We start from the raw sequence: 72,089 nt of genomic DNA on the forward strand, positions 1-72,089 counted from the left end.
CTCTTTGGGGCCGCCGGTGATCACTTTTCACACACCACCCCCCTCCCCAAATCACTTGTTTTAAAGATGCTCTAATATGTGAATTTTTCACAAGCGCAGCCCTTCAATTATTTTGCTGAGGACCTTTGACAAAAGTATTGACTTGTACTCTGTTAAGATTTGCAGGTTTCTCCTGACCAGCTCATGGCCAGCAAATGAGTTGCTGGTAGTCATATACAGTATTGATAAATGTGCCAGCGTGGCATGGGCACCAGAACAAATGCTTGCTATGGGGGGGGGGAGGAGGAGGAGGAGGAGGAGGAGGAGGAGGAGGAGAAGAAGAAGAAGAAGAAGAAGAAGAAGAAGAAGACAATCGTCTGTACCAGTGGGTACTGTGACAAAAAATAAATAAAAGAAAAGCCCTGGGCACACATCTGTCGGTCCCCCAGTGGACCCCAGAATTTGCTAACTGAGAATGCTTCTGGTTAAGGAAGTTTCTAGGTCAGAACTTACCTGGGTTAAGGAACTTCTACTGAAGCCTGGCCTTCAGAAATTGTGATTGTGTAGGCCTCTAAGCACAACACACCTTTCTGTCACATATAGAGACTCGGGTCAAATCCACACCATACATTTCAAGCACTTTTCTATCATAATCATGTCTTCCTGCAAAGAATCCTGGGAACTGTTGCTGGTTACAGTTGCTGGGAATTGTAGCTCTCTCAGGAGCAAACAACTCTCAGCATCTTTAACAAATTAGAGCTCCCAGGATTCCTTGGAAGAAGCCATGGCTGTTAAAGTGGCATAAGAATGCTTTAAAATGTATGGTGCAGATGTGATCTCATTTTTTTTGTTTCCTATAAGGGGTGGATGGGATGCCAAGCACTAGCCTGGTGAGTATGGCTTTTGGCTGCGTAGGCCACTCGTAACTTATGCTGGCCTGGACTAAATACAAGAGCCCCACTACATGGTGTTTCCTTTTTAATGCAGGAAAGAGGAGGAGGAATGCTTTTGTGAATTAATTACATCTCACAACTCTCTTTTCTCCCCCATTTGGTATTAATTTTCTCCCCTAAGCACTACATAAAGAGTGTGTTAAATACCAGGAAGCCATTTTCTCCTGGAAATCCAGGAGGACATTTTGAGATCCTTCTGGGGAGAAAAATACAAACAACCTCAGGGTTTGGTTGGGTTTTTTTAATGTTGTTGTTAAGCTTCAGCTGATGTCGAATTCCACTGCAGCCACAGCTGTCTAATCACCAGCTCAAGAGAGCTTTTGACTGCAGCTGGCAAACTAGATATTCTCAGATCGACAGAAGCCCTCTGTCTGTTTCACAGCCATAATTTAAAAATCATTTCTCAGGCTGTCATATTACAAAACCCACTGGAAAATAAACAAGTAGAGATCTTCCCTCAAAAGTGTGTGTTTGAAGGGTGTAGAATTAAATTCTTTGCCATCACCATTGTTGATACAAGTCACAATGGTTGTTTATATTCCAAAGCCAGCCATTTTCAATATCTGGTTCAACAAACGTGCCACTGATGGTGAGGGATATTAGAAATGGTCAATAAATTCTGATCTATTCTACCTTGCTATTAGTAATTTTGGATCCATAAAAAGACAAATAAATAAATAAATAAATAAATAGAACACCACAGAATCCCAAGTGTTGTGAAGGCCACAGAAAGATACCAGCTTTGGTATTACAGTGGTTAATGCTTTCTACTGAAAAGCCCATTTCTAGATATAATAAGCAATTTGTTTAGCATGCAGAGTCACCCTAAAAACATGCCACAAATGGGAGACCTAGAAACCCTTTGTATCTCAAATATAGCTACAATGGGAAAATGGACATTCACCATAAAGCTTCCCAATGGTAAAAACTAATCAATGGAGTTTTTGCAATCTGGCATCCATTCATGGATAACATCAAAGCATATGAACAACAAAACAATATGCGAGTTTTTCTCCAACCCAAGGATGCAACCTGATTGTCTTCAACAAAAGTCAATCATAAACATGTTTACTTTCATCTGTGTAGTCCTCCGCATGATATACAAGCTCTTCTTTCACAAACTATGTACACCAAGTGGTCTAGGGAAGGGGTGACTGGGAAAAGGTAAGATTGTTGCCTGTTCAAACTCCTTATTTTCTTTTTTTTGTTCCTAACATGTTATGACAATTGGATGTGTCCTTTTTTTTTTGTATCAGCTCTGTTACTTATCTGTACTTGTACTCAACATCCCATAAATAAACATTTGCTCCTTTTTATGACACCATCGGTCTACATGCCTCTTATTAGAGCTTTCTAAGCGAAGTCTCTACCCTCGTGGAGATTGCAGCGAATGTGAGGGCGGTGAATAGAAACAAATTTAGTATCTCAGCTTGGTTATACAGCTGCATGAATTTCGTGGAGGATAGTACGATCAATGGCTATTAGCCACAATGGCTACGTCAGATGTCGTAGACCTCAAAATACCAGTTGCTGGGGAAAACAGGGGGAAATTATGTTGCAGTCATGTCCTCCCATAGCCAGTAGTTCGCCACAGTGAGAATGGGATGCTAGAGAGAACTTTGGTCTAACTTTATGAAATCCCCTTTCAAAGCTGTTCACATTGGGGGCAATCACTACTCCCTGTGGGAGCAAATTTCACTGGTTTCATATGCACTGTGCAAAGAAGGATTTCTTCTCACCTGTCCGGACTCCAAACCCAATATGATTTTTGAGAGGGGAACTGAAGCCAAGCTTCTTGGTTTTGTGCTCAACCCTTGAAAATGATGGAAATGTGGCAACTTTGCATTAATAGGATTCTATGGCACCCAGCAAAACCTGATGGAATTCTGCCCTCTCCCCAGCATGAGGTGGCAACGCTCTCATTAATCTTCTTACATACATCTTTTTTGTGTGTGAACTACACCTTCAAGAACTACAAGACGCAGCTGCCTCGGCAAGAGCTCTTTTGCTGGACTTAAAAAAACCATGCAGTCACACGCAGGCCTACCTTATTGCTCTCTAACAACCTGTCAGACTGAGCTCAGTGCATCTCTCACTTCCTTACGTTTGAACAGCATACAGTATTGCCAAGGCTTTGGATGTTGAATTTGGGCACATTTGCCTGCAGTCTCTGGGGGTATAAGCCATGAGTCACTGAATCTAGTGCTTAGAAAGTGGAAAGGCCTAAGCAATAAGAGGAAATAAATCAAGCAGCATTGAAAATGACACCTAGAGGACATCCTCTCAGGTGTTCCTTTGAAATTCAATGTGAAAAAATCTCTATTTAAAAACATTAAGTAGGAAGGAAAGCTAATGTTCCAACCGAAAACCCAAAATTCACACAAACTTTTTTGCAGTTCCAGCAACATGGAAGTTAGCAAGGGAGACCTACATTATGAATTCAACTCAAGACATAAATAAATAAATAAATAAATAGCTAGCTAGCTAGCTAGCTAGCATATATTCTGTATGGAACTCAGTAGCCTCCCTTCATTTTTGCCTTCTGAGGGCCAGCCTTAGGAAAGTGGGGGTAGAGGAAACAGAGTATAACTCTTTCTCTCCACTGGAGTCAACAAGAACTTTTCTTCAAATGCAAATAGCAGCTTCAGAGGGGGGAGTTTTGGGTGGGACCTACTTAGTAAGTACAGTGGTACCTCTGGTTAATAACTTAATTCGTTCCGGAGGTCCGTTCTTAACCTGAAACTGTTCTTAACCTGAAGCACCACTTTAGCTAATGGGGCCTCCTGCTGCCGCTGCGCCGCCAGAGCACGATTTCTGTTCTCATCCTGAAGCAAAGTTCTTAACCTGAGGTGCTATTTCTGGGTTAGCGGAGTTTGTAACCTGAAGCGTTTGTAACCTGAGGTACCACTGTAGTAAATCCACTGAACTTATGTAATTATGGAAAGGATGGCTTACCTAGTAGTGCAACAATAAAGTTGCTAGCACATTTGCAAAGCTAAGCAGGATCTGGTATGGTTTCAATTTGGATGAGGAATCATGTGTTGAGATTCCTGTACTGCAGAGGATTGCACTAAATGACCCTTTGGGTCCCTTCCAACTCTACAATACTATGATGGTGCAGCCAAACTAATGAATAAAAATGAAGGATATATGGGATTTCCTTCATCTTGGTTTTTTTTCCAAATAAGGATGTGCAGGAGTAAAATGAACATGGGGAGGAAATGGGTGGCACAACCTTGCTGATTAAGGTTCAGACATTACAAATAAATGTGAAAGTTAGAAAGGGCAAATGATCACGCTCAGTATCTATTAACACCCCACCCCACCCCGCAAAACAACAACAACACTCATCGGTTAAAAAGGAATGTGACACACCCTTCCTTTATTATTCATTATACTGCCCTTCCTTCAAAATGGCTTCCATATGGTTTCCAGGAATTAGGGGAAATGGCAGAATGTGTGACTTCAGACCATTCTCTAGCCTGCAGGTCAGCAAAAAACACAGACACACCACTTGGCAATACAGCCTCTCAAAATGACATCTCCCACCTATTTGAGGGCAGAGAAATTGAAGGGGGCCATTTCATCAAATTTCTCCAGGGGAGAGGAGCGATTTTTGAACAGCTTCTTGGACACGGGGCTCGCTATTGAAAGTGACAGTAGCACAGTTCCTTGCCTCCCTCTGGCTTGTTTGCAGACGCTGCCAGGGCACTGTGTGGGTGTAGAGAGCAAATGGCAGCCGACACATTTTTTAATTTTTTTTAAAAAATTGTGAGAAATATTTGGAGAAAATTCTGCACACTGGAGCTTTGTTTGATTTCTAATATTTTCATTAGAGCAAAGCTTTGACATTTTACATCGGGGTGAGGGACTGGATTTGGCCGACAGCCAGAGCCTGGGTGCCCCCATCCCCGAGGGCTCGCTCTGACAGGTGGGCAGGATTTGCCATGGGAAACTGCTAGTGTAGCCAAATCTGGAAGGTTGATGTCATTGCCATAAGGTGATGACTTCAAGTTCTACTTTCCACAGAGGTCAGCTGGGCTTCATAGCACAGCCAATCTCAGGGAGGTTGCTCTCACTGCCAGTTGGTGGTGGCAGCAGGACCCCCCCCCCCACACTGCCAGTGAACAACCAGGAGACACTTCAAGGCCAAGGTGGGACCCATATTGCACCTAATTAGGCCTAATTAAGCCCATGAGCCGGAGGTTCGCCATGCCAGCATTGCATGGTGCCAGACAACAACAACAACCTTGAAACAATTTGCAAACATTATACACATATGGGAAGAGGGGGAAAAGAGAAAGTAGGAGTTAATAATACAAGAAAGAAAAGAGGATAAGGATTAAAAGATTAAGGCAGACATGAAGGTATTTGATTGATCTGAATCCTAGACCTATTACATTTCCAAAGCTATAGTTATTGTGTTCTCGTTGCCAGTTATACCCCCTACATAATATTAGTTGCCAAATAAACCAGAGAGGTTAAAACTATAGCTGTATGTTTTACTCCATTTCATACATTTTTAAAATTTGCATACCACCCTTCATCCGGTTCACAGCATAATAAATAAATACATAATAAATACAAGAACAAGGACAAATTAAGCCAGGGATGATGTGACTTGTGGTCCAGCAACACTGAGAGCGCCACATGTTCCCAATCTCTATGCCTTTCTCCAGTACACTACCTTCCCTCCTAAACCCCAGACCCAAAGCTCAGCACTTTGGACAATTTAACCCATTAAACAAAGATTCTGACCTAGCTCAGGCTTTCTCTGTTCTACCTGAGCCAAGTTAGTTTGTGATCTGTGATCCAGAGACTTGGGTTTAATCCCCCCCCCTCCTCAAAACATATCATCGCCAAACATTCAGTCATTGTTACACCCATAAAAAGAAGTTCCATTGGCTCCAATGGAACTAAGTTGGAGTAAGTTATTTCTATAGCTCACTGTATCCAGACTTAGGAGAACTGTTCTAATGAAAAAACTTGGACAGACTCCCACTGTACTCACAAACTCAAATAGTGGGACACAGGAGGGGCCCAGAAACTGTAGCCAAAGTCTCCTTTATTTGCTCTTGTCTCCTTAATCCACAAAGGCAATGTTGCTGTGTTGGTTTTGCCTCCCTAGCCAACCGCAGTGAACTTGCGCTGCTCCTTTTCTGTGGCACAAATGCAGATTTTGTTTCTGCAAAACTCCCAGGCTTCAATTTGTGACGGGAGTTCAAAAGTTCAACAATTAAAAGAGTTTCAGCAGGCAAGCGAAGAAGGAGCAACTGAGTGAATCAGACACTCAGAATGGGAAACAGTACATTCACAATTCACAAAGATGGAAAACGCAGGGTTTTGTTTTTAGGAAACCAAAGGCAAGGGCAAAGAATAACACTAAGCATTTACACAGTGCTTCATTCCAGGAGTATTCAGAGTGTTTCACACACATTAGCTTACTAATTACTACAGTGGCTGCCTGAACCAAAGGATTCTGAACTAGGTAGGAACAGTAATAAGAGCACATGAAGAGCCAATGGACAATCTAGTCCAGCATCCTGTTATTACAGTGGCCAGCCAGCAAATGAATATATGGAGATGTCAGATATGGAACAAGTCAGTGTAGTCTGTTATTGTGTACTCAGATAGCAGCTGCCCACAGCAGAGGACTTTGCTAGCCCTGATTGATACTTTCAGTGCTGGCCCAAGACATTTTGGCAACTGAGGCAGACCCCAAAATGGCACCCCCTCCCTGAAAGGCATTGGAACCAACTCCTATGGGCTGAGGTCCCTTTGCCGCCCCCTTAAAATATCTGAAGGGCCTGCCACTCCCAAAGTTGATGGGCATTGTCATTCAAATGGTGTGGGTGAGCCCCATCATGTGATCAATTATGTGGGGCAGGGCTTACCTAGCCTCCCCTCGCCCAATATTTTATTTAAGCTGGCATCTCTGCTGTCAGGGAAGGGGCCTACATCACGAACAAGAGGGGAAAGAAAGAGTCACATCAGGATTTGCTGCCTCTGTGGATCCTGCCACCTGAGGTGGTCGCCTCACCTTGCCTCATGTGTGGGCTGGCCCAGGAAACTGAGACCCTTCAACTGGAGAAAGATCCTGGGATATTCTGCCTTCAAAGCATGTATACTACCATTGGATTACAGGGCCTCCCCTTCATTGCCATAATGGCAACACTGTGATAGGTAAGGACAGAAAGATGTGTCGGTTTTGGTGTCTCTCAGTTTCAAAACCATAAGTTCAGTTCTCTGCATTTCCGTAACAATTTGTGAACTCAAAAATAAAAATAAAATCATGAAAATTCATCAGCATTTTTGTGCAAATTTCACTTGTTAAAACACATTTTTGACTAATGTACACTTTTTTACAAACAATTTCCAACAAGATAATGTATTGTTGCATGTCATTTTCACTAATATATTGACTTCTATGCACACTTTCCCCACATATATCCATTTTTTGTAAACATTGTTTGGTTGGAGAATTGCACCACAAAATTCAGTTAAGTGTGACTTTTGGCTGTGTTTCAGTTTGAATACTGTTTCAGAAAGCGCAACACTGATGGATTTGGCTTTAAATGCAAACTGAGTAGAATTTCTTCCACATCCCTAATGACAGATAATCTCCTTCTGCATATTTTTTTTTTAAAGACCACAAGCAGCAAGGGAGGGAGGCATTTGTTGTGGACAATTCAGAAAGTCATCCCTTAGCTGTGAAAAATAATTACAACCATGACTCACTGTTGTTGCAAGAGAACGCAAAGGAAGCTACACAAAAGCAAAGCTAAAATAATGGGGAAACCTGAAATGTTTTAGAAGAATCCCAACTACTCAAGGAAAGTCATGGAAAGTGAGTCCAAAAGGATTTGCACCCAACCAAATGCAACATTTTGCTATCAAATTTAGGAAAGACAAGCCTCCCTGAAGGAATATTATCAACTCACGGCAGTTTCGATGCGTAAATGTCAAGGAAAGCTTATTTTAGATAAAATAAAATGATCCTTTGCACTAAAGAAAGGTCATGGCAATATTTTGGAAAAAGGTTACATGGATCTACTTCATAGGTAAGGTAGACATCAGTCTCAGCCTTTCCACTGACCTTAAATCAAACTCAGGCTGCAACTTAGGAGGAGTTGAATCTTCCTACCACCCCCACTTTATTATTTTTGCACCACAAGGTATTATATGCTGAGTAGGGTGGCACACACACAAACAAATGGTTCATCTAAAGTGAAGAATGTGCCCTACAATTAAACACAGATAGCTGATTTTGGACTACCATTAGAGAGGGAAGTAAGCTGTCAATTATTTACAATATTATTAGATTTTTATTTCAACTGTGGTGATGTCAGGGACTGGGCAGAGGAGGAATAGTGAAGACTGCCTCCCCATCCTGACCCTTCCAGGGAGGAGGAAGAGGAAGACAGTATAGATTTACAACAGGGGTTTGAGGGAGGTGACAGCTGAGAGGGAGATGAAGGGAAAAGTTGGGAAATCATGGGAGAGCCAGAACAACACCCGGCCGACACGTTGTCATTAGAAAGCATTCCAGACCTTTCTTCTCTCAGAACATGGCAAGCTTTAAAAGTTGGAGAGCAAAGAGCTCAAAGACAGAGGGCACCTAGCAGCACCCATAGAGGAGGTGATGAGAATGACGAATGAGGAAGTGGGAGAGACGGGGGTGGAGATTCACTTGGGACAACGCCATTATCCAAGTGGCTGGGTTCTATAGCCTCTCTCTGTAAAGATTGAAGTAATAAAGGACGGTAGGAAACTTTTCCTCGTCTTTATACTTTCCCGGGCAACCAGCTGAGAGCCACTGGCAGCATCCTGACAGGCACCATTTTTATTTCCTGCCCCTGACACATAAACATCCTGGGTTGCCTCACACAGGGAAGCATTTTTAATCAGCAAAGGGATTTTAAAATTAGTTGGGTATGAATTAAGGACACACTTAAGCTCATGCACGCATGTGTGCATGTGCAGGTTCTACATGGAAAGCTGCTCCTGTTCCCTGGCCCCAAGCCATCTCCCTAGGTTGACAGAAATGCCGTCAACCTACATCATTTGATGTGGCAGAGAGTGACAGCATCAATAAAAGGTCTGCCTAGAACTCCACAGTGTGCGTGGCACACCTACAGCATTGTCATCTGTGTGTCACATCTTCTAGCAGGACCTCAGGTGGAATCCTAAGCAGCAAAAAACTTGGCACACATCTCAGCACACCTTTACCCTTTGGGAATGGCAGGGAAGAAGACAGAGAAACCAACAGTTGGTGAAGCCAAGGCTAATGACAGTCAGAACCAATTAATTCTGGATTTGCCCTCATCCTCCTTCCCACTGAGTTCTACAGTGGCAGAGACTAAGGATGAGTAAGACAACAGGCAGTGACACACCCTAGACTGCTTGTAAGTAAAAACACAGGCAAGTGGGGGCAAAATTCACCCAAACAGAATGCCCTTCACTGCCTCCACCTTCCTGTAACACTACAGCTGACAATCCAGATTTGCTTGCAAAAACTCCAGTTTATATACTCCTAGTATAATGCAGATGGTGACAGCCAGTCATGAAATTAAAAGATGCCTGCTTCTTGGGAGAAAAGCAATGACAAACCTAGACAGCATCTTAAAAAGCAGAGACATCACCTTCCCGACAAAGGTCCGTATAGTTAAAGCTATGGTTTTCCAAGTAGTGATGTGTGGAAGTGAGAGCTGGACCATAAAGAAGGCTGATCGCCGAAGAATTGATGCTTTTGAATTGTGGTGCTGGAGGAGACTCTTGAGAGTCCCATGGACTGCAAGAAGATCAAACCTATCCATTCTTAAGGAAATCAGCCCTGAGTGCTCCCTGGAAGGACAGATCGTGAAGCTGAGGCTCCAATACTTTGGCCACCTCATGAGAAGAGAAGAATCCTTGGAAAAGACCCTGATGTTGGGAAAGATTGAGGGCACTAGGAGAAGGGGACGTCAGAGGACGAGATGGTTGGAGAGTGTTCTCGAAGCTACAAACATGAGTTTGACCAAACTGCGGGAGGCAGTGGAAGACAGGAGTGCCTGGCGTGCTATGGTCCATGGGGTCACGAAGAGTCGGATACGACTAAACGACTAAACAACAACAACAAAATGTTTGTCATGTAATGCAGCATGTCAGGATTTTCTTTTGAGAGTCCCATGGATGGCAAGAAGATCAAACCTATCCATTCTGAAGGAAATCACACCTGAGTGCTCACTGGAAGGACAGATCCTGAAGCTGAGGCTCCAATACTTTGGCCACCTCATGAGAAGAGAAGACTCCCTGGAAAAGACCCTGATGTTGGGAAAGATGGAGGGAACAAGGAGAAGGGGATGACAGAGGACGAGATGGTTGGAGAGTGTTCTCGAAGCTACCCACATGAGTTTGACCAAGCTGCGGGAGGCAGTGGAAGACTGGAGTGCCTGGCGTGCTCTGGTCTATGGGGTCACAAAGAGTCGGACATGACTAAACGACTAAACAACAAATATGATAGAATCACAGAACTGTAGAGTTGGAAGGGACTGTGAGGGTCACTAAGTCCAACCCCCTGCGATGCAAGAATATTTTGCCCAATGTGGGGCTTGAACCCAAGACTCCAAGATTAAGAGTCTCATGTTTACTGACTGGGCTACCCCAGGTCCTAGCATTCCCAATTCTGCATACTGATTCATTTTTAAGTATTTAACGTAGCATATATAAAATATTATTTTCTTAAAATAATTTTTGTGAATTGGAAGGGTTTTTTGTTTTTGTTTTTTTAAAAAAGATGGGAGAACTGGGCCAAATCTAACAAATCTAAGATTCTGCACTTAGGCAGGAATAACCAGTTGCACAAAGATGTGGGACACCTGGCTTGCCAGTAGTACCTGCGAAAAGTATCTAGGGGTCTTAGTAGACAACAAGCTTAACATGAGCCAACCATGTGATGCAGCAGGAAAAAAGGGTAATGCTATTCTAGGCTGCATCAACAAGTGTCCAGATCAAGGGAAGTAATAGTCCTACTCTAATCTGCTTTGGTCAGACCACACTTAGAGTACTGTGTCCTGTTCTGAGTACCACAATTTAAGAAGGATATTGACAAGTTGAAATGTGTGCAGAGGAGGAAGACCAAGATGATCAAGGGTCTGGAAGCCAAGCCTTATGAGGGAGTTGGATATGTTTAGCATGGATAAGAGGAGACAGAGAGGAGATATGATAGACATCTTCAAATATCCAAAGTGGCTGTCACTTGGAAGATGGAACTTGAAGCAAGCTTATTTTCTCTTGCTCCGGAGGGTAGGACTTGAACAAGTGGGTTCAAATTACAAGACAGAAGATTCTGACTAAACATCAGGAAGACCTTTCTGACATTAAGAGTTGTTCAACAGTGGAACAAAATCCCATGGTAGGTGGTGAACTCTCCTTCCTTGGAGGTTTTTAAGCAGAGGTTGGATGGCCCTCTGTCATGAATGCTTTAGGTGATATTCCAGCATTTCAGGGGGTTGGACTACTAGATGACTCTAGGGGTCCCTTCCAACTCTATGATTCTATGATTCTGTGAATAAATAAATTAAAATTCAACAGGAGTTGAAGTCATTAAAATAAAATAAAAACCTTTCAAGTTTAAATTTCCAAAGCAACATTTCAATAGCCACTAACTGCTAAAAGCCAAATTTGACACCTGAGGTGTTGCAGAATGTTGGATTTGTGTGAGGTTTGGTTTAATTTCTTTCCTCAACATGTGTCTATGCCTTCTAAGCTTAAGCCTGCATATTCCCATGACATAACAATGCTTCCTGGATGTGGCTGTGGTCAAACATGGAAATCAAATGTAAGGAAAACAATTTTCAGTGGCCTTGCCTGATATGCTGCGCTTGAATTAGACTGCACAGATTTGCTTTGAAACATTCACAATGTCTCGTGGAAGCCAACCGATCAACAGTAATAACTGAACCCACCCTATTCCAAGGATAACATTATGTCATGACTAACCTAAAGGGACTGGTCACTAATGTCTCAATAGATTTTCCAGAGTAAGACACAGTGAGCTAAAAACGGTCTGAAATCTAGCTGCCTAGAGGGGGTTTCTTCAGTTCCCATGACGACACAAGATTACCGAAAGCACTGAGACCTGGCGTATCCAATTCATTCTACATGAACCACTGAACAGCAATTAGATGCTAAACGTTGCTGACTTGGCTCACACAGGAGGATGGACTTGCACCAAAGTCTCCTATGCACCAGACTTCATTTATTTCAGGCACTGATATCCCACCTCTGCACAGCTCAAGGCAGCCTACAACAAAGATTAAAACCTCCAAAAAAAACAAAAAAAACAAACACAACTGGACAAAATACAAACACCAAGCACCCCCATGAAATTATAAGAAACTTAATATTCATAGCAGCAGAAGCAAAACCTCATTACAGGGGCAGCACATTCCATTTTGCTGCTTGAGATGTCAAGTTTTGAACCTGGTTTTTTTTTTAAAATATGCAAAGCATGTTTTCTACCACTGAAATATAGCACCACGCCCTATTGGAGGAAGGGCCATAGTTCAGTGTTAGAGTTTCAGCTTCCCAGCAGAGGGTCTCTGGTTCAATCTCCATCATCTCATGGTAGGGCTGACAATGTCTGGATCCCTAGAGAGCTGCTGTTAATCAGTGTACCCTAGCCTGATACTGAGCTGGATAGACTGCTATTGGCCTGACTCAGTATAAGGCAGATTCCTATGTTCCAATGTACTTCCCCTGCATACAAAGACAGGCTCCGGTGGATTGAGCAGACAAGAACAATAGTGTGACCAAGGAGGTCAAGGAGGTGTTTTTGCACGTTGTAAAGGGAACTGAAGGGAAGATGGAGCTCATCAACCTGGGAAGGCAGCCCATCTAGGAGAATGAGAACTCTGGTCCTAAACCTCCTCTGCTTTGCAAGAGAATGCTCTCCCCAGGGAGATTCACCTGGCACCTTCATTATACATGTCCTTTTATAGTGTGTTGGGGGAGCTATTGCGCTTTTGTTTTGATTATGGATTTCGTGGTTTTGTATTGGGTTAAACCACAGAGCCTAGGGCTTGCCGATCAGAAGCTCGGCGGTTCGAATCCTCGTGACAGGGTGAGCTCCCGTTGCTAGGTCCCAGCTCTGCCAACCTAGCAGTTCGAAAGCACGTCAAAGTATAAGTAGATAAATAGGTATCGCTACAGTGGGAAGGTAAATGGTGCTTCTGTGCGCTGCTCTGGTTCGCCAGAAGCGGCTTTGTCATGCTGGCCACATGACCTGGAAGCTGTACGCCGGCTCCCTCAGCCAATAACGCGAGATGAGTGCCGCAACCCCAGAGTCGGTCATGGCTGGACCTAATGGTCAGGGGTCCCTTTACCTTTACCTATTCTCTGGTTTTATTCTGTGAACCACCTTGAGACCTGCAGGTATAGGACAGTACACAAATTTATATAATAATAATAATAATAATAATAATAATAATAATAATAATAATAATAATGTTATCTTCGGGAGAAGAAAAGGCTAAGGAGTAAGCTTTACACAAATCCGGAGTGGCGTCACTCAGATGGTTGGATGGTGCCTTGCATGCCTCCTTCCAGCAACTCTTGCAACTAAGCTGGTGCCAAATGTATTGCTTTGCTTTCCTTTGGACCACATCAGCGAGGCTGAGAGAGGGGCGAGTCTTGTCATCTAGGCAGCCCAGTACAGTACCTCCAAACACACTGCCCAGGCTTGCACCCTGGGAAGGTTACTTCACTCCTACTGATGCAGCAGTTTGACTTTACCCCTGAAGGTGCACTCCATTGTCTCTTGAGACAGACGGATGAAATATTCCAATGTACAAATCTTATGGGGTTTAGTTGCACAACTACAGGAGTCTTTGTACTGGGTTACATTTTTGTGGGTCTGCTCTATTGCAAAAGAGTTGTGCTGAGAACAAAAAGGAGGAATATATAATTTGTTACATTAAGATTGCTGAAACTCCAAACAGCTATTAGAGAAGCAGGAATATGTAATGACCAAGGATGCTGCCCCTGAGCTTGGCTAGCCCGTTTGAACCTTTCACATCTCTTCTTTGTTCTCCCTCATTAATCCCAAATGACTCTCCATTTTAGACACGGCCCTTTATGTCGATCAGTAACCATGGAGAACATTTGACTTTCAGTTCTCATCTTTGTACCTCGGCAGAAAGAAATTTCAAAGGTGTTTTTTATAAAATTAAAATGATACTATTTAAGTTTCCTGGTCTTTAGGAGGGGGTTCCAAGTGGCTATGAACCGTTTATCGTTGGATAAAGCAAATGTCGCCTCACCAAGCAGTCAGTGGTGCAGGAAATCAGCTTCACAATGGGACAAAAAAATAAATGCAACCCTGGTATCACTATAAAACAATCAAATGCATGACCCATATGACATGCCAGCCAACAACACATTTTCTCAGGTACAGAAAATATGAATTTTACAATAACATTATGATTCTGCCTCCTGCACCTGCTGTAATTATCTGAATATTGCATCACTCATTTAGCAATATTAGGGTCTTAATTTTGACAAGAAGCTCAGAACCGATGCAGAGCATAAAATCCAGTTAAGCACCATTAAGACCTTTGATAATGTGAGAAAATTTCCAGTGTGCACTTAACTCGCAGGAAATGGATAGGAGCAAAATACGCTGAATCTTGGATGGATTGTGCCTATCATCTCTCTTTTTTAGCTTGTTCTGATTTCACTAAAAGATCTTTTCGAAAACTCTGCAGCTCAAAAAGGACTGTGCAGGTTCTGTCCTTCATGAAGAACTTCTGCTCAAAACAAGTCATGATTCAATCTAAGTCCACATTTGATTATAGTTCCTTAGAAAATATTTGAGTGCAACTGAGACTTTTTTTTAATGGCATAGGCTAGGCTGGGGAACCAGACATTGCTAGACTCCAATCCCATCAGCCCTTTAAGGAATGATGGGAGTTGTAGTTCAGCAAAAATATCTGGCAGACCTCAGGTTTCCCATCCAAGTCATGGGCTTTCATAGACCTGAATCAGTTTCATGCATCTGAGAAAGTAGACTTACATCCACAAAAGTTCATGCCATTATAAGTTTGGTTATTCTTTAAAGGTGCTTCAAGACTCTTTGTTGTTTTATATAAATAGTAATGTAGGGAGAGTCATACTGGTTTATTTATTTCTTATATCTGCTTAGTATCCCAAATCCCTGGAACTGAATGTTCTGCTCCATTTCCAGATTGTGCCTTTTATTTTAAAAAACCTGAATAAAACTCCCAACTTTTACATAAGTTCCTGGGCAGTTCAAGGACATTAACAAAGTTTACAGAAAGAGCCCATGGTGAGGCTTGTCCTCTGTCTCTCCGCTCAGTGTTGCCTGCCCTTATAGCTAAGAAAGAATTCCAATGAAAGCAGTCCAAAAGAGGGTGCTAAAATGTTTGTCATGTAAATCTAGCATGTCAGGATTTTCTTCAAAAGCCAGTCCTCTCATAAATAGTTTTTTTTAATGGGGGTTGGGGATAGATAGTTGCCTCACTGTCTACTCAACCAGTATCTTCATTCGTTCAATTTTATTTACTGTTGTAGCAATCAGGAGTCTAGCTTTGCCCTACTTTAAGCAGAAAACGAGGAGGAGTAAAAGAACGAAAAGCACACCAGGCACAATGCCTGCGTCCCTTCTCAATCAGAGTTGCCACTGAATCCCACCTACAGTAAAATTTAGATGCAAATGAGGCGTGTCCTGCTAGGCTGATGAGCAGCTCTGATGAAGAGGTGTTTGCCAAAGTTCATAGTTACTTGAGAGGCGTCATTATTAGACTGTTGGGTGTCAGTCATCAATGTCAGTGATCACCACCAAGTGGGTGGTAAATTCCATCTAAGGCTAAATAGTGGCACACAAGACTGATAGCCAACAAGTACCACAAGGGAAAGCTGAAAAAGAACTTTAAAGAGAGAGCTCAAGAGGTTGCAAAACCGTTAAGAGGTAAACAGGGAGGGTCAGTGCAATCCGCTCAGAGGATTCGACCTGCCCAGCATGCTTGATCAGCCTGGGACAGCAGATTCCCCTTCCCAACCCCTCATGTGGAGGGGGGCTGTGGGGAAGGAACCACCACCTGATGGCCCAGTCCCCATTGAATGCATCTCCACCATGATGGTTCATCACAACCAGCTCTGTGTTGGCTGGGAAGGACTCGATTTGGGCAGGTGGCCCGCCACTCTTGCATGGTGGCAGGTGTTACAGCCCCTGGGCAGCAGTTCTTGCTGTATCCTGGTGTTGAGGGAGACTGGGTCCCTCTCTAATTTGGAGTCCCAGTGGCTCTTAGCTATGGCATGTTTGGGAAGTACAGAATCAGGGCAACAAGCAAACAAACAGCCTCACTATCCCAAGCCATTGTAATACATAACACACACCTAATACAAATTTATGCCTTTTTATTTTCTGCATAGCATTGTAGAACACACACACACACACACACTGCCCTCGCCATTTCTTAGCGACTGGTTTTGCACACCATACAGTTTCTGAAAAGTTGTTGATGACATTTTAGCTCCCTGTCTAAGCTGCCTTCCGAGAATTTTTATCAGGTGAATTTCAGGCTGAAAAGCCACTGGAATATGTGGCAAATGCCTTTGGGATTAGAGGACAATTGAATTAAAAAAAAAGAGAAACATTCGACAGAGACTTTGCCATTAATTGCTTCCGCTCTAATCAAACGACACTTGCAGTTCTCTTCATTTCTAAGGGGAGGAGGAAGGAGAAGGAGCCACTCAATAGGAGAAGTTGTGTGAATGCCAGAAACGTTCCTAATAAGGCTGGTCTGGAGTAATTGTCAACATGGAGCCAGGGGTGAGAATGTTTTATAACCCAAGCTTTTTGTTGTTCAGAGGACTACAATGATCGCTGCTCATTTCATCAGGACACTGAACGATGCCTCGTTCCTTTGCAATTACAAGAGGGCAAGAAGAAAACAGGCAGTTCCTTTATGCATTTTCCTTCCAACCACTCAACATTATTAGAACACACACACACACACACACACACACACACACACACGAGAAAAGGGGAGAGCTCACCCTACTTCCTTGAGCAACATTGGAGCATGGGATATGTGGCATTTATTTACAAAGATCCAACAGTGCATTTGGAGAGTAAACAGACTCCTAAAGCAGGCAACACAGCTGCTAAGTTTCAATCCCCTCCGCATATTTTTTTTTTGGGGGGGGGGGTATGAGGGCAATTACTTTGGGCTTCATAGGGGTTCCGGTTTCCGCCTGCAGGAATGGCGGACCTGTTTTCCATCTCTCTGACCTTTGTGAGGAATTTGGCGGTTGCTAGGGGAGTAAATGGCAACCCCCTACCCTCTCCGGGGGTTACGGAGAGGGGCCGCTGGCCCGCGATGCCCCCAGACCCACTCCGACTGTTTTTGGAGTGGGGGGAGCTTGGGCTGAGCACTTACAAGGGCCAGGACTCCCGGACGCTAATCTGCATGGCGGGGATTTCCATGGTTAAAGAAGATAATTAGGCTTAAATCTATGGACATACTTCAGAAGGAGGGAAAGAAGCGCTGTTTACTGCTGAGAAATTTATGCTGCCGAGTGAGAGGAGTCAAAGATTGTACTGCATCTGGAAGAAGGATTGATGGGGACGGAGCGATAAGGGGAGTGAGTTTTTATTTTATTTTTTTTCTTCATATTGTTGCCTCGTACCTTCCCGGACGCGATGTCCTGGCTTGTTTGGAGTGAAAGAGAAGCAAAAGACTGTGTGAGTTGAACCTTATAACTGTTGTTACTGAGCATATTTTTTTTAAAGATGTGGAGTTGCCGATGAGAAAAGCCCCCCCCTAGTCGGACGGAAGGAGTTCTGAATGCGTTCGGAGGATTTATGAGCTGTGACGCACTTTAAATTGGAGCAGCGACCTGAAGCTAAGTTCAGCTATAGGGCAAGGAGATCCATTAATTTACCAAGAGTCTATGGTTTGATGTTTGGGTCTCCTGCCTGGAAAAGCTGTAAATTCTATAATGATCGTAAATTTTCATGGCCATGAGAGGAAAGCGAAAGTGATTTGAGCTTTTTAAGATGGCGCTACTTCGAATTGCTTCAACGCAACAGGAGCTCCATTAAGAAGATTTATGGGGAGGCTGGACTGATTAACTCACACAGGAGAAAGAACATCTGTGAGACTTTGTTTGATATTTATATCAGCAGCTGGGAAACAATCGTGAAAGTGGAAAACATCTATGTGACTGTAAGGGGAAGATCTGGATTATTATGAACTTGAAGGACGATTTGAACTTTAGAAAAAAGACGGCAGTGGACAGTTGCGAGGAATTCCCAATTTCTTGAAGCATGGGAACCCAAATAAAAAATTCTTTAGATGATTTGGCATAACATTCGGTCTGATTGATATATATATGTGTATAATTTGAAATATTGAATGTGATATAATTGGTTTTAATTGGAAAATTAATAAAAATATTTTTTTTAAAAAAAAAAATACTTTGGGCTTCATAGACGGAGGAGACCACATCAACACTTGGCAGAGCAGCACATTCCAACATGGAAAAAGAAGGAAAGGGAGTTCAAATTACCATTCAGTCAGTGTACCTCTCAGAGTCTTAAAAAGGTCACGTGAGTCACCTGAAGGCACATCTCAATAGCAGCTCAATCACCAGCTCCTGGACGAAATCTCTCTCTGCCCTAATTCAAACTGCTACAGCATGGGTAGGCAACCTAAGGCCTGGGGGCCAGATCTGGCCCAATCGCCTTCCAAATCCGGCCCGCGGACGGTCCAGGAATCAGCGTGTTTTTACATGAGTAGAATGTGTGCTTTTATTTAAAATGCATCTCTGGGTTATTTGTGGGGCATAAGAATTCGTTCACCCCCCCAAATATAGTCTGGCCCCCCACAAGGTCTGAGGGACAGTGGACCGGCCCCCTGCTGAAAAAGTTTGCTGACCCCTGTGCTACAGTCTGTTTCCCTGTCCTTTGCCCTCATCTTCTGAAGGACACAATAATTCCAAAGCACGGAGTTTTCTAGCCATTAAGTTCTCATAGTGTGGCCTCAGGTACCAAGTTATGCGAAATAATAGGGACAGACCGATTTACCATAAGCCAAATCTGTTACGATAATCTTGGGTGGTGTGTTGGTAGCTTTGCACTGATTTTGTCACAGCACTCCCAGATGAATTCCATTGCTTTCCTATTAAATTATCCAAGCTGTTATGAAGGACTCCAAATCAAAAGAATGAGCAATATCACCACTGAAGCAGGGATGTCTCCTTTGCAGGCCCAGTTTAAATGAATCAGGCTGCAATCCTGTGAACATGTGCATGGGAATAAGCCTCGCTGTTTCTGAATAAACATGTATGCGATTTCACTGCTGGCCTTTCACATGGGCACAAAACCCTTTCATGCCCTGAACTTTTGCTTGAATAAAAGTAAAACCGAATAATATTATGGAAGATTATAGGACCAGGCTGCCCAGTATTATTGTGCTTGAGATTTGGGTTCTTCTTACTTCAATACTGTAAAACATTTGCCTTAAAGCCCCTAGAAATATTTGCCCTTATTACAAATTGTTGGAAATTTAATAGGAATCACATGCATGGCATTTGCTTGCCTTTCATAAACCAGCCTGCAGTTTCTATATAAAAATGAATACTCTCTCTCTCTTATGTTGTTACAATGCTGTATTGAAGATTATGCATTATCATTAATTCAGTTTATTTGTTAGGCTATTCCCCCAAGCTTTGCATTTATTTACTTTACAGTTATATAATTACCTCTAACATACACCTCAATGCACTAATGATGATCTATATTTGCTATTATCCTCTGTTAGCTCTTTGAGAAGCAAATGTGTGGTAGCGTCCTGAAAGTCATAATCCATTTTGCTAATTTTTATGCCAAATTCACCTAAAAAAGGGAAATCTATATAATTCAAGGATGAAGGCTTCCTATGCTTCCCCCTCTTTTTTTTAAAAAAGCATCTTAAAATCCTATTAATCCCTGCTTTCATTAGTAAGCGTAGCATATGGTTCTTTCGGGCCCTTATGGCTGAAAAGGGGAGCTTGGTTGGCAAGGGTGAAGCATGCCCAAAATATCCACTGCAGACAGAAATGTATGGATGTTTCTCAAGTTTTGCTTTCCAAAACTGTTGCCCCATCTGCCCAATGCATTTAAAGGAGTCTATTTCCCATTTAGACAGCCATGGCTTCCTCCAAAGAATTCTGGGAGATGTAGCTGGTTAAGGATGCTGAGAGATGTTAGGAGACCCCTACAATTCTCAGAGTGGCTTAACAGTCAATCCCTCTTCACAGGGAACTCTGATTTCAAAAGGACTGAGCGTTTGATGGCAGAATTTGGTTCCTGGTTTCAGACTCGGATGAATGGTTGGGCAAATCAGTCCCAATCTGTGTTTGTATGAAAAGGAGCTCATATTCTCATCCACCCAGCCTGCAATAAAGCAAACTTCTTTGTGTGGAACGCCACGCAAGGAGATTGCTGGGACTATCCAAGACCAAAGTATAATTTTGCAGAGTGAGTGGGTGCATAGCTGCCAAGTCCCGGTTAGAAAAATACAGGATCAGCAGCACTGGCACCGGAAGTCGCTTCTACGCATTTCCAGACATGCATAGAAGCAACTTCCGGTGCTGGCGCTGCCCAATTTCCGGTGCCCAGACATGCATAGAAGCAATTTCCGGTGTCGGCGCTGCCCAATTTCCGGTGCCCAGACATGGGCAGAGCGGCACCGGAAGAAATCTGGGGCAATTACGGGAGTTCCTGACTTTGTGTGATTTTGCTTTTGGGCTCAGACTCTCGAAACGGAACCCTTGTGCAAGTGGCGGCCCAGCTGTATTTCTGTTTCCATGGGAAATAGCTGTGTGTGTCTTTGTGTGTCTATTTGCATGAGGATTTGTATAATATAGTTGGTTCTTTGTAGATATCAACCCCTGAATGTGTTGAGCATGTTCAATTTATGTTATGCACGCAAGGAGGGGGAAACGTGTTGTTCTGACTTTCCAATCTACCTTGTGTTAAACACTTCGGGAACCAACTCTGGCAAAGCATACAAAACCCAAGGGGGGGAGGAGGAATACGAGACCCTGGATAACTAGGGGCTCCTTTTTGCCATGGGAGAAATTCCAGTGCAAACCATTGCCTTTATACTGGTTACACAGACCTTCACTGCAAATATACAATGATCCAAAAATAGTGAGCTGAGTGATTTCTGAGACTAACATCTTGGGTGTCATTAGCTGGCTTCATGATTGATGATATGAGCCCTGGATTATGAGTCATTGAAAATCTCTATGATTTCTCTTGTAAACCATCCCTCACTGTGAGCAATTTTTAAAACACACTATCCTTAAAAAGGAGTGGAGGGAGGTGAGAAGGAAATAATGTAGTTTCTCTCTTTTTATATGCACACAGATGTGGATGGGAATATGAGGGAGCTGCCATTGCTTGGGATCAATAAAGCATAGATTATTTCCCACTCTGGTCTCTTGTTGATTACAGGCACTTTCAGTGCAGAGGAGGGGCCCTTTCATCCACACATAATAATGACTGCAGATCAATGCAAAATTATATAACACACTGGACTTGGCTTTGTGCATCAGTCATTCCCTAAAAGCATTTCTGTTCCAGCCTCTCAGCAAGAGAAAATGCATTTTATGTTCTCAGGCATGGCTCCATGGGAATTAAACACACACTACATGTTCGGGAGAGGGTTTTATTTCTGGAGAAACAACCTCACAGGGGGAATATCCTGTCAGATGCCCATAGCAGGTCTTGCTGATATTGAGAAGGCTTGACAGGATGGCTCCTCAACTCAGCCTCTCAGGAATATAGTGACTGTAATAGACAGGTGTGTTTTACAAACCTCTGTATGACTTGCACGACTGTCCCCCAAGACACTTTGCTATCTGTGGCAAAATACAGCCCTGATTCCTTGAAAGCTCACCAGAAGTTCCTCCATGAGAAAGTATGCAAAGATGTGAGAACTTCTCTGAAAGGCAGCTTGGCCTCCCACTCCTGATCTTCCCCTACAATGTACAACCATAAGTGAGAGTGAGGGTTGAGTGTGTTTCATGGCACACTCTCAGCTCATGCTTGTGTCTTGTGTGAGCAAAGTGTGTGCCTTGGACTATCTCCCAGAATTGCCTGACAAGTGTTCCTTAAACTACAGGTTGTACAAGGAAAAATAAAGGGTTGCATCAGTGCTAAGCCAAAGTCACTTATTGGTACGTTTGTTCTGCTAGCAAAATGTTTTGTGTCAGCTGAACATTGTTGTGCAAGAGAATGCATAAGCCGGTGGGTTTCCAATAGATTGGAAAATCTGTTCTGCAACAAGTTTCTGCCAGAACAACAGTTGCAGTGAATTACTCTGCTGTGAAATATTAATGCTCACCTGTCAACTGGTGCGACAGCCATGTGGGCTGGAAAAGGTTCCCCACCCCTGGTTTATGAGAACCTAACGGAACAGTCTTTGATGGAAGAGTGCAGTTATAGATTCTCCCTTCTTTAAAAGGCAATAGGCACATCTTCTCTGTCAGGAGTGAGCTGGCAGTAAATTGTACCATGCAAGTTGGACTTATCTCTTTATTAGCAAAAACATCATCTGCACAGTCTTGGCGGAGTGTCAGGCCTAGTAAGAACAGCAGCTCAACTCCCATAGGTCTTGCCCCATGAATCAGTTGTTGAGACTGAAAGTTCCTGCCTCCTCACAGTCCCCTCCTCTCCAGGGTTTTCCCCCAAGCAATCAGAGACTGCGCCTGCATGAAGCCAACCTTTCCTATGCCCTTTTCATGCCTCTTCTGGTTCTGGGAGACAAGAGGGGAGAGGAACTTGTCGCAGGAGGAGGAGGAGGAGGCACCTGTGACTCTTCATCAGCCTGACTCATGTCTGCCTCTTGGCCTCTCTCATCCCACTCTCCTATTTCAGCTCTTGCATCTTATCCTGGACTTCTCTCTGCCACAGACTCTCCCAGCTCACTAAGCCACTTCAGCTTCCGACCTCCTCTTCCTAGCCTTCTCCCTCCTCTCCATCTGACCACTCATTGTCGTCCCACTACCACTCCCCAGCCTCTGAGCCTTCTTCCCTTGGGGGTTCCCCAGCTAGTTCCTCCCACCATTCTTCTGTGTCCAACCAGTCCCTGCCATCCACATACTTCATTCACATGGTGCATTTTAGGACTCTCTTGTCCATTTTGCTGAGTAGGGCTCTGGACATCTGCTCCTAAAACCCTGCACTGGGTGAAATTATGGAATTTCAGAGGTAAAGAATCTCAGATCTTAGGGCCCAACCCCTTGGCAATAGGTCAGATATGTAAAAACACTTTAGTGAAAACAGCAGTGAATTTCCTGAGGCAGAAAATTTGGCATGATAAAATAAATTGACTTGCTATGTGATGGCATGCCTTGCTGAACTCATTAAAAAACACCAATAAGAAAGATATTGACAGCTTATGCAACATTTATAAGGCTGCCAACAAGAAAGGCTTTAAAGCAGAGCACCAGATGCAATTTGCATTGGTTTTTTATATAAAAAATAGTATGCATATGAAAATGCAATTATTCAAGGCAAGCCTCCAATAAGAAAAATATATAGAAGGTATCATGGATTACATATAAAAACAGGCTGATGGTGTACGTGAATAGGCTTCAGTCAGAAAACATACATTCGCCTTTTAACTTTCTAGGGAAAACTAGTGAGCATTCAAGCATGCTTTTTCTTGTGACATCGATTAAGCTTTCTGCTCACATTCTTCAAAGCAACCTATTGCTCTGGACTCATCCACGATATTGAAAGTACAGTAATTAAAGGTGTAGAAAGTACAATAGTCAGACATTGATTTCAGCAGGACAAAGAGATCTGATAGCTGAGAACAGGAAGCTCTTTACTAGCAAGAATGATCAACATTTGGGGTTTGGGGGAGAGGAGGGGGAAGGATAGAGGAATTAAGTTTCAACTTCATTGTGTGCATTCTTTTATCATTGCACTTAATCCAACAGCACACACTCAACATAGAGAATAGAAGCACTGCTTGGACAAGAACCAAAATTATTAGGATGAACCAATACCATTAGTGCACTGAAAACCATGGTGGGAAACCAAGGGAGAAACTACAGGGAAAATATCACACAAATGGCTATCAGTTCTTTTAGTTGCTTACTGTGTCTCATTATATGACCTTATTAAAGTGAAATTTCCAGTTTCAAATGTGTGGACAGCTGCAATAGAGCACCTCACTGCTTCTAATCTAAACCCAATTGACTAGTAACATTAAATAGTGAATAATAGATCGCCTCTCATTTGTTCCAAGGAATTGGGTGTGTTTGGTTCCTAACAAAGCAATAAGTCATGTGGTGCCTACATTCTTTCCTAGGCAGTTCGCCAACATTATGAAGATATTCTAAAGAAATTCTAAAGCGCCCTGCAAACAAGGCAGAAAAACAGAAACAACTTTCACAGGGAAGAAAAGTGTCGAGGACGTGTGTTGACACAGCACGGACGTAGAGGCTTTTACAGTTTGAAATGCCAACTGCATCTCATTCTTTGGGTAAGGTGGTCTCTGCCAGCCCAGATGCATCCAGAATATTTGCTTCACATTTATGTCATTCTGTAAAAGGGCAAAATATGCTGGTAGAAGGAAACATTCCATTCCTTGAAAAATCTGCCTGATGTGGCCTATCCACTAAAAAAACCCTATTTGTAGTAGTTTCCCAGAACTTTCCCACTGTATGTTGTGTTGTCTGTCACAATCAAAAATATGACTAATTCTTTCTAAAGCAGGTTATTGTTACCCCCCTCAAACACATATCCAGCAATACCAAATAATAATAATAATAATAATAATAATAATTTATTATTTATACCCCGCCCATCTGGCTGGGTTTCCCCAGCCACTCTGGGCGGCTTCCAACAGAAAAATGAAATAAAATAATCTATTAAACATTAAAAGCCTCCCTGAACAGGTCTGCCTTCAGATGTCTTCTAAAAACCTGGTAGGTGTTTTTCTCTTTGACATCTGATGGGAGGGCGTTCCACAGGGCGGGCGCCACCACCGAGAAGGCCCTCTGCCTTGTTCCCTGCAACTTGGCTTCTCGCAACGAGGGAACCGCCAGAAGGCCCTCGGTACTGGACCTCAGTGTCCGGGCAGAATGATGGGGGGTGGAGACGCTCCTTCAGGTATATTGGACCGAAGCCATTTAGGGCTTTAAAGGTCAGCACCAACACTTTGAACTGTGCTCGGAAACGTACTGGGAGCCAATGTAGATCTTTCAAGACCGGTGTTATGTGCTCTCAGCGGCTGCTCCCAGTCACCAGTCTAGCTGCCGCATTCTGGATTAGTTGTAGTTTCCAGGACACCTTCAAAGGTAGCCCCACATAGAGCGCATTGCAGTAGTCCAAGTGAGAGACAACTAGAGCATGCACCACTCTGGCGAGACAGTCCGCAGGCAGGTAGGGTCTCAGCCTGCGTACCAGATGGAGCTGGTAGACAGCTGCCCTGGACACAGAATTGACCTGCACCTCCATGGACAGCTGTGAGTCCAGAATGACTCCCAGGCTGCGCACCTGGTCCTTCAGGGGCACAGTTACCCCATTCAAGACCAGGGAGTCCTCCACACTTGCCCGCCTCCTGTCCCCCACAAACAGTACTTCTGTCTCATCAGGATTCAACCTCAATCTGTTAGCCGCCATCCATCCTCCAACCGCCTCCAGGCACTCACAACAAGTGTCAATTAGGTGCTTTTTTTAAAAAAAATATCCATAAACATATAAAGCCAGATAGACAAATTGGTGACCTCCCTCACACCCCACAAAAAAACCCAGCACCCTGACGTAGCAAAGTCCCATGGAGACATCTTCTGCTGCATCAGGGACCAAGCAAGGACACCAAGTCTATGTTTTCAGCTGCAGACCTAGTGATTATCAGCTCTTAAGGGATGGGTACTGAATCCAGCAATGTTGCCTTCTACCTATACTTTCTGGATTAGAGGTCTCTGTGTATTGTTGCGAGCAGATAGGCTTGTGAGCCTGTATGCATAAGGGGTTAAACCAATTCTTGAAGCTTATATCTTGCTATGGGTGAGTCATCTGTGGGAAGCGTTTCCCCGGGATGCAGAAAACTCAGAATGAAACCATATGAAAACGAAATCGGTAAAGAGAAGAAGAAAGAAAAGTGACAGAGGAATAGCTAATCTATCACAGGCAAGTGCATTGAATAATGAAACTCTGTAGGCAGCCCGTTATGTTTGGATAATGTTCCTCCAAACAGAACCGGAAAGGGAACACTGGCTGGGAAAAATGGCTCTGCACTTCATCAATAAATGTGAGCATGTATGTTCAAAGATGGGATTAAAGCACAATTAACTGAAAGTCAACACCATCTGTCCTAAAAAAATTTCTCCTACTGAATTGTTTACACAACAGGTCAACACAGCGAGAGAATTACTCATCCCTAAAAGAAATCCTCCCCCCCCCAAAAAAAATCTGCATGGAGGGACTGCAGCTCAGAGCACTTAAAGTCCCAGGTTCATTCCCCCAGTGGCATCTCCAGTTTAAAAGGATCACACAGTGAGTGATGCGAAAGGCCCTCTGCCCTAGAGCAGTGTTTCTCAACCAGTGTGCCTCCAGATGTTTTGGGACTACAACTCCCATCATTCCTGACCACTGGTCTTGCTAGCTAGGGATGATGGGAGTTGTAGTCCCAAAACATCTGGAGGCACACTGGTTGAGAAACACTGCCCTAGAGCATGGGGAATCCTCTGTGCAGATCCACAAACTGCCTCACCTGGCAGCAGGCAGCCTCTTATGACCAGTTACTGGCTCTGCACATCTTCCAGACTTGGCATAGCTGCCAAGTTTTCCCTTTTCTCACGAGGAAGCCTATTCAGCATAAGGGAAAATCCCTTTAAAAAAGGGATAACTTGGCAGCTATGCAGACTTGGTTGCCTTGCTGCCATCCATCAAGTGGGCTGTACTTAGGCCCCGTCTGCACTCTGCATTTAAAGCAGCATCACACCACTTTAATCTGCTGTGGCTTCCCCCCAAAGAATCCTGGGAAATGTAGTTTGTTAGGGGTGCCGAGAATTGCTAGGATGCCCCTATTCCCTTCACGGAGCTACAATTCTCAAAGTGGTTTAACAGTCCACTCCTTTCCCCATGGAACTCTGGGAATCGTAGCTTTGTGAGGGGAACAGGACTCTCCTAACAACTCTCAGAACACTTAATAAACTACATTTCCCAGGATTCTTTGCAGGGAGCCACAACTATTTAAAGTGTATGATGATGCATTGAAATGTATAGTGCAGCTAGCTGTACAAAAAACTGTCTTCCAATTCTCTCAATAAGTTTTCTTCTCCTGCCAAGGAGGAGTCCATCTTTTCGCCTCTTCCTTGTAGCACTTTTGGGTTTTAAAAAATGGATTTCTTTATTATTTTGGTGGGTGCAGCGTCAAACATACCTTACTGTTGTGATGCAACTGTAGTTGTTGTTTTTTCTTCCCATTAAATAGTTCCTTAACACAGCAGCCTTCCCAGGTCCTGTGCTTTTCCCCGATTTGAAAATCCCTATGGGAAATATAGAGATAGGGGAAGAAATGTGATTCAGTTCACTTTCAAAGGGGAACAGACCTAATTTGCAATTAGAAATGCAGCAGTTGTTCGAAACTGGCACTTCTCTAACCTTTGCAATGCCCTTCTCCAGCCAACTAACTCACATTAAGATGCTGGTGAATTTTCATGAGGACTTTTACAAAAAGAAATATGGAAAAATGAAAAAATGAGAGAAACCGAAATTGATATCTTCCCCTGAGACTTAAGGGACAAGGGAGACTGGTTACCGAGTAGCTGAAACTGGTGGGATCACTTGTTATGTTTTTAAGGGAAATTGTTCCATTTCCCTTTAAAGACAAAAAAACCCACCCCAAAACTCTGGACCGATTCCATTAAAAATCAAGCTTTCCATTTTAAGCAACGAACAGCTGTCAGGTGCACAGTAGCTAGCCCCACAACCTCCCCATGAGAATTTCACCAAAGTTTCTGCTCTGCTTTCATAATTTTCTAGCGCAATTTATTTCCTTATAACTGAAGGAGAAGAGTTGAGGGGAAATGCAGGATAAATCTTCGAAGCTGCACTAATTGCTCTGGATTGTATAGGTCAAGCATCCCCAAACTTTGGCCCTCCAGATGTTTTGGACTACAATTCCCATCATCCCTGACCACTGGTCCTGTTAGCTAGGAATCATGGGAGTTGTAGGCCAAAACATCTGGAGGGCCGCAGTTTGGGGATGCCTGGTATAGGTGGTGATACTCAAAAGGTTCTCTATTTGGCTATACCTCCCTGTCAGCTATAAAGCGATCACCTGTAGCACCTGCATATTAAATAGTTCACCATTCCCAGAAGCAGGAGATTGCACTGTTCTGTGTAGCGTATGTATGTTACATGTCGGACAGAAACCTTATCACACCCCTACATCGCACAAGGAGGAATAGATCATCTCCTGAGTTATGGGAGGAGATTGCTACAACTACATTATTTATCCATGACATGATCCAACTGATAGAGCCAAACTAGCTTCAGTGGTAGAGATTTAAGCGCATGCTCCATTTCCCCACCGAAAGCGGTTGGCACTGATAAGAGCTTCCCACACGGTAAACATAAAATTAAGGATGCAATGCAAGCTACAACATTCTCCACAGCCAAGATGAGTTTACGTGGTGCATCAGGGTCCCATTTGAAAAGTACCATTTGTCGGAACAATGAGGGTAGGGGGAGCTGCTCTGCTCCCATCTCTCTGCAGTGCACAGCCCTGTTTGCATTAGCTACCCGGTCCTTAGAAATCTTCAATCTGTTATCAGCCTACAGCCCTGGAGTCCCACCGATGGGCAGCAACATTCTCTGTGCACATCATGCGGAAATGTTCCAAGGCACCATCTGGAATGGGGTTGGCGAGCACCATTTCCATCCGGTGACAAAGCAAGATGGTCCAGGAGTAAGTCTTCAGATGAAGGCTATTCTGAGCAGTGTCTCTTGGCAGCCCAGTCCATTAAGGAGAGCTACATTTGCTGGATCAAGAAGCACAGATGCAAATCTGATGTTCATTCAAGTGTGGATGCAATCTATCCCATTCAAATGTGCATCCATATTCTACTGACAGATAGAAAACGTTTGCAAAAGTGCAACTAGAGTTGAATCAGGGTGAAAATATGTTATGTCTACTATGGTCACTAGTTTGCTGAATAAGAAATCCCTTCTCTTTTCCTCCCAATCTCTCTCTCCATTCCCACCTGTTCCTGTCTTCCAACTTTCCACAGGGAAGCCCAGCTCTCCCTGGATCCAGCCAGATCTCTTCCCAAGCTTACTCCCCCCATTCACAGCAGGAACACTGAAATCCCTCCAGCAAACATCTCTTTTGATTCTGGACACCCTGAGACTTTGTCATCAACAGGTCAGACATAACACAGACACACGCCCACATCTCTCCAACCCTCCGCTCTTACTTCTCATAACACACAGCACCACACTCATTTTTGACTAAACAAAACACAGCCTAATTTTTTAAATGGCTTTCAATGCTTTCCAAATTGATTCCAGATTTGTACATTAAGAAATGGCTTTATTTGGCTTGTTTCATTGCCAAGAGGCACTTTTTAATATAAACTCATTACTTCTAGAAGATCAAATGATTTTGCCTTATTTCTGAGAAAATTTGCGAAGTTAATGTTCCATAACTCAGGGTGGAAATGGTGCAATTAAGCCCCACTAACAAATATCACTGTGGAAAGGTAGCTTGATTTTTGCAGATATGCGATTGCAGGCTTTCTGGCTAATCACTTAGTTTAACAGCCTGACCCTTAAATTACTCTACCAGGACAAACCGCAGTGAAGAGTATTACAGGACGAGCTGTAAGGCTGGGCTAGATTTCCACCCCCTCCTCATTCTGCAGAACAATACAGACACATGGGACAGACTTATAGATATGAAGCTGAGACAGATTGGAAAGAGACAGATCAACCCATCCCTAAGTAGCACTGCTGCTTTTTAAAAGGTAAGTTCTTCAATCAATGTATATAGGGCTCTGCATGTTACTTCATATAAGACCTGAATCAGCCCAAATTCAGCCATTCACATTCTCAGAAGCATATTCCTAAAGTTTTTTCTCTGGGTAGAACCAGGCTTTTCTAAGTACATTGAAAAGCCATAGCAGGGGCTGAACAGAAACTTTTTTTTTGCTTTGAAGTTGAAAGATGGAGCCATTGCCTTGCTGCCTACAGTAACATGGCAAGCAAATTAATCAGGGAACCATTGGGGATATTGTAAAATCTTTCAGTGGAGGGGTTCCTGATCCCTAGTGCCAATTCACATTGGCAGCATATATGAGCACGATGACCCATTTTTAGCAGCCATGCCTGAGCAGCATCGTGAGGAAACAGTACCTATCACCAGTGTTTGCTTTACCTGAGATTGCTTTTTTGCACATGCCATGGGGAAAACCCATGTGGAGGATTTTAGAGCATCTGAAGAAGCCTTCAGTTCCCTTAAGGAAATGTGGGCCAAATGAAATTCTTGAACATCCCTAGTACTATAGTCAAGAGGACTACTTAAACTCCGGCAAACTCCTAGTAAAATCAGGGGCTATGTGTCATTACAATTCCAGGAAGGTAAACAAATATAATGGCTCGGGCTTATTGTTTCAGATGACAAGATAAATAAATGGAAAATGAAAGCAATGTTTAAACATGCAATAAGCTGCTTGAAGAAAAACATTCCGGGAACGTTCTCCATTCAGATTTGTTTGAAGAAAGATCCATCTGTGCAAAAAGTGATTCATAAACAGCTGGAAAGAAAGAGTCTGGAAAAGATGCTGTGTCCAGATAGACACAAACTAACCTGCTCACTCCATTGCCCTGGACACTGACAGAGTCATTCCTGAAAGCTCAGGACGTTGTCAATCTTCATAATAAAATCTGAGGGCTGAAAGCTGTTTCCAAAGGAATAGTCCCTGACTTCAAAGTGTCACTGATTTTGCCCTCTGTGACACAGAAGCAGAGATGCTGGAGATGAAAAGGCACCTTTGTTCAGCCCTCTGTTTGCGCAAGACAGTTCAGAAATGGCAGAGCTTTTCAATGATAGTTTTAAATTACTCACCTATCAGTTCTCCCTTCCTCTATCTCCCCAAACCCCCACCTGCCACAAAAACACAAAACCTCCCATCACAGCAATGTTGAAACCTGTGGACTTTCCATCTGAACAAAGATTGCTCTATTTCTCTTTAATGTTGCTGTCTACTCCACTGTACCTGGAAGCATGCATTCTCACTGCATTTTGCTCTGTCTGTCTTTCAGTAGCTTCCATGTGATAATAATCGGGGGCTTACGGGGCCGAATGGTTGGCTTGAAATCCAGTGAAGATCACATGCATCATGGGCTGACAGTGTGATCAAGTGCTTCCCCATGAGGTCACACATACGGCTTGGATTTGCTCATGGAAGCTTCTCACACAGAGACACAACAACACACTTCTGTGATTGCAAAAATTATGTTGCAAAGTAACTCATTTGGCTTTGTTTTTGTTTGTTTTTTTAAATTAATTTTTATTAGTTTTCGCATACCACATATTCCATTATCAGACATTTGGGCTCATTACATTCATTATCTTTACAAATTCTCTATAATTCTCAAATAAAAATACAACTTAGTATAATAACAACAACTCTTAAAGTTCAAACCTAAAGTTACAAAAATTCCCGATGATCGACTTCCACACTACTTTCTTCTGCTGTTTTTATATTCATATGTTTGCTTGCGCGGTATAACATTCCTTATCGTTTCAGTCTATTTTCAACATTCTTCATATCGTTTTTAAACCTTCATCCTCTTTCTTTTTGTACTTATATTTTCTTGTTTAATCCTCTTTTTGAATATATATTAATATATATATGCATATTTATTTATTTATTTATTTATACTATACATTGTACTGTATTTTCTATCTGTATGTCCAATAAAGATTTTTAATTTGTTGTTGTGAGTTTGTTTCCTTCTGTGAGTAATTTCTTATTTAAGATGTTATTTTGTTTCAACTATCTTATCTATATATGCTATAAATTTTTCCCATTCTTTCATGTACACCTCGCTGCCTTGCTGTCTTATTCTCGATGTTAGTTTTGCAATTTCCATATATTCCACCATTTTCCTTCTCCAGTCTTCTACTGATGGAATTAACTCTTGTTTCCAGACCTGAGCTAGAATTAACCCTCGCTCCTGTAGTCGCATATAGGAACCATTTGACATCATCCTTCGCAACATCTTTCCCCACCATTCCCAACAGGAATGCCTCCGGCATCTTTTTTATTGTATATTTGAGAATCTTTTTGATCTCATTATATATATCCTCCCAATATTTCTTGACTCTTTCACAGGACCACCACATGTGTATGAAGTTGCCTTCCTTAGATTTACATTTCCAACATTTCGTATCTCCTGACTTGTACATTTTGTATAGCTTAGTTGGTGTAAGGTACCACCTGTATATCATTTTGTACATATTTTCTTTTAAGATTGTGTAAGCTGTAAATTTCATTCCTACATTCCATAGTTTAAACCACTCTGCATATTCTATATTATGTCCCAGTACTCATTTGGCTTTGGGTACTTTGCACCTTGAACTGGGGGAGTGGGGAACACTATTTGTTGCTCTGCTTCAGGCAAGCTTACCTGCTGGATTTCTGTGAAGCCAACAGGGCCAACGCTTGATTTTAATTTTTCTCACACAATACAGTACCAACTTTCAAAGGGATAGGGGAAAAATGTTGGCTTTCAGTCTGCTTGTAGACAGTTAACATTTCCTGAAAACAAACTCAGAAGCTTCTTCCTTACTTCCGAAACTCAAAAGGGAGGCGGGAAAGAGAGAAACATATCCCCAAGTCTCCTTTCCCCTCCATGATTATTTCATGTCTTTGTAGCCTCCCTACCCCAAAAATTGGACTGATTAGATTGTTTCCAAAAAGATTTTGTGTTGAATGACCAAAAATTCCTTCCCTGCCAGATTTGCTGGAGCCATGGAGAGCGTGCTTGCATGAATTCATCAAGAAAGATGAATATGCATTCAGGTCAAAACACTCCTTTGACCTTTCCCGGAGTGTGCTCACAAAAGTGGCTTGAGGGGACAGAGAAAACAAACTCGAGTGTTTTTGCAGAGAATTAGAAGGAATTCCCCTGAATATGAATATTTGGAGCCATGATTACTCCCCTTCTTTCCCCAACTTTTCATTTCATCCTGTTCACATGTTCAGGAAGGCTGGGGAATCAAACAATAATAAACTAACCACTAGGTTATTCCACTGCTGCACAAAAGGGCTATTCAAGGTGGAAGCAGCAAATGAAAAGAGTTCACTGATATATATTACAGGGAGCTAGCGTGGAAGTACGAAGAATGACTGAAGCAGTCTGCACTTAAATTTAACATCCCTATTTGCATACTTCCAGACAGTGCAATTTTTCTAGGAAAACAGGTGCTGGAACTTACTACGAAGGTCTTCCTTGGTCTCTTATAATGAGAAGTGCTGAAACTGAGTTGCAGTGAGTTCCGGCTGAAAAAAAACCCTGCATCCATAGCTATTGCAAAACTTCAAGGGGCGGGGGAGAAAGTGGTAAAGTTCACACCTCTGGGAGTGTCGTTGTGGGATAATTATCTAATGTAGAATTTTGTTATACGACTCCAAAACAGTGCATTCAGGCTGAAAGAATGAGCCAACCATCAGGGCCAGCCCACCCATGAGGCAAAGTGAGATGACTGCCTCGGGTGGCAAGATCACAGGGACAGCCGATCTGGACTTCAAGCAATGCATTGCCTGCTGCTGTGGTGGAAGCGGTGCATGGCTTGGAGGCTAGATCTGCTGTGTTGCAGGGGGTTGGACTAGATTATGGTTACCAGATGTCCCCATTTCCTGGGGACAGTCCCCAGATTTACAAATCTGTCCCTGGAATGTCCCCAGATTTCATTTAATGTCCCCAGATTTATATTTTAAATGTTGTAGATTTATGAGTAGGGAACGGATGTTGCGTGATTGGTTCAATGGCACAAGACACATCATATGGGGATTCCGGCGAGGCAAAATGGAGGGTGCCACGGCAGCAAGCAGCTCCTGAAGCCAGCCAGAGCCAACTGCACTACCAGGCTGGCTCCGGGCTGCTGAGACTGCCGCCGCTGCCGCCACTGCCGAGAGGGAACCAGGGACACCTGGCACATCAACTGGGGGAACCCCTGACCCCCCCATGACCCAAATCAAGCTGGGGGCAAGAGTGCCTGGCCACCCGACCGACTGCCCAGTGGTGCTCCAGGGCCAGGAAAACCCCGGAGCCAATGCAGGGAGGCGGAGGAGAGGAGAAGAAGGAGGAAGAGAGAGAAAGAGGAAGGAGAAAAGAAGAGGAGAGCTCTGACTTTACCACGCCGCTGCCATCGCTGAGGAAAAGAGGTAGGAGAGCACCAGGAGGGCAAGGACAAGTGGCTGAGCCTAGGCCCAGCCCAAGCCTACTCTATGGCGGCTAGCACTCCAAGAGAGCAGGCTGTGACGCAGAGGAAGGCCGTGCGACGGAGGAGACTATGGAAGAGAAGATATTACTTCTTAATTTTTTAAAATACCTTTTTAAAAACATAATCCCCCCCCCTTTTTAAAGTGTCCCCGGATTCTTTGAAAAAAAAATCTGGTAACCTTAGACTAGATGACCCTTGGGGATCCCTCCCAACTCTCCAATTCTATGATTCTAACTCTGAAGAAGGCAAATGTTCTGCAGGTGCTGCTTCCAACATCATAAGGTTGCAGTTATGGAGGAGACCACTCTTTTTAGGATGTCTATATGTGATGGAAGATAGGACACAATGAGCAGCAGGCTGTTGCAGGTGGGACTCAGGCCTCGAACCAAAATGTTGTATGTTTCAGGCACTTGTATGGCACCCTAAGTGGCAGGGTTGGGTGTGTGGAGGTGGTAGCACCCTGGACAGTTACACTGAATAAGACTCTGGAGCAGGGATTAGGAACTTCTGGCCCTGTAGGGGTTGTTGGGCTCTAACCCCCATCAATCCAGCCAGCAGGATCAGTAGTCTAGGGAAAGTGTTTCTCAACCTTGGTTAGACTACAAGTCCCATCATCCCTAGCTAGCAGGGGCAGTGGTCAGGGATGATGGGAGCTGTAGTCCAACAACACCTGGAGGGTCACAGATTCCTCACCCCTGCTTTAAAAGCCGAGGCACCAGGGATACAGGTAGTACAGAGTGAGTCTTTTAAAAGAGGCCCAATGGAACATGTGTACTCTGTATCCAGAGGACTCACCCTGTAAAAACAGTGTATGATTTGAATGTAATGGAGGCAAATGATTTCCTGCCACAAAGAATGCCAAAATATAAAAGCAGAAAGAGAGAGAGAGAGATTAAAGGCATGTAAAAAAAGAGAGCAACTTCCTTTGACGAAGGGATTAATTATATGAATTTGGAGTGCTTTTTAAAAAAAAAATATGGGAGCTTTATAGGAAGCATTCTACCTATGTCATAGAAAATTAAATGTTTTCTCAAAAGGACTCCAGTTTTACAATGTCAAAAGCAGCATTTTTAGAGCACTTCTGGGCTGCCAAAGCTTTTCACATACATTATCTCGGTTACCTTCACAAAGCCTCGTGAAATATGTCAGTGTTCTTTGCCCTATATTGCAGGCAGTAGTTGCAACTGAGGACATTATAGCTACTCCTTATTTATTTATCTTGTTTTGTCTGTCTGCTACATAGTTTGTTATATCCCGTCTTTCCTCCCAGAGGAAGAAGCAAATGGCAAGCAAGGAAACAATGAAAACATTTAAAAAGCAATTCCAATAAGGATGCAGACTGGGAAATATCTCTCTTTAAAAGGCTGGTTGGAAGAGGAAGGTCTTAAGTAGGTGCTGAAAAGACAACAGAGGCAGCACCAGCACATGCCTAATATTCTAGGGGAAAGGATTCCAAAGGCTGGGTGCCACAACACTAAAGGCTCAATTCCTGTGTTGTGTAGAAAGGACCTCCTGATAAAGATGGCATCTGCAGGAGGTCCTCACCTGCAGAGCACAGAGACTGATGGGATAAACAAGGGATGAGATGATCTTTCAGGTATCCTACTGTCAAGCTGTATATGGCTTCATATACCCAAACCAGCACCTTGAACTTAGCCCAGTAGCTGGTTGGCAGCCGGGGGTGTTATAAGCAAGGAAACAATCCAAGCTTTAGTGCATATGTTTTGTTGCCCCTTCATACATCTGAATCCATCATGGAAGAAAATTTCCTTAACAGCCATGAGTATGCAGCTACCCTTCCAGAAGGCAAGGTGAACGAATTAGTATAAATATCTAAACGTGAGCAATAGTGCGTTCTAAGCACATTGAAATAGCACCAGTCAAAAGAAATCCAGAGAGAATTATCCGTTTCCCCAGGCCCTGCCTACGAATGAAGGCCAGGCAAGGGAGGAGCAGGGAGAGAGACATTTCATATTGTAGGTGCCAGATGATGTAGGTAAATTAGTCTGGAGAACAATATACTTCAATTTCAGACAAAGACAGGAACCATCTGGTAAGCATTTCTTTCAGTGCCTTTCCGTCCTCTGGGGATATGCAATTTGAATGCATTTGATAAAGAGCGGCCTGAAAATTTCTAATAAAAGGCAAGATTCTTTTATGTCAAGTAAGACAAAGACATCTACAGCACCATCGTATGTAGGGAGTCTGAATAAATTTGTTGCTGCAGCCAGACATGTGGAAAAGTAGCTGCTCTGGTACGCATTACAAGGTGCTTGTTCCAATTTAATTGCGGTGATTTTGCGGTTGTATTGACACTCTTCTTTTCAGGTCTAATCTGACTGTGTTGGGAGTGGGTCACAAACCTCCTACGATTAGATTTTGAATTCCTTTCTTCTGCTCTGCAAAGAATTGTGGCACTCGCTGCCCCCCTTTTGCTGCTTCTTGCCCTCTTGATCCCACTTGCGCTACAACTGACTGATCTACCAATTTACTAGATGACTTCATGCATCTGAAAAAGTGGGCTCTAGCCCCCCAAAAGCTTAGCCCATGGCTTTAACACTGTATAACCTTATGCACCTTTACAAAGAAGTAAGCCACACTGAATTTAAATGGGATTTCCATCTGAATAAACAGGCATAGGCCTGGGCTGCATGAGCGAGCCGTGAATCAGGAAACCTGCCATTTAAACCTCACCTTGATCCTTAATTCAGTGGCTGGCTTTAGTCAAGACATCTGAAAAATGTCAGTAATATTGGCCTACCTTGCAGCTGATATTACAGGGCTGTGCTAAAGAATAGGTATGAGATGACTGAACTGTGCTTTATAAGGAATGTTAAATATGGTTGCTGCAGAAAATTATTACAGTTATAGTACAGTATGCAATATTGGGTCTGTGTCCCTACCATAGGAAAGTTTGCAATTAGCCATTAAGTGAAAAATCCACTTACCGGGGAATAAGTCCCACTGAGCCCAATGGGGCTTTGTTCTGGTTAGAGATGTACAGAATGTAAGCATTTTATCTCACTCTGTAGGCAAAAAGACCCCCTGCCTTATAGCAGTTGACTAGATAATATAGTTCCTAGTTTCAAGATTAAAGTCTAAAAGGCAAGACACACGAGGAAAAGAGTGGTGGGGAGGGAGGAGGCAAAATGAAAGCCTGGGTGTCAGTTCTTAAAAGGAGCATTTGTCCGGATTGATCTGTGGGCCAGATATACGGCAATGAACATTCATCCGCATTTTCTTGCAAGGATCTGTCTGCATCTTCCGGTTAAGTCATTCACTCATCTCATACTTCTCAATGCATTTACTCCTCACTTTCCAAACTGCAAAAAGGCTGAATCTTCTTCAGTGGATTTCTTGCACTGGAATGACATAGCCCATTAATTGGGGTTCCCATATTTCAAGAAGTGAAAATCCGGACACAAAAGCTGTTGGGGGGGGGCAAAGTAGGGTCTTGTGTGTGCTTGTTTGTTTGTTTGTTAACTCTCCAAATAATAATGCTGAAGTTTTAAAGCTATTCCCCCATATTTTTACAGAAATTCGCCAAAAATTTCAACACTTCCAATATGGGCTGCCATACGCCTGGAAGGACAAATCCCAGCTATGTCTGGAAAATTGGCAGCCAGCCCTACTTTAATCCACTTGAACTGTGCAAAATGGTCCAAGCCTGCGCTTCAATTCCTCCTGCAAAACAGTGTCCATCTCCAGGAACCTGCAGTTCTGTTTTCCCCATACCCAGGTCCAAAAGTTCTATTCATTGATCACTGGACTGCAGTGGCTTCTTTAGCAATGATGAAAACTGTAAACTGGCAAAAGCGTTCCATAACATACATCGAAAAGCAATGCCGGTAGGTCTTGTTTAAAGGCCAAGACCGAACATGGGGGAGGGGAAGCACATGCTGTTGATTCCGAGCAGGAAATGATAATGGAATGTATCTCATGTTGCTCTGAATTCTGAAATCTAAGCTTCTGTGCCAAAAGAAATTAAGAATGCAGAATAAAGCAAAGACAACAGCAGCATTATATTGCAACAACATCCTGGAACCGAGAGATTGAAGTTTGCTCATAGACATATAATGGTTCTCCTGGGATCTTCTCTCTGTAACTGTATCTTCTGCTCTGAGAACAATTTACAGTTAGTTAGCAGTTCAGTAATCTTAGGCTGAACAGACATTTCAGAAAAGCCTCGGGAGGAAGCTGTGGGCAAAAACTGTCACTGCAGGCTGCTTCAAAGTAGGCTAAATTTTAGCATCAGTATCTTTAAATAGAGTTATAAGTTGTGGGGGGGGGCAAGACTCCCCTAAATTCCTGGCACCAGGAAAGGGTTAGAATTTAACCAAGCCCCCTTAAATCCTAGGATGCAGCAGGGGTTCAGGCTGATGTAGCCAAGCCAGCCTGAGAATGGCCGAGTCATCAAGCAAGCAAAGGGATAGGCGCCATTAGCAGAGGCTCTGCACCAGACAGGTGAGGCATCTCCTCTGTGCTGGTTAGAAGAGTTGCTTTTCAGAATGGCAGTTGGGGATAATGAAAGGAGGAGGAAAAATGGATTTGCAATGTGCAACCTGAAAAGGAGAGAGTCGGAGCACTATGGGGGCTGACAGTGGGAATCCAAGATGGCAGCCATGTGGGATGCACATCCCCTCCAACATTTCTCCAATGAAAATAGGGACGTCCTATGGAAAAGTGGGACATTCCAGGATCAAACCAGAAACTGGGACGGCTTCTCTAAATCCGGGACTGTCCCTGGAAAATAGGGACGCCAGAAGGTAATGCCAGAAGACCCTCCATCATAGGCCCAGGTTTTATATGTGTGTAAATAAACCATATATCATAAAGACACCACAGTCTCCACTGTGCCTCATTTCCAAAAGGAAGCCCGAACCCTGGGTAAGCACCCAGACCCCTGGAATCTCGCACCACTCAGAGATTGGGGTAGTGTGGACTTCCGGTTCGTCGCGGCGGTGAGAAGGACGCAGGGACTTCGCGTGCCGAAGTCCCTGGCTTCTCGGAGGGGGGGGGAAGTCCGCAGAGCGAGCGGACTCCCCGTAAAAGCATCGGATAGAGAGTTCCGATGACTCAGGCGTCCAGCGGCTGCTCCGTTTGGCGGATCCCCCGCCGCCCGAGAGCTCAATAGAGCGATCGTGAGCCGGCGGGGTTGAACCGCGGGAGCCATTTTGGGCCACATCTTACCTCCGGGAAGCGAAGCTCCGAGTCCTGACCCGGCAAGCGGCGAATTCTTCCGATTTGAACTAAAGATTTCTAAAGAAGTAAGTGGAACTTTGATCTGGACTCTAAATTTGCCGATTGGAAAATAGGAGAGACTTTAAAGAAACGGGAGTCGGTCTCTTCCTAATGGGAAACTGGGAGGCGTTTGGAAAAAAAAAACCCAAGCCGAACAACGAAAGAATTTGAAATTGTGGACCCGAGAGGGAAAAAAGACTTGTTTGGAACCATCTCAGCCCCTGAGTCCGGCACCCCTTGAGGTACAGCGGCATTAAGGGGAAGAGCGCTTTGACAGCTGTCAAAAGCTGTCAAACTGTCAAAAGACCGGTTGGATTGATTGCATTGCTGTGAACAGTAAAAATTGTTTGAAAACGTGATAGAACTATTTAAATTGGAAGTAAGAATGGATTTGGGACTGAGTTAAGAACAGCCAAAATGGAGTCGATCGTCTGAGAAAGGAATTTTCCAGTACCCATTGTTCCCTACCCCCTGTTTATCTGCGGTTACGAGAAGTATGAAAACAAAGCTTTCTCGAGCCTTCCAGGAGACTGTGCTGAACTACTTGCTGTCATGGGAAGACTTTTACAAGGAACGGCAACATCCCAACTTACCACCAGTCGAGATTGAAGTCCAAGTCCAGGACTTAGAGGATAACTTAAATTTGGAGACTGCAGATTCTGAGACTGCGTGTGAGGAGAAACAACTGGATGAAAGTACTGAAGAGGACTTGGACTATGACAAATTTGTTTGGGATGAAGCAAAATATGGTTTCCAAAAGGAAGAAAAACAAGCAGAACAAGAAGATGAGAGACAAAGGGACTTAAAGACTATAGGAATTGAAGATCCTGGAGGGGTTAAAATGTGGAGTGGTGTTTTTGAGGGATGGGAAGGACAGGGGCAGGGGGGGGCAAAGGTCTGGAGATGGATTTGGGAAAGAATGGGTGTGGGGTAAAAACTTTAGTTAAAAGGTATTGTTTTGGTTTCTGAAAGACGGGTTTTCGAAATCTTGGCATGACAATGGAAATGCTGAACCAATTGGGGGAAAAAGACTTAGGGAGAGGAGATGGAATGTAAAAAAGAAAGGGGAAAAAAAGTTATGTTTCCTTAAGGGAGTTTAAGAACGGTTTGGGAAAGAATTTTTAAGTTACTGTAAATGTTTGTAAGTTAAGTGAGATGTTTTAGGCAGAAAGCTGCCTACCCCCCTCTCCTTACTCTGAGGCACTCAGTGGCAGGGGGTGCCCAGATGGGTGAGGAGGAAATGGAACCTTGGAAGTGCTGTGCCCTGCAGGTTCCTCTTGTGGCAGGAGGGGACCTGTGGGAGGGCAGCATGAAAAAGGAGGAGGATTGAGTTAATATTATAAGATTAAGATTTGAAACTGAGTTGGAAAATTCGCCACAAGTAATTAGAACATGTTAGGAAAACCATGAGGAAGACTATCGAGGGAGTCGCAATTAAGATGTTAAAATAATAAGAACTGGGAAGTTTTAACTTTTCCCAATTTTCCTTTTGTTTTTTTCTTTCCTTTTTTTTTCTATGTGTTGTAGGTTTGTAAGTATGATTATGAAAGAGTTGGGGGATGCAAATCCCCATAACTCCTTCCTCCCTGTTCTCTCAGTGGCAGGGGGGGGGGATATGGAGGGAGGAGGGAGGGGGGAAGCAGAACTCAATTCATAATTGGACCCCTTTGATTCTTAAAGCACACGGGTCCCACTGGTGGCAGAAGTGGACCGGTGTGTGGAGGGAAAAAGAAGGGACAGTGTTATATTATATGTTTTGTTTGTGTCTGTCTTGTTTGAAAATCAATAAAAATCTTTTTTTAAAAAAAAAAAGAGATTGGGGTAGTGTGTAACAATACTTATGAACAATGAGAGATGCATAAATGATTGCATCTCAGATCCCCACAGATCATCATCTGCTGCTCAAATCTAGGAGCAATGGTTCCTCCGAAATCACCACCCGAGTTTCTGTCTAGATTTTGGAGTTCCAAATTAGCTTGTTTCCAAACCACTACTGAAGAAGACCTCAGGACCTGCTCCTATTGGATTGTTTGCTCTTCCCTACAGGGTCATCTTCCACCAACTGCCCTGTGGGAAAGATCCTTGGAAAGCAAGGATGGCACAGGAAGTGTAACCAGGGCCTGGTCCTCCTAGACTACATTCCAGTCCCCATGGGGCCATTTATTACCAACTGCCTGTGGAAAGGATGCTGACATCTTTCGATATGTTGCTATTGCGGTATTAAATAATTTATTTTAATGTTACTTGGAAGGATTTGTATCATGAAAGGAGGAACGTCAATAACTGAAACCATAAAATAAATCAGGAAACCTCCATAGCTTCATCTGTGAACAAACCCAGGACGAAAGTACACGGCTGAAAGGGGAGTTATGTAACAGCCTGAGGCATGGAAGTTCATCCATAAATTAATTATGGTTTGCAGCAAAAAAGCCCGGTCAATGACGAAGCAATAAACCAGGGGCTGATGGCACTTGCAAGAGTTAAACATCAGAAATGGAAACAGCCTGCACATTTTTCTTTACACAGAACTTGCTGAAGTGTTTGCAGCCTCATGAGTATAGCCTTTTTTTAAAGAGTAATATTTTCCCATCTTAAAGTGCCTTCAAGTGTTTAGTGCATTCTAGTGCTTAGAACAAGAGCTATTGTATACCACTCATCTGTGTTCCATAACAATATGCACTTTTATTTTTTGGCAAGGAACACATTGAGAAAGGTGAGAAGGAAGGGGTAAGATTTGCTGTATTATATAAGGTACATGCCCTTACATAGCCCAACTCTACTTCTGCAAAGTTGACAAATGTAAAACTTAGTCCTCTTTGACTCGGCTGTCTTGTGTTTTAGCCATCTCACATTAGACCAAATTCCAGGCATGGGAGCCTATCAGGACTTTGCAAGGAATCTTTGTTCTATCCTGGGAGTCAATTCCTGAAGCATCCCAAGGACTGGGCTTTATCCTCTCTGAGTGTGCAGCATTGGCCAGGATCACACAGAGAGGCTCTGTGATTCACCAGTTGACACATGACTGTCCCAATAACACGACCACATGTGATTGCATGGAGAAACCCATTCATCCCACTGGAAATCCCATGCAGTCTCAGTTGGGTTGGAGGCATGCTGGCCAGCAGCCCATCGAACCTCCAGTGTCCAATGCATGGGTACCACATTTTGCACAAACCAGCCCACAGGCTAGATGTGTGAGGGTAGATGGAGATGGGCATGCAGAATGCTGGAAAGGAGGAACCCTGAAAGAGGGGCGCAAGCAAGAAGAGCTGAAGAAGAGGCAGGCAAGGGAAATGGGAGTGGTTTTTTGCCTGCTTATCAAATGCCAAAACTCATCTTGGGCTTGTCTTCTGCTGGGGGGCGGGGTCACTGATGCAGGGAACCCCTATGCCCCTGCTGCTTCCCTCATCCTTCCTGCTGGTTTGGTTTTGAAACCCAGGAGAATGCAGTGTGTTTACTTAGTTGGATATTTCTAAATCTACATTTTTGTAATGATCATAGCCCAGTTTCCTCTTTTTCAGATCTTCCTTCCCCCAGGCAGAATGCTCTGGCTCTCCAAGCCCACCCCTATGTTTGGGAGCTTTCAAGTGTGTCACAGGAGAAGGAAAACAGACAAGACACACATATATGGAGGGCTTGGAACAGAGACATGGAAAATGTTCAGCGGGAGCCATAGTGAAGCGTCTTTAGAATGCATTAACAACTCCCTTCTATACGCTTCAAACCCCAGGGGTTCCTATGATGCTCTCATTTGTAATATAAGGAGCCCACAGCACTGTTCAACAGCAATCATGCTTGACCAACCCCTTAAAGCCCAGAATTGTCATCACTGTATGCATTGCTATGGCAACTATCTACATTTCAGCTAAAGCCTTTGAGTGCCTAACTATTGCTCAAGCTACAGAGTTCCCCATTTTTATTTTTATTTAAAAAGGAGCCAAATTCAACCTTGGCGGGGAATGAGGTGGCTAGAGGAAGGACAGATGGAGAGAAGTTCTTCACTCTTTTTCTCCTGCTCATTATCTGGGCTCAGAACTGCCAGTCTGCTCAAGCTGCTGGTTGTTCATTTGCAGTGGCAGGGGAATTTTATCCTCCTCCCCTTTCAGGTGAAAAAGCTTGCAGAGGGTGAGTTTGAGCTTGCAGTGCCCAGAGAGGGTGCCCCACCTGTTCTGTCTCAGGGGCTTGTATTGATAAGTTCAGTTAAAAGCTAGCAAACAAAGAAACTTCAGGCAGGAAAAAAAATGGTATCCTGTATCATCAGGGATGTCAAAGATGTTGGTTGAAGCTGATGGGAGTTGGGAGTCCAAAAACAACTGGAAATTGACAGGTTAGTTACCTCTGTCTTACAGGTTTGCTAACCACAGAGCCTAGGGCTTGCCGATCAGAAGGTCGGGGGTTCGAATCCCCACAACGGGATGAGCTCCTGTTGCTCGGTCCCAGCTCCTGCCAACCTAGCAGTTCAAAAGCACGTCAAAAGTGCAAGTAGATAAATAGGTACCGCTACAGCAGGAAGGTAAACAGCATTTCCGTGTGCTGCTCTGGTTCGCCAGAAGCGGCTTTGTCATGCTGGAAGCTGTACACTGGCTCCCTCGGCCAATAACGCGAGATGAGCGCCACACCCCCAGAGTCGGTCACGACTAGAGCTAATGGTCAGGGGTCCCTTTACCTTACCTCTGTCTTATAGGATACTTGATGTTGAGATTCCTGATTCAGTGCTCTATAGCAAGGGTGGCTTATCAAACTGGAAAGCTCAATCATTGACTCAACACTATGCTATAGCTAAGAGAGTGACAGTCCTAGGCTTGAGCAAATCATTCTTTTTCAGCCTAAACTACCTCACAAGGTTGTTGTGCAGATAAAATAGGGAGGAAAACCATGTTTCTCATCCTTGCAGGAAGAATGAAAACTTTGGGCCTTATGGTAGTATCACCATCAAGATCTCTCAAGCAAAAACAGATCTTGTATTTACTGTACTTCCTTGCAGAACAATGGGAACCTTTCTGATAAGAATGGCAGATGATATACCTCATGGAATAATTTCATATGCCTTAGGTTGTGGATACGATTTAGAATGTACGCACTTACTTTTTACATTTCATGATGCTTAAATCTGTGTATTCATTCTGAGTGTGTCACAGAACCCCCCCCCCAATGCTATAATTTTCAGTAGTTCAGATTTTAACATGTACTCTAACAAAGTTTTGGAGGCCAGGAAAATACTTTGTGAGGCAATAAAGTAAAAATAAAAAGTCTGAAGGACTTGCAAAATTCAGGACTCATTGGACGGGGAGAAAATAGCTATTGTGCCTTTAAACAGTTAAACATAAAAAAGAGGATAGGACTGTGGAAGGAGGGAGAGGGGAGGGAGAAGCTGATTCATTTCATGTTGATGGGAGAGTGGAGACAGTCCAGGGCCAGCTGCCAAAAGTGTAGGCTGGGAGAGCACTCAGGAGACACTCCACAGGGAACAGCCTGAAAAGGTAGTGTCTGTTTCTGGTGCTGGAGCATCAATCACATGTTGCAGTGTTGTTGTTGCATAAGATGCCATGATCACCCGGGAGCCTCGTGGTTCCACAATAATCTGGGTACCTACCTACCTCTACTACAGATTGTACCAGGTCCACACCATGGCTTTCTCCTTTCTAACAGGAAATTCTAATTGGCTAGTTTACTAGCTGTTGAGGCCTATCTTTGCTCTTAGCACCGTGGGATGACTTTGCTAAGATTGGAGGTAGACGTGTGCCTCCGCATGGGCCTTAAGCTTCATGTCACCTCATTTCACACAATGCCAGGTGACTGACAATTGGGTAGCTGTGCCTATCTGTCAAAAATGGTCCACAGGGGGTGGGCCAGTCCTGGGTCTAGTCTTCTGGCTGGATCCACTTCTCCACCCTTGTTCTAGGGAGAGGATGGCCTCCTGTCTGAAATCCTGGTGAGCCAGTCAGCTGGACCAGTGGTCTGCCTCAGCCTAAAACTGGGAACAGTGAAATAGAAAGGCCAGCTGCCTCTTGGGGCCAAAGCAAGCCTAGGTGTCTAAAATGGGGCAGAGCAGGGCCTTCTCTGCAGTGGCACCAAGCTGATGGGCAAGGTCAGCTTAGCCATTCTATTTACACCTATTTTGCCCCCCGGATCCTAACCACAACAGCACCTGTTTGATCAAAACAGTTCCAGGTATGTATACGGCATACACAGGCTTCCTTGAGTGTATTGGGTTGTTGTTTTTTTTGTCCAAGGCAGCGCCACCTTTGAGCAATTAATCCAGGAACTTTGGAAACATTCTCTCCCATCACTAGTGGACACCATGGTGAACCAGGTTCATGCCTGAGCCGCTTATTGGTAGGAGAGCCAGGCAGTGGGAGAAAACAGACCTAGTCTGCAGTGGAAAAAGGGAGGAAGAAGAAGAAGAAGAAGAAGAAGAAGAAGAAGAAGAAGAAGAAGAAGAAGAAGAAGAAGAAGAGGAGGAGGAGGAGGAGGAGGAGGAGGAGGAGGAGGAGGAGGAGTTTGGATTTGATATCCCGCTTTATCACTACCCGAAGGAGTCTCAAAGCGGCTAACAATCTCCTTTTCCCTTCCTCCCCCACAACAAACACTCTGTGAGGTGAGTGAGGTTGAGAGACTTCAGAGAAGTGTGACTAGCCCAAGGTCACCCAGCAGCCGCATGTGGAGGAGCGGAGACATGAACCTGGTCCCCCAGATTACGAGTCTACCACTCTTAACCACTACACCACACTGGCTGTGGTGGGGAATATGTGGGGAAGATATGCGTATGGGTGGTGAAGAAGTGCCAAAGCTGGAGGCATTTGGAAGCTCGAGGGAAAGGATGGCGCCTACTGAGGTGATGTAGCTTGCAACACTTTCACCAATAAAGTAACTTCTGGTAAGTTCTGCACAGGTGTGATTTCTTCACTGGAACCGTATGATGTAGAGCTCACCCTTGCCCCAGCAAGCCCTGCAGAGTAGCAGAACTGTAGATCCACTTCAGAACCTGATTTGAACCCTTATCTCCAAGCTCTGAGTCTTGTCTCCTTCAAGAACCACGAACCAAAGCCTTGGACCCACCTCAGCTTTCCCTTTTCTGCAGAAGGTGCAAGAGCTCCCTGCTCCAATTCAAGGCCCTGCCAATCCTCTTGCTCCACTGCTATCTGGCAATTTCCAAGCGTGACCCTCATTACCAAGGAGCATGACACAGAAGTGGTGGCTTTCAGGCACATTGCGCTGCCACTGTTGAGCTGTGAAAGGCAGCTGTGCATATGAACTCTTTAGATTCACCTTGATCATTTTGCCCAACGCTGCAGCGTACAAGGAGCCGAGCTACTGAGATTCCTCTTCCCGGCAAACTCAGTTCAGCAAAAGCTTTCATGTTCAGTACAGTGCGCATCGTCTCCTGGGAGCTTTCTTTAACAACACTTATAAATGAGAAAACAAGATAACTTTAGACTGCACAGCTGCAGGGGTGGAAAATGGGAGGGGGGCGGAGTGTGAATCCATCCATTTGCTCAAAAGGCCACCAAAATCTAATGCATTGCTCAAATAAGATTGGAAGGTGTGGGATTGATTCAACTTTTCACCCCTTTCCCAAACTGTTAAGAGACATGTCCCCAAATTTTGCAGCTCAGTGTCTACTCTCAAAAGTGTTTCTTTTAGTGAAATTAGAACAATCTGAGGTGGTGGTGGTGGTGGGGACTCCTACAGAATATATCCAATTTTTTAAAAGAAAAAAATTAAAAGGTTTTATTTAATTGATAGGCCACATTCACACAGTACATTTAAAACACTCTGTGATACCACTTTAGACAGTCATGGCTTCCCTCAAAGAATTCTGGGAGATGTAGTTCAAGGGTGCTGAGAGTTGTTAGGAGACCCCTATCCCTCTCATATGGGACGCTGATCAGAAGTTGGCGGTTTGAATCCCCGCGACGGGGTGAGCTCCCGTTGCTCAGTCCCAGCTCCTGCCAACCTAGCAGTTCGAAAGCACATCAAACTGCAAGTAGATAAATAGGTACCGCTCTAGCGGGAAGGTAAACGGTGCTTCCCTGCGCTGCTCTGGTTCACCAGAAGCAGCTTAGTCATGCTGGCCGCAATCCCAGAGACCTAACGGCCAGGGGTCCCTTTATCTTTTATCCCTCTCATAGAGTTACAATCCTCAACATGGTTTAATGGTCTATATTTATGCACAGGAAACTCTTGAGAATTGTAGCTCTATGACCTACAGCTTTGAATGTACACACCAGCTGCGCTAGGTATATGGGGCAGAGGGGGCTTAAGCTCCCCCAATACTGAGGGGAGCCGCCACCCCCTGCCGCCACTCGGCGCCTCTGAGCACCCTAGCCCCAACCTCCGCCCGGCAGCCAGGAGCCAGGAGCCAGGCTGCGGCTGGGACAAGTGAAGCAGCGATCACCCACGCTCATCCCAGCCTCTGCGTGGGTCAGACTATAGCTCCCAGAAGAGATCTGAGTTTTGACTCTGTAAAAAAGAACTTTGGGTGCTGGGCGGGACCCGGTGTGCAAGCAGTGGATTCTGGGCTACCTGTCGGCATGTTTAAACCTATCTTCACTGGTGCACTGTCTGTAGACTTGTAAATAGATGCAAATGTTACAAAACCCCAATACAGTGGAGCCAGTGTGGTGTAGTGTGGTGTAGTGGTTAAGAGCGGCAGACTCATAATCTGGGGAACCGGGTTTGCGTCTCCGCTCCTCCACATGCAGCTGCTGGGTGACCTTGGGCTAGTCACACTTCTTTGAAGTCTCTCAGCCCCACTCACCTCACAGAGTGTTTGATGTGGGGGAGGAAGGGAAAGGAGAATGTTAGCTGCTTTGAAACTCCTTCGGGTAGTGATAAAGCGGGATATCAAATCCAAACTCGGTCCAGTATACCTGAAGGAGCGTCTCCTCCCCCATCGCTCTGCCCGGACACTGAGGTCCAGCGCCGAGGGCCTTCTGGCGGTTCCCTCGCTACGAGAAGCCAAGTTACAGGGAACCAGGCAGAGGGCCTTCTCGGTAGTGGCACCCACCCTGTGGAATGCCCTCCCACCAGAGGTCAAAGAGAATAACAATTACCAGACCTTTAGAAGGCATCTCAAAGCAGCCCTGTTTAGGGAAGCTTTTAATGTTTGATGGATTTCTGTATTTTAATATTTTGTTGGAAGCCGCCCAGAATGGCTGGGGGAACCCGGCCAGATGGGCGGGGTATAAATAATAAATTATTATTATTATTATTATTATTATTATTATTATTATTATTATTCATTAACTCTTCTTATTCTACCTCTAGTTACAAATTTAATTCATTCCGGAGGTCCGTTCTTAACCTGAAACTGTTCTTAACTAGAGGCGTGCTTTCTTGCTGCTGCTGCTGCACTGCCAGCACACAATTTCTGTTCTCATCCTGGGGAAAAGTTCTCAGCTTGAGGTAACTCTTCCAGGTTAGAGGAGTTTGTAACCTGAAGCGTTTGTAACCTGAGGCATTTGTAACTCAAGGTACCACTGTATTCCTCATGCCACCTCCTTCCAAAGGAAACCAGACCTAGATAAGCTCTGCAGCCCTGGAGCTGCTCAGAGAAGTGGAGGGAGAATAACAATACTGCAGAAGCCTCTTAGGACTGGGCTATTGGATTATTATTAATATTGGCAAGGTACAGGCGGCTTTCAAAAGAACAATGCTCTAATGTTTGTGAACTCATTAAAAAATCCATCTGCTGGGTGGCTTCTGCAGATCAGAGAGAGCAAAATCAATAGGCACAGAAAAATAAATAAAACTTAAGAACAGGAAACACAATTTGAGTTGAGTTCTGCTTTTCAGTGTGGGAATTGTTTCAAAAAGCTCATTTACAAATATATATATATGGCTGTGGTGAGCAGCCTTTTGCAGTAGGTCCACACACACAAACATTTTTCAAAGGACTTGTGGGAATCAAATTGCACCTGATGAAAAACGCAACATAAAATGTCTTTTGCTGGTCACATGACCCGGATGCTGTCTGCGGACAAATGCCAGCTCCCTCGGCCAGTAAAGCGAGATGAGCGCCGCAACCCCAGAGTCATTCGCGACTGGACTCAACTGTCAGGGGTCCCATTACCTTTACCTTTACCCCTCTCTCTATGGGCTCTGCCACACTTTTACTCGTGCCGTGCTTGGAAAGCATGGATCTGGGCCATTTTCAAGCTTGACCCGCACTTTCTAGGCATGGCTCTTGCCCCACTCCTTTCCAAGGGAAAACCCACTCTTTGGCGATACATTGGAACAAATTGCAATCCAGGGGAAATCTGGAACGATCGTTTGCTCCGACTGAGTGCTAAAGAGCAGTTTTCCCCAGGTGAAAGCAGCAGGACAACAGGAAGTGTGGACAGGGACAAATAAAAGAGGACACCTTCACCCTTATATGGAGTCCCCTTTATTACACACACAGCCCTACAAGACAACAAGAACCCACCGACAGCATGCAAACTGATATGGCTCATTTGACCCAAGAACCCCTCCCTCTACACACATGCAAACCTCACACACATACTATGCAAAAGAATGAAAGTTTTCTTACCCACCTTCCTTCCTCCACCACTCTCTCTCCCTCCCTCTTTTCTCCCCCCTCCCCCGCCCTTATACCGTATACAACATCAAAGTCTCACATTGAATATGACTGATGTGTAGAAAGGACTTTATGATCTGAAAATAGAGGTGGTGTATGTACCTTGTAAAAAAACCTCTCCCCATCTTAATACAGCCATACCTCGGAACAGAGTCCATTCCGGAAGTCTATTCAACTTCCAAAACGTTTGGGAACCAAGTCATCGTTTCTGATTGGCTGCAGGAAGGTCCTGCAGCCAATCGGAAGCCATGGAAGCCGTGTCAGACATTCAGGTTCCAAAGAATGTTCACAATCACTTCCACGTTTGCCGCATTCCAGAGCCAAAATGTTGGTCTTACTACTTGCCAGGAATTGAAAGACGCAAAAAATATGATTTATGTTTATAATTTTAGATTTTTTTTGTGTTTTATCCATGAGTAGGATTATATAGATGGATAAAATTGGGATGTAATTAATTAATTATATTGGAAACTGCTAAAGGTGATTAAAAATGAAATTCAGATGGGGGGGGGTCAGGGGAAGTCACCAAGAGAGGTTTAAGAAAAATTATACTATGGGAAAGAATTATATGTGTGTTTGTTGTTGTTTGTTCTGTATGTTTGTATTATATATATATATATATATATATATATATATATATATATATATACCCCAACAACGTTCGTCTCACATGGTGTTTGACTTCCGAGGTATGACTATCTTAATAGAAAGATTGGAAGCTGTCACCTCTGCTTTTACTCACCAGAATTATCCATCCATGCTCTGATTAAGGTATGGTTAGTTCAAACCAGCTACAATCAATCCATGGTGTGTGTGCCTGGCTTCTTCACTAACCTTAGTTTACTAACCCAAGTTCAGGTTTAGGCTGTGTATACTCTACTCTTTTCTCTGGCTCCACTGGGCCCCCACCACTGCAGATTGTAGCTGTATCTGGTCGTTTCTTGAGAAAGGCTGCTGTTTGATGTGTTTTCTCACAAACCAGCTTCCCTCCGATTTAAAAATGTAAGCCACACTCGCTTTGCAGTTGAGCTGAGGTGTGTACCCTTGAGATGCCATGGTGTGTGTGCAGACGACAACTTCATGAGTGAGTTCAGGGGGTTGCAGGCATGGGGAAATAAAATAGGTAATGTGCATGGCTTTTTTTCAGCCAGAACTCGCCGGAACCCAGATCCGGCACCTCTTAGGTGGGCACCAATTGCCATTATAAGAGAACAAGAGAGGCATTCATGGTGAGTTCTGGCACCCTTTTTTCTTGAAAAGTAGTGCTGATAATGTGCATTAAACAAAGCCATCCCTGCCCCCTCTCGGGTGTGAACAGCAATGTGCAAAAGCCCTTAGAAATGGGCTAGGGGGCCAAATCGACCTTGTTGCATTTTAAGCCATTAATAGCCTTTGTATGAGTTCCTGGTTAGTTCATAAATGGAAACAGATGTTTCTGATCTCCTCACAGCTGTGCCAGAGAAGGAGGGGAGGCACATGAGCTTTGAGGCTGCTTCAAGCTCATTCACGTAAAGCTTAGCAACTGTTTGGGGTTCCATCTGAATTAGTTTGAACCAGCCCATTGAGCTTCTGTCATTTGGAGATGCAGTATTCAATTTGGCGTGTTGATTTTTCTCATTGTCAGAAACACTTCTAACTGGGGGCTGCCATCCAGTGGTACTCTTGGTGGTTTGTGGAAGACTTCTGGGGTGCAGTGCTCCCTGAATTCAGTAACAGCTTACGACAAACATGGAAAGTGTTGTGGCAATCACGGTTTTATTCCAAACACACACACACACACACACACACACACACACACACACACACACTGTTAGCTTTACAGAATGGTACAGTGCGGCACTGTTTCACTAGCTGTGAAAACAGCTGTTATTGCAGAATCATCTCCCCATGATCCATCATGAAAATTGTATGAAGGTTGGGTGGGAGAACTCACTGTTGCGTAGAAGAAGAGATTCGGTGCGGCACAGCTGAGGTCTGAACACAGCACCCACCCACTGCTGCATGAACTATGAGGCTTCCTCTATTACTTCTTAATAGATATTGGAAATCAATAAAATAAACCCCGCCCCACTAAAATTAGGACAGATTAAATACTATGGCAACAGTATGGGATCCTCAGCTGTTACTGCATTTGAACAATAAGGCAAATGGGGCTTAAATGGGTCCAGAGTTGTTTACTGCTCCTTGTTCAAAAGTGCTACGTGGAACAAGTCCTTGTTCATAGCTTGCTACGGGCATAAGCCATGATGCAAGGAATGGAAGAGACTGGCCATTTATGTCTCTGCACTGCAGCAGAGGGACGCAGGTGGCGCTGTGGGTTAAACCACAGAGCCTAGGGCTTGTTGATCAGAAGGTCGGCGGTTCGAATCCCTGCGACGGGGTGAGCTCCTGTTGCTCGGTCCCAGCTCCTGCAGTTTAAAAGCACGTCAAAGTGCAAGTAGATAAATAGGTGCTGCTACAGCAGGAAGGTAAACGCGTCGGTCACAACTGGACCTAATGATCAGGGGTCCCTTTACCTTTACTGTAGCATCAGCAATGTTTTCGTTTTTGTTTTCTAGCCTGACCTTTGACATGCCTTTTAAGTGCATGTAGGTAGTCACAGCACAGGCCTTGCACTTTGCAGCAATAATATTGCTAAGAGTTTGGGGTGGGGGGGAAGTAGGCTGTATACAAGATCCCTTTAACTCCTGGATCCAGGCAGTGTTAAAATATAACCAGGCAATGTTGAGGTGATCGCCTGGGCGATGGGCCATTCAGAGAACAAACAAAAGCAGGCTTTGTGTGAGATGGCAAGTGGCTGGGGCCCCTCCTTCAACTCAGAGATAGCTAGAAGAACAAAGCCTGAGTTGAGAGTTGAGAGTGTAGGGATGTGACCTAAAAATAAAGCAGAAAGCTGGAGACAGAGGCAGAGCAATGCTTGATTTCTGTTTTAATCCAAGGCTGTGGCTATGGGAGAAACAAGACTCTCTGAATCACAGAATCATCAAGTTGGAAGGGATCTCAAGGGTCATCTAGTCCAACCCCCTGCAATGCAGGAATCTCAACTAAAGCATCCATGACAGATGGCCATCAGGCAGAATCAGTTTATTCAGAAACAGGTTAAAGTGGGAGTTCTTAACCTCTGTGAAGAGTTTTGACTGAAACACAGTATTGTGCTTTTCTTAGAGCAGGTATCCCCAAACTGTGGCCCTCCAGATGTTTTGGTCTAAAGCTCCCATGATCCCTAGCTAACAGAACCAGTGGTCGGGGAAGATGGGAATTGTAGTCCAAAACATCTGGAGAGCCGAAGTTTGGGGATGCCTGTCTTAGAGTAACCATCAAACTATAACCCTCACTGTGTTTAAATAAACTTCCAGTTTTGTTTACAAAATGCTTCATTGTTACTTTGATCCTCTAGCTGAAGGATAAGTGGCCACAGGTTTCCCCTTCAAATCATTAATAATCCTTGCTGCTGGATATTAGAAAAATGCTCCCACATACAGATAATATCAAACCTCTCAAGTATTACTGACAGGGTGTGTCTAGATTTTCCAGCACCCAAATCTGGTCACATTACCTCACTCCCATCTTTATTGAGGGAGGTTGCCACACACACCAACACACTACCTGTGTGTTTTATATAATACAGATTCAGGTGCCAATCCCTTTGCACATGTATCAGGGAGTAAACCTCATGAAACATTGTGGGATTTCAAATAATATATGCCCATAGCAGGATATAGAAAGAGCTGGGGAGCAGGTGGCGCTGTGGTCTAAACTACTGAGCCTCTTGGGCTTGCCGATTGGAAGGTTGGCGGTTCGAATCCACGCAATGGGGTGAGCTCCCATTGCTCTGTCCCAGTTTCTGCCAACCTTGCAGTTTGAAAGGACAGCAGTGCAAGTAGATAAATAGGTATAGTTTCGGCGGGAAGGTAAATGGCATTTCTGTGCGCTCTGGCTTCTGTCACGGTGTTCCGTTGCACCAGAAGCAGTTTAGTCATGCTGGCCACATGACCCAGAGAAAGCTGTATGTGGACAAATGCTAGGTCCCTTGGCCTGAAAGCGAGATGAATGCCGCTCCCCATGGTCGCCTTTGACTTGACTTAACCGTCCAGGAGTCCTTTACCTTTCACCTTTATAGTATAAGCTGTTCAACAGTGGAACAGATTCCCACAAGAGGTGGTGGACTCTCCTTCCTTGGAGATTTTAAAGCAGAGGTTAGATGGTGTAAGGGCCAGAATAATAGTTGGGCAATATGAAATCCAAGGCAATAGTTGTGCTAGCTGCCAGGTGCCTCCAGGCACTTCATTTTCCTTTCAGTTTCTCACATGGCTCTATAAATTTGGAGCACATAGTGCTTTTGCCAAAAATTATTCCTGCCCCCAAATTTCCTGCTTGCATAATCTGGAGTAGCTCAACCATTACAAATAGCCACAGCAAGTGTTTACGGAAGATTCCCCCCGTGCTTTCAGGGCGTATTAGAAGACTCATATTTTCGCACACAATTATTGGTGAATAGGGCAGAAGATTGATTAACTCCATTAGGGAGTAGTTAATGGATGCACTAGTCTGGTTTTTCTTTGCATCAATTGTGCATGGTGAAAATTCTTGGCAACACAGGGGATATTAACAGAGACACAATGTTCAGCCAGGCCCCACTCCAGCTCTAGTTGTGTGCAATTAGTGCACAGCTATTGACAGCTCTAGAGGTGGACATGTGGATTCCTGTTTGCAGCAAAAGATGTATCTAAATTCTAGGCAGTTCAATCGGCCCCACAGAAGCATTGCACCATGGATACACATCCAGACACTTGCAAAGTTCTGCCAAACTCTGATCTTTTGCTGCCTAGGGGGCACTTGCTCTCTCTCTCTGTGGGGGGGGGGGGGGGGAGGAGAGAGAGAGAGAGAGTTATTGTAAGCTTTAAAATGGTTCGGCAAACTAAGGCCCGGCCCAATCGCCTTCTAAATCCGGCCCACGGACGGTCTGGAAATCAGTGTGCTTTTACATGAGTAGAATGTGTGCTTTTATTTAAAATGCATCTCTGGTTATTTGTGGGGCATAGGAATTCGTTCTCTCCCCCCCAAAAAATATAGTCTGGCCCCCCACAAGGTCTGAGGGACACTGGACCGGCCCCCTGCTGAAAAAGTTAATCTATTTGGTTTTCGGGGGGGGGGCGGGCGTCCTTTCTTTCCCATTGTTATTGCAATTTTAATTTTAAAGCCATACTTCTGTTATATTAAGGAGGAGGAGAAAGAGGCAGGGGGAGAGAGATCCAGAGTGTTTCATGTATAGAAAATGGCAACTATTTAAATAGCTTCTACCTTTGCCCAGAAGCATATAAACTCCTCTCCCTTTATAGGCTCCCCCCCCCCCCCCGGTGTTTCATCAGCACATCTCAGCATTGATTGCAATCTATAGACTGCAAGGTCTAGATTAAGAGTCACGTGGCTTTTAGCCTCTGGGCAATGCATTCAGCCATTATGGGTTGTCCATCCAAGCAAAGAGAAGCCCCCCTGTGTTACCAGGAGCCTTTGGGAATACGTTAGCCTTGAATCTCGCCTCTGAAACGCTGGAAAAAATAAATTAAAAAGGTGCCACTCTTTTTTTGTGTCTGTGCAGATGGAAGTTTTGCATCGAGCAAGAGCAGCTTAAAGGGGAGACTCTTTATAAGTCAAATTAATTGGTAAAGCTCCTTAACCTAAACCTCCAAATGAATAATAAAAGGTCTAGTTTCATCTCTAACATATGAGCCAGAAATTGGGAGTTTTTCATATAGCCGTCAACCACATCCAATGATTTCATACCATGAGTGCTTCATAGGGTAAGCTAGAAATCAGAAGAGCAGGGGCTGCCATGTTCATTTTGAGTATGGAAATATTTCATGCAATGATGCTAATTTTGGGGGTGGGGTGAGGGTGGGGGTGGGACGGCGACAACTGACTGGTGCATTTTTACAAAACAAAAAAATCAGGCTTCCTATTTAATTTTTTTTTTTGTTCTTGTACTACAGTCCCCATAGTGCCCCAGGTTTACATTTAAAATGAAGCTCCTCTTCTACTCCAGCCAGCAGACTTGCTAAAGTTGTAGCCACAGCAAACTGAGAAAGGTTCCAATTTCAAGTGGGAAACTAGAATCCTCCTGGTCAGCAGACCTTCTCATGACTGAGCTTATTCGTATTATGCTTCTCTAACAGCCTTCCTCAACCTGGTGCCCTCCAGAGGTTTTGAACTACAACTCCCATGATGCAGACCCACACTGGCGGACACATAGTCCAAAAACTGTGGAGGGCACCAGGTTGGGGGAGGATTTGTACTAGTTTAACTACCATTCCTTTCTCCAGAGAATCCTGGGAATTGTAGTTCAGTGAGCCCGTTAAAAACTCTGTTAGAAATTCTTAGTGACTGCTGCACTCCTTTACAGAACTACAGTTCCCAAGGTCCACCCCCGGGGAACAGCAAATAATTATTAACACCGTTTGTCTGTAGTGTGCATATGCCTCAAGAAGAAAAAGGCATGGGGATTTTCCTCTAGCGAATTCAACTGCACAGTCTCTTCTTACAGCTACATTTCTCAGTTTTCCTAATGACATAATTAATGTGTGATAAATGTTGAGAAAGTTGGGTGGGGGGGGGAGGGAGGCAAGTAGCTTTGAAAATACTTCCGACCTTGATTTTTGGAATCACGTTTGGGATGATTCAAGGCCCTTTTACTTCCTTCTGTCGTTCACAGTAGTGAGCACAAAAATAAATAAATAGAAGTGCTTTGACGGTGTGGGTTGCTGCTTCTCCTTGGCCCAGTCCCGCAAGTAACCTTCAGAAAAGGGAGATTGCACAGAATAAAGGGGATCACAGAAGATGCTCCTATGTTTTGCCCAGTAGCACTAGTGGTACCCAGGGGAAGGGGACCCAAGTAGCACCTTGGGATCTAAGTCCTACAGCTATTCCCCAAGCCTATAGCATCATCTCAGGGCAGCCTAGGAGTTACAGCTTTGATGAGGAAATGGCTGTACAACATGGAGTCTCTGTGTAAGGAGGGGGAGAACTAAGAGGTGTCAGCCACAGAAGCTTCCATTAATTCCCCCCTCGGCCCTGAACCAGTTTCAACTTGAATAATAATAACAGTAATAATAACCAATGAAACACATCAGAGGCAGCCTGAACCAGCTGTGGGAAAGTGAGGCGCCATTTTGAATCAGGCTACCTACCTCCACAACCTGTCAGGGATGACAACTGATAGCCAATTGTTTGGACTTGTTTAAGTCAGCTAGAAAAGAGAGAGAGAATGATGGGCTCATGATGACCAGCTGGGTGACTGATGGAGCCCAGCTCTGCTACAAAGAAATATTCCCCTTGCAGATATTTGGAGTGATGACAACACCCACTTCTGACGGATCCGTCGAGAAAATGTTGGGAAATGTGCATCTGTGTTTATTTTTATAACACGATAGCTTTCTATAAAGGCCCTTTCTAGACAGCCTGCAAGACTTTCACCATGGAAACCATTAGGCTTGGCAATTTATTTTTGTAGCTGTTAAAAGATCTGCATCACCCGGGCTCTGAATTTTTATACTGATTCAGCTGGAAATTGAGCAGCAAGAGGAATAAAAATTCCCTCCCTTAGTGCATTCAACTAAAACTACCCATGCCATGACATTTTGTTCAACCTTAGCATTATTTCCCCATACATGCCACTTCTCCCCTTATGGATGACACAGTCAAGTTGTTACCTTTTGCCTTCAAGTTGTTACCTTTTGCAATTTGAAAAGGAAATGGAGAGGCTTTCATCTTCTTGGCAACCGCATCCTCTGACCTGGTTTCTCTATATGTGAGGATACATAGAATGGTCAAGGACTGTATATGCTGCTGAAGTGCCAAAAAATACAGGATATGGAAACAGCCACAGAAGTCACGCTGTCCTGAGACTTTCAGCATTTTAAAAAGGAGCAAGTTTCCAGTCCCTATGGCCATGAAGATACACTTTACAATGCACAGGAAATACTTCCTGGAATCTCAGAAGCTTGAAGGGGAGGCTGAAATAAGAGTTTCAGGTCAGACACAGAATGTCAACACTCTGCACGGCTCCTCCTCCCTCCATACAGCTGGCAAAATCAGAGATTGTGCATAGGATGCAAACTGCAGGAATATTCAGAATTCAGTATACAAGGTAAAACAGATTACCGAATTTTCGTAATTCGTACCAGACACAGAATTCAGCTTTCCTTGCTGCGTGGTTCAGATTGCCTATGTAACGAATCTATAATTATCATTAATTTTGCACATGGCCAAAACCATGGTGTATTTATTTATATGCTTTTCTTCTATTTCCCTTGCATACTCAAAGAGTCCACTCAACAGACAGAGATACTGCTTTGTGCATGCTCAGATGCATTCTTTCATATACCCTGAAGTGTTGGGGAAAGGACTCTGGGATTACAGTTAGGCTGTTCTTCCTCACAAGAAACAGAATCATCAGCATTCAAAGAAGACAGTGAGAGAATGCTTCTAATTCCCCCCCAAACCAAAAGATTCCCCCCCACCCGGTCATTCGTTGGGTTTGTTATGCTCCCAATAAGCAGCTTTTGTGGTCATTACGGGTCCCTACTGTGCTCTGAAATTTACTCATCTAGATAAGCTGTTTACTCCATCCTGAATGCCATAACCTTCTCCCATGACCTTAATCATTCTAATGAACCGTCTATGTTGGAAAGGGAGTCATTTTCGCAGTCTTTTAGGCTCGGCTGCAACCAAACATACCTGCAAAAAGCCTATCAAAGGGGTCCCACCCTCTTAATTCATCTGCACCCTTTACAGTTTTGGTTCCTAACAGGAACTCCACGCTCAGTTCACGCCTTTGAGTCCAGCTCCAAAACGTCACCATCTGGATTCTTAGAGCTCAGGGGAAGGGGACCTGAGGTCACAAACCTGAAACATGCTCTTAACCTTTCATGTTAAGATGGGATATTGCTCTTAAAGAAGAAAAAAAGAAATTGAGTGCAAACACTTTGGAGGTGCTAAGGCATCATTTGTTGTCGTTCCTCTGCCTGCCTCCCCAGCTCTTCTAAAGCAACAGAGATGCCAGGCTAGCAGATCTGCAGCAGTGAATTAAATGTACTGACACGGTAATAATACACAGTGCAGATGAACCTGCAAGAGCCAGCCTCCACTTCTGCAGTGCTGCGATGAATGGGCTCCCTGTGACTTTCACAGAGCAGCCACTGCAGCACAAGAAAACAGAGAGGTGTGTTGCTTGCCAAAAGCTGATTAACAAGCAAATAGAATATAGATGGACATGGGAATGCAAAAAGAGGGGGGGGACACTGGGTGAAGGATGCTCCTCCCCCAACACCTTTAGTTTAACTGCTGAGCAGGGCAGAGAGAATGCATAGCATCTTAAAGACTAATATAATTGTTGTGGAGAGATAAGCTTTCGTAGACGTGATGATAATCGTGTACACTGATTTTCCCCACCCCTCCCGGGCCTTCAGCATCTCCTGGCAATGAGAAATGGTGCCAGCCTTTTAAGATGCCGTGGATTCTTCACTGCCTTTGTTAAGACACACCAAGATTAAGGCTCTCTTTTGGAATAAGCCACAGAAAAGTGACCGTGCAATCAGCGAAGAGAGGGTTAAGATTCCTTTCTCTTCTTGCTGCAACCTGCTCTCCTCTGAACAGAACCTGACAGCGAGTTGGTGTGAGTTTGCTTTTCCCCTTCAAGCTGAAATTTAATCCCACGAAACATTAATATCTCTGGAACCAGCAATGGCGGTGGGGAGATTTGCAAAAAAAAATGTTTGCTGACTCATGAAAGCTGGTAGATCTTGTTCTCTTGGAGAAATAATAAGAGCTGGCTTCCCAATGCCTGCCTGTTATATGGTGTGATGGGACGAATGAACACCTCAGGTTCTGAGGTGTTCTCAAAACAGTCAAACTGGAGTTGCAAATGAAATGTTTTGGCCAGATTTATGCTGAAAATTTATATGGCGATCATTTCCTCTTCCTGGGGAAATGTGAAGAGTTGAGCTCTGTGAGGTGGAAGAGGCCAGGGGGCTCGTAACACAGAAATTCACACCAACTCACCAAACTCCAATTCTGAAGATTATTCAGAGAGAAAAACGGGAAAGGTATAAAAGCTACGTGTTTGTGCAGTTGTGCTGTTTGTTGCTATTATTGAAGTTACTGGGTAGGTATATCTAAGCCAGAGAGCAGGAAGGTAGGATCAAACTATAGGCCTCCACACATAAGTAGACACAGCCAAGGTTGTTTCGGGAATGGCTGATCTAAGGCAGGCCGGCATGGTTTGTGACTCACTGAGCTAAATGCAGAAAAGCAGCCCAATACTTGGGTGTCCCCGGTGATTGACAATCCACACTATTTTGGCAGTGCCCAGCAGGCAACAAATGTCGGGGCTTGACTGTGCAAGGCTGACATAAGGAAATAAGGTAGTAGCATACAACACTATGCAAAGCTTGGTTGGTCACAACCCGTACAGACCTGCTTATCATCCATAAATAGCACTTGTTTATATGGATACCAAATGCAAAGGTTGCTTTGGATGTAAACTCTTGTGCTGACCTGTAACCCTTATGCTGTAGTGTTCTTGTAGCATATTGTAAAATCCACCCCACAATAACAGTGATACAGAATCATAGAGTTGGAAAGGGATCCTGAGGCCCATCTAGTCCAGGCATCCCCAAACTGCGGCCCTCCAGATGTTTTGGCCTACAACTCCCATGATCGCTAGCTAACAGGACCAGTGGTCGGGGAAGATGGGAATTGTAGTCCAAAGCATCTGCAGGGCCGAAGTTTGGGGATGCCTGATCTAGTCCAACTCCCTGCAACGCAGGAATATGCAGCTATCCCAGACGGGGATTGAACCTGCAACCTTGGCATTATCAGCACCATGCTCTAGCCAGCTGAGCTATCCAGCTGATCAATATGCCAAGGTCACTCACCTGAGATAAAACCAGACTAACCAAGGGCTCTCTCCCTTTTCTCTCTCGCTTGCAGTGCTTCACTGCTGAACATGTTAATCACTGCTGAGACTGAAATAACCTAAGGGAATATCATCTCAGAATTATGTATTCCATTAACAAGCCTTCTACTTTAAGTCTGTATGCAATATTCAGAAGTAACAGAGTGAGTACTTCTCTCCTGATTTGATTCCCCATCTTTCAGACTCAGCAGGTTGAGAATTTGGAGGATGTCCATTTTAAAAAGGAAAGATTCTGAAGGAGCCATGCCTGTGCCACTCAATACCAGCTAAAAATTTCAATGTCCCTATTCAATCTGCAGCTGTGTGTATTTACTGATGTAATTGAAAGTCCAGCCAAACAAAAAGAAAAAAAAGAGAAGAAGTAGTGAGAGAGAATGTTTTTCAGTTTTGGTTTATGACACGCAGGGACATGTAATTTCAAACACAAATACTTGTTTGTTTTGGGGGACATGCCTACCACTGTGAAAATGTATTAATTCTTTATGAACAATCCAGATTTGGAATCAGATCTGCTTAGTCTCTAAGTGGGTTATTGACACCCTCATTTTCTGCACAGGCATCCTATAGAGAGGCACAACAGCTAAGCTGAGCAAGATTCCGGAGGCAAAAGATGCCTTTATATGCAAGCTGAAGCAAAATTTGTCACTGACATGATAAAGGGGAGTTAACATTTCCTTCTGTTGACCATAGCATCAGCAAGGGTGCATATGCATAGTTGCCTATAAGGCTGTAAGAAGCAGTCTGTCAGGCAAAAGTTTGCTTGAACACAGGTTGTCTCCAGATTATCAGCATTTTTCAGAGGGCATCAAGTGTACAGTATACCAGAAACGTAGATTTGCAGAAGTGTATTATATCACTCTGCTGCCCTGACATAATTCCCTCCACTTAAAAAAATAAATAAAAAATAAGACTGTTTGCGGTTAGGAAAGTGACAGGAAAATGCACTATGAAGTGTGATATTAACAAATGATTAGCAGGAAGATGCGCAAACAATCTCCCTGCTGACAAATCAGGACAAATGTTCAATAAAGACCAGCCAAAGGACCTGCACACTCTGCATAGAATCGTAGGGTTGGAAGGGCCCCCAAGAGTCATCTAGCTCAACCCCCTGAAATTCAAGAATCCCAACTAAAGCATCTGTCACAGATAGCAATCCAACCTCTGCTTAATAACCTCCAATGAAGGAGAGTCCACCAGCTCCTGGGGGAGACTGTTTCACTGTCTGTCAGAAAGTTGTTTATTATGTTGGAATCTCCTTTCTTGTAACTTGAAGCCATTGGTTTGAGTCCTGCTACAGGTGTCATCATTAGCCAGTGGTGACACATCAGAGAGAATCCTCTTTTTTTCAGCATCACCGCTGTTTTGCAATTTAATGCCCATGTCAGGCATTCACTTTATGCCTTTGTGTGTTCAGCTGAGCACCTGAAGAAAGCTCATATGCTTGTTGTTTGTGTGCGTTAAGCAAAGGGCAGCTGTTTATTTAGCGCACCCCGACTATTTCCCCACTGTAACACATTACCAGCATGACTTGCTGGGTGGATAACAGCCCTGCACCTGAACTCTGAACCCATGTGCTATTTAACGCCGTGAAGTTCATAGGTAAATGTTCGACAGTGGGAGGTTCATGCTTCGAAGACTTCTCACGGAATGAAAGTCTGCCCAAAAGTTAATTGACTCTACAAATCATCTGTAGCTCAGTGATTAACAGGCACTAACTAACAACATCAGAACAGCAAGACGAAAGAAGGCATTGGAGCTTTAAGGCGGCATAAGGATGGATGAAGAATTAGAATTATTTTAATTATCTATGCAAATTGCACTTGACATCTAGAAATCCAGAAGGCTGAAAGCAAAAATGTGAACTCAATATATCATTCCATTAATCAAATAGGTTAAGCCCAGTGTCTTGAGTGATTAATTAAAGCCGGTGCCTGGTTTTTTGTAAGCAACCATGGGCAGAGGCAGAAACCCACTGAGGGCATGGCCTTGGTTGTGTGATGTTTATGTGCAGGAATCTTCCTGGTTGCACAGCTCCCTTGGCAATGAGAGGTTCTGGGCTGGGCAGACCTAAAACTCACTCCTGGAATTGCTTTCTTGCTTTTTGAAAAAGTAGAGGTTGACCACGACCAATCTAATGGACATCCAGAGTCCTCAACAATGGCCCAGGCATTGTGGAGATAAAGGCTTAGAACTGGGAAACAAGAAAATCGGGCCTCAGCAACTTGCAATCCAACCCACCACTTCCTGGATCTGAATTAATCTATATTTTTGTTTTACTGACACTGCAAATACTGGAGAATTACCATGCATCCGGTAGCCCACAATGCATAGCAGATAGGCTGCACTGGTCACAAATCATATTGCCCAATATTTAATAATAATTGGGATTCCTTTATAGTCCTGAAACACATTTTTTGCAGTTACAGGTAGGTAGCCGTGTTGGTCTGAGTCGAAGCAAAAATAGAAAAAATTCCTTCAGTAGCACCTTAAAGACCAACTAAGTTTTTATTTTGGTACGAGCTTTCGTGTGCATGCACACTTCTTCAGATACACTAGAAACAGAAGTGTCAGACTCTTATACAGTATATACACAGAGGGTGGGTGGGGTGGGTGGGAATGGGTGATGGGCTGATGGGAGTGGTAAACCTGAGATGGCTGTTAACGACTGCTGATGACTGCAATTAGTCCTGGGGGGGGGAAATAAGGGCTGAGGCGCTAAAGAAAGCTTGATCATGCATAATGAGATAAGAATCCGATGTCTCTATTCATCCCAGGTGGCTCCATGGTTTTAAGCTTGGTAATGAGTTCCAATTCAGCAACTTCTCTTTCCAGTCTGTTCCTGAAATTTCTCTGTAATAAAACAGCTGCTTTGATATCTTGTATAGAATGTCCTGGGAGATTGAAGTGTTCTCCTACTGGTTTCTCTGTCTTATGGTTCCTGATGTTTTTTTGCAGATACCAGAACAGAGGGACTTGTAGCACCTTACAAGTTATCATATAAGAGACAGACAGATAGGTTTCTGTGCCTGCCATAAGCTTTTGCGGACTAGACTACACTTCAGATAAATGCATGGCTTTGTGTGCAAGCACGCATGTATGTATACACAAACCTGGATACATTTGCTAATCTTTAAAGTGTCAGGATTGTTGCTTTTGTTCACAACAGAGGAAGAAAGTCTGCCCCTCTGGATTTCTGTGTAAAGAGCACAATAATATGTTTCATGCAGCCCTGGTCAGAAAATTTGTACAAGGATCAAGGGGGTATGTGGGTTGTGTGTGTGTCATTTATTTCCCTCTCCCAAAAGACCTGCCAAGAAGGCCTCATTGCCATAGCTACCACACCCCTGTTGACACTCTCCTTCTTGTGTGTGCGTGGCAGTAGAGACATGTGATGCAATTGCCTAGCAACAAGTAGAAAGCAGAGGCCTGGGGAGAGATGCAAGGAGTTTGAGGCTCAGAGGGCCGCCATCTCCCCTCCCCATTGTCTGAAACATTGTCGCACCCTGAGTAGGCAACCTGTAATTTTGTTTTATTTTTAAATCTTTCTTATTAGAGGTTTTTTTTAAAAAAAAATATTCAAATGCCTTTAAGGCATGTGTGCTAATTTGAGCAGGAAGCACTCCCACAACATTGGTGAAGGCCCCTTGTCAGTTACAACATAAAGCACAATTTAGGATAACTGCAGATAACTAATTTTGTTAAAATCAATAAGGAAAACTAATATTTGCGCCCCCATTTTCTCACCCAGTTGTGCTATTTTTATACTATTTTCTGGAACGCACACACAGATAAAGTCAAATTGTTGTTACTGTCATTAGGCAGGGTAGAAATATTTGCAGCAAGTAGATGAATGGAAAAATAAACTTGATTATCAAATTACTGGAGTCCTGGAACATTGTCGTTTCCTTTATCTCCAGGGTCCTAGGACCCACTGATGAATATTCATGTTTTCTGTACTCTTCCTGCATAGTACCACCTTGTCTTTAAAATTGGTGCACTTTGCCATTGACCTCGGTGGGAGCAGGATTACACACAATCCTGAAGTTTAACCCACATAATTTAAATATGCATACATGCGTTCAAGTTGCTGGTGTTTGCATTGTTCTTTGTAAACTGCTGTGAGGTTTTCTGTGTAAATAAGTGATATATAGATTTTGTGAAATAAAATAACATTATTTATTTATTTTGTATTTATATACCACCTTTTTCTTCCTCCAAGGAGCTCAAGGAGGTTGTCCTCCTCCCTGTTTCATCCTCACAACAACCTTGTGAGGTAGATTAGGCTAACACAGGCACCCCCAAACTGTGGCCCTCCAGATGTTTTGGCCTACAACTCCCATGATCCCTAGCTAACAGGACCAGTGGTCGGGGAAGATGGGAGTTGTAGTCCAAAATGTCTGGAGGGCCGAAGTTTGGGGATGCCTGGGCTAACAGATGGTGACTGACCCAAGGTCACCCAATGAGCTTCAAACCCTGGTTTCACAGGTCATGGTCAAACACTGTAACAATTATGCCACGCTGATCAAGCAAGGCAACTCTACATGTACATCTACAGGCACATTTAGGATGCAGAGTAGATTTGTATCTTGATGCACATTTAGGGCCCCCAAGTTTAAGGGATGCATCTATTGACATCGATGGGGCTGACTAATAGAGATCTAGTCTGGGGGGGGGGAAGGTAGTAGGAATTGTGGAGTATAAAACTTGTGAGTCCTGGGTTCAAATCCCCACTCAGCCATGAACTTTATTCGCTAGGGAATAAGGTTGTTATGAGGGGGTTTTTTTAGGGAGCAGTAAGGCTGTATGACTGACCTGCCTTCCCCTTCTTCTTCCTGGATCCAGCACAGATTCAGTGGCTGGACTAGCCAGGCTTCCTAGAGGGGTAATGGCCCGCTAAGTATGGGCCATTAAGACAACAAAGGAAGTGGCTTTGTGCCAGATAACAAATGGGCGGGGGGCCCTCCCTCAACTCGCTGGTACTTAGAAAGACAAAGCCAGAGTTAGGAGTTGAGCTATGTGAACTTGAAGCTAGCAGCTGGCAGGCTGGGAGAAAGAGCTATGCCTGATTTCTGTTGGAAACCAAGGCTATGAAATAAGATGAAATTGGGGGGAGGGGGTTTGAGCTCTTTGAAGGAAAGTTGGGCTATAAATGAAATTAAAAAAGTATAACTTCAGGTAAATTGGCCAGAAGTCAAAGTTCTCAAGCATATAGAATATGGGTCGCTAACAATTTATCGGCCCATTAGCACATTCTGAAATTTGTGCAATTGCTGAAACCACATTCCCCCCCCAAAAAAACCCCCCACACAAATCCCTACACACAATGGGAGCCACCATTTTATTTCTCTACAATGATCCAGAGTGGCACTAGAGTGGGGTGGAATCTGGACATATATAAAAATACACTGTGAAAATGCTTATATAATTTGCCATAAACTCACAATCACCATCTGGTGTTACATTTGTATAATGCACTTAAAAGCCCAGGGAAACTGTAAGAAACTTAAATGGTACTCACTGAGGTGCCAGAAAAGGGGTGGGGCAGGCATCAGCAGTGGGTCCTTCTAGACCCCCAGAAGCTGCCTAAGGATGCTGGGTGCTGATGCCAGTCCTATCTCTGCCCCTGGAAAAAGTTTCCTCATGGCAAAGAGAGGTGTACACTTATTATGCACAATGGTTGGCATCCACTGTTGCTCGTGGGTATCAGTCCATCAGTCCCCAGGCAAACACGATCGGTCTCTTAAACACCATCATTCTAGATTCAGTAGCCCTGTTTGCTGCAGATCATCACAAGTCTATAGTCTTGTTGCTACAAAGCTGTAGAAAGTCAGTACGTATAGCTTCCCTTCCTTTTGTGGGATAGGTAAAGGTAAAGGTAAAGGGACCCCTGACCATTAAGTCCAGTTGTGACCGACTCTGGGGTTGCGGCGCTCATCTCGCTTTATTGGCCGAGGGAGCCGGCGTACAGCTTCCAGGTCATGTGACCAGCATGACAAAGCCGCTTCTGGCGAACCAGAGCAGCACATGGAAACGCCGTTTACCTTCCCGGTGTAGCGGTACATATTTATCTACTTGCACTTTGATGTGCTTTCAAACTGCTAGGTTGGCAGGAGCTGGGACCGAGCAACGGGAGCTCACTCCATCGCGGGGATTCGAACCGCTGACCTTCTGATTGGCAAGCACTAGGCTCTGTGGTTTAACCCACAGCGCCACCTGCACGAACCAGCTTAATGCTTCTCTGAATATGACATGGTACTAAAGACTCGCAGCCCAGAATCTGAATAATAAAATACCAACAGCAGCAGTGTACAGCTCCGGCCTAAACTCAAGGCACTGTGTTAAGCTTTTTTCTTATCACTTGTGTTCTTGGCTGCCTTCAGCACAGTGGCTCTTGGAAGCCTTCCTCACTAGTCCCCTGTATCTCCAAGTACACAGTTTTTTTGCTAAACTTTCTGTGAGGTTTTACCCTCAACCAAACCACTCTTCCTTTCCCACCCAAAGGTTGCATGGATCAGCAAAATCCTGGGACCCTGTTCCTCCTCCTCAGCAGTTAGGGTTGTTAGGAATAATGTGTGACAGCACAGTTAATGACTTGGTGGCCATCAGTGCGTCCATTTTGCCCTGAGGGCAACTTCCCACTATTTTGCCCTGTGACAGTGCCATGGCTAACACTTTTGGCCTATTTAATCACAGATTTGCACATGTTAAATTGCACAATGGCAAAAAGCCATTGGTTTGGGTCCTACCCCCCCCCCCTGAGCGGGAGAAAACAAGCTTTCTCCATCTTCCTTCTGATAGCCCTTTAGATATTTGAAGATGGCTACCCTATCAGTCTCCTCTTATTCAGGCTAAATATATTCAACTCCCTCAGCCATTCCTCCTAAGGCTTTGTTTCCACACTCTTGATCTCCTCTGCACATGTTCCAGCTTGTCAAGGTATTCTTAAATTGTGGTGCCCAGAACTGGACACAGGACTCCAGGTGGGTCTGACCAAAGCAGAATAGAGTGGGACTATGACTTTCCTTGATCTGGACGCTATACTTTTGTTGATGCAGTCTAGAATAGCACATATATAATTGCTGCTCTAAAGTGACCTTTGCAAATCTGCCAATCAATTATAGTGGCGTATTCAGTCCCCAAAGGCTGCATGTAGTGTTGCTGAGAAGGGAAACAGCCTTTCCTGGTGCTGTGGCACACCCAAGGAAAAAAGCAGCTTTCAAGAGGTTGCAGGCATTTTTTTAAAAAAGGATGCTGAAGAAGGGGGAAATACTTTCCAGCGAAGTATCTCAGACATTTCAGATATGCTTTGCAAGGAGCCCATGACATCTCTCTCAAAAATGCGATAGATAGATATATTAGAAATCTGAGTCATCCTAAGGGGCTTTGATAGGCCTCGCTGAACAGGCAGACTGACCAGAGAAGTTAGGTTTTGTCACATCCGGAATATGATGCAAGCTTGCCATCTGCTGGTATAGAGAGGTATTGAAGCAATTGCAAGAACCAATTTCTCCTGTTTCACAATGCAGATACGTGCAAGGATACGCAGCAACACAGAGAAGAGTTGATGTGTTCTAGTGTGCGCGCTGCATGGCACTCACAACTTTGCCATTAGCACGTCACCACTCCTCACCTGCCCTCAGCACCAGCCATTAGGATCACATATAAAATGCCTAAGATGAAGGTTGGCGTAAGAATACTGTAGCTATGGTATTTGGGGGGAAAGGCACATTTCACAGCCGTTTTCAAAATTCTTGGTGAGTGCACAAATGGAAGCCTTCTTACTTATGGTTCAATATGCCATTCCTCAAGATCCACAGATCTTGTACTGTGCATTTTATCCGTATCTAGCTATCAATGCAGTTGCTTTGTTTTCTATTCTTCACTTGCTGCCCTTTGTTATTTTGAAATAGATATCCCAGGAAGTTATACAGCAAAGAGAGATGTAGTGGAGACCTTGAAAATGTCATAAGTGATTTTGCAGAATTTCTAAGCTGCTTTCCAGCCAACACGTTTTGTTGCTATTGTTCCATTTCCTTTCTGGAAAGCGTAGAAATAGAAGCACATTTGCTTGACCTCCCAATTGTTTCAGATGTCAGCTTGACTGGACTTGATAGCTAATCCCTAATAGTTTGCTTTGCAAACTTCCTCCATTTGAAAGAGTTGAATCTATTGGGGGAAAGAGGAAGTCAAATGAATTTATCTCAATGATAAAGGGATGCCTGGTGAATTTAGCTTAGCAGCACAGCACATTCCAAATAACAACATGTATTTCTCAAAAGGAGGAAATTTAATTCCCCACATTGAAATGCTATAATGATCCCTTCTGCACTTAATACTATTCTGGCTCCTCTCGAATCCTGTCACCCAGACTAGAAGTAGCCAGCATAGTGCTCTTCAGAAATGGTTGGATTTGCAACACCTGCACAGTGCGACTTTCAAAGCTGAACACTATTTCTATACATTGATACAAATGCACCTACCCACCTGTCAGAGGGCCTGGTATGGCTACTCTAGAGTAACGACTCCAGCATGGTCTTTTAAGGCTTTTATTAAGTGCTGACTATTTACAGTGTTCAGAGCAGTAAAAATGCATCCTTAAGGTGAGGTGTCAGAACTCCCGAATGGCGATTGGCGCGTTTTCTTCCAGCACCACAACTTTGGCAGACCCAACCTCTTCCCCCTACGTTTGCGTCGCAATTCGGGAGTTGGGGGGATTGGCCTCCCCCCCGTGCGTCCAACTTCCTGTCCCACCTGAGGCATGGGCTCCACAACCCTGCCTGAGCCTCGGACACCACTTCCTGACTCTCCGCTGGAGGCAGAGCTCTCCTTACTCTCTCCAGCGCTTGGTGATGGGCTGGAACTTAAGATGGGAGGGACTTCCCTGTATCCCTTGTCCCTCACATCCACCCCCCTCCCAGGCTCCTCTCTCCTCCTCCCCAGTGGCTCTCTGCTTGCTGGGGACGAGTGAAATCCCAAGAAGTCTGTGGCATCCGAGCCTGTGGGTGTGAAAATTTCCCCCCAATCCTGCGATCTCTCTCCTTCCCCCTGAGAAGACGGAAATCCCAAGAAGTCAGTGGCATCAGAGCTGGTGGGAGTAAAAATGTTCTGCCAGTCCTCTCCTGCCTCTGACGTCGTTGACCTCGGTGAAACCCACACCTCTTCTTCCGTGTCCTCAAATTCCGCTTCCCATCTCCATGGGGAGCTGCTGCCTGCTATCCCTTCCTCCTGCTCCTCCCCCTCTCCCTCCCTTTCCATGTGCCAGGGCTTGGGCCTGTGGGGGAACAGGGCGTGGAATTCTTCCACTAAAAATTCCTCAGGTACTTCCGTGGCCGGTATCCACTCATTGTGGGATGGCGGAGTGTCCTCCCATGCTATCAGGTACTCCAGTCCTCTCACCCCTCTCCTTGAGTCTAAAATCTCAGTTGCCTCATTGAGCTGTCGGGCGTTTCCCGTCTCCCCCCCTCCCTCTGGAGGCTGATCGCTGTCCCTGAACCTGGTACTTTCCCTGTACGGCGACAGCAGTGATCTATGAAACACTGGGTGCACTCTCATGTCCTCCGGCAGTGCTAGCCTGAAGGCTACCGGGTTGACCTGTTGCGTGACCGTGAAGGGGCCCAGCCTCCTGTGTGCTAACTTTCTGCATCGCCCCCTGGTGGGAAGACCTTCCGAGGATAACCAAACCTTGTCCCCCACCCTTATGACCTCTCCCGGCCGCCTGTGGCGATCTGCCCCCTTCTTATACGCTTCCTTGGCCCTCTCCAAGTGTTCTCTGAGCTGTTGGTGCACCGTCTCCAGGTCCTCTGCCCACTCCTCGGCCTGTGGGCCCTCTTCCTCCTCCTCCCCCTCCCTCTCCGGGAAAGATCTGAGGTCGCGCCCATAGTTGGCCTTAAAGGGCGACACCCCTGTGGAGACGTGCACCGCATTGTTGTAGGCAAATTCTGCCAGTGGCAGGCGATCCACCCAGTCCGTTTGCCTCTGGCTGACGTAACATCTCAGGTACTGCTGCAGAATGGCGTTGACCCGCTCCGCCTGTCCATTGGTCTGCGGGTGCCGAGCCGTCGACAAGCTGACCTCCACCTGCAGGAGGTTCATGAGCCGTCGCCAGAACCTGGAAACAAATTGGCGGCCACGATCCGAAATAACTCTTAAAGGCAATCCATGCAGTCGGAATACGTGGTCCACAAACAGTTTGGCCGTCTCTTCTGCCGAGACCGCCCTGGCACACGGTATAAAGTGGCACATTTTGGACATGAGGTCCACCACCACCAACACTGCGGTCTTGCCCCTGGACGACGGCAGGTCTGTGATGAAGTCCATGGACACTACTTCCCACGGCCTGTGCGGTGTGGCTAATGGCTCCAGCAAACCTGCTGGTGGCGCTCTGACCACCTTTGCTCGCTGGCAGGTGTCACATCCCCTGACATAATCCCGAACATCCTCCCGCACCCCTGGCCACCAGAAGTGTCTCATGACTAGGTGAGTGGTTTTGTCCCTTCCGAAATGACCCGCCGTTGGGTTGTCGTGCATCTGCTTGAGAACCTTACCTCTCAGCTGTTTGGTCGGGAGGTACAGGGCTCCCCTGTAAAAAAGCAAACCCCTCTTCTCCTCAAAGTCTTTGGCCTGCTCCCTCCCCCCTCTCAGGTCTCTGAAGATGCGGGTGGCAAATTCATCCGCTGCCGTCAGTGCTGTGAGTTCTGCCTCGCTCACCACTGCTGCACCGCATGACCATGCAGATGGGGGGAAAACGTGCCTGGGTGCTGGTGGCAACTCCTCCTCCATGTACTCTGGCTTGCGGGAGAGGGCATCCGCCCTGACGTTCTGCTCCCCCGGGA

This window comes from Zootoca vivipara, chromosome 5, assembly GCF_963506605.1.
Source record: "Zootoca vivipara chromosome 5, rZooViv1.1, whole genome shotgun sequence".
NCBI lineage: Eukaryota > Metazoa > Chordata > Lepidosauria > Squamata > Lacertidae > Zootoca > Zootoca vivipara.